The sequence below is a fragment of the Leptosomus discolor genome, chromosome 2 (assembly GCF_034619465.1).
Source record: "Leptosomus discolor isolate bLepDis1 chromosome 2, bLepDis1.hap2, whole genome shotgun sequence".
Lineage (NCBI taxonomy): Eukaryota > Metazoa > Chordata > Aves > Leptosomiformes > Leptosomidae > Leptosomus > Leptosomus discolor.
The window spans coordinates 82,154,323-82,226,411 of record NC_141392.1 but is presented as its reverse complement, the minus strand read 5'-3'; the positions used below and the strand labels follow the sequence as shown (position 1 = coordinate 82,226,411).

The following is a 72,089-nucleotide window of genomic DNA, read 5'->3' as shown; positions in this document are numbered from 1 at the left end:
GTGAACACCCCATTTCCCAGGAATAGAGAACTAAAGACAGCCCTGAGGCTGTTTGGTGCTGGCTGGGTGCTCTCTCTTTTCACCCAACACCACAACACCCTCCCCAAGCTATCTGACAGCAGCTTTTTAGGGGACCCAGACCCCAGCGGTGCTGGCTAGCAGGATCGTACAGGTTTAACTTCTTGTGTTTATTTCAGTGCTATTGGTTTTGTAACTACCACGCTGTGTAAGTTGCTGCTGAAAATGTTAAAATATTGAGAATATCAAGAACCCAAGCCATTCAGACATTCTGCTACAGCAGACTTTAGTGCGCTGAAAACAGATAAGTGACATATCACGATCTCAGAGTCTCTTGCTAACTCAACAAGCAAATCGAGAGCTGAAACAAAACAAAACAAAACAAAATAAAACCAAACCAAGAATGATTAAGTTTTAGAAAGAAATCAGTGTTCTGCACAGAGCTAATCACACTACAGCCAGCCAGTAGTGTAGTACCGAGCAGACAGGGGAGAAAATAACCTGTTTTCCAGCTGAACATCAATTGTGGAGCTGTTCAGATAACAGAAATAAGATGCTGTGCATACAGCTGGAACTGGAAAGGTAAGCGGTGGCTACACCTTCCACTACAGACCAAGCCTGTGTCAGTCCTAGCTGCAGGGACAGCTCTGTTCACAGTAGGCAGAATGCCATGACGAAGGTTTAGCCTCCAAAGGGAAAAGCTGGCTTTGTTTCAGGCACCCTTCCTAAACCGTCAGATAAGTAAGGATTGATTTATTTGCTAATAGGTCTGGGGAGCTGGATAACATTGACCTTTTGCATACTAATTTTGCTGAATACCCTCAGTGTATAAATCATATCCCAAACCAGACAGTTTTAATTTGGGATGGAATCTAAGCCTTTAACTTAAGGGACTGCTTGTTAAAATTATGCACAGTTGCATCGGGCAAGAAAGAGGACGGACAGCCCAGCCTGCCCACAGGCCTTGTGTGGCCAGCTAAGGGAGGGAGGTGACTCAGGGGACCGCGGAGGTGCAGCTGGTCCATTCGGCTTCAGTGCCGCCACCTCCCCAGCTGACCATGCAGCAATACGGGCCCACCCGCAGCAGCGGCTAGGCCACTCCAAGTTACGTATCTACAGGGGTAGGTTAGATTTCACTTCCCTTCACTTCCCACAGGCTCTGCCTACAGGGCTAAAGTCAACCTGCCTCTTCCCTGCCTGGCCCAGCACTGTGACTCTTGCACTCCTGCCACCACATCTCCAGTGAAAGGGCAGGGGGGCCTCACCTGGAGTACCGACATGTAGCCCAGCAACCAAGCCTCAGCTGCCACTTCAATTCCTCTCGGCCTGAATCCAAGGCCTCCTATATCCTAGTGGTGCCCTACTGCCGAGCTTGGACCTAATGCTTACCAGGTCAAATAAGGTTAGCTGCGGCAGGTGTTCAGCATCTACTAGTCCTAAACATGCAGCCTAAACACAGGGTTGCAGGCTGTTCGGGACAGGTTGAAGCCCTGTTGTTTAGATGTCCCAAACACTTTCTATTTTAAGATCAAATTCAGCAGTGTCAGTCTGAGGTAAGAGGGATGCCCTGTGGAGTCCGCAGGAGTCCTTAGAGGCAGTGGCTGTGACAGCGGCGAGCTCTGTAAAACACAAGTAACCGCCTCATCGAAATGCCAGAATCCCAACCCGTTACCCAATACAGAAGAGCATCCCAAGCGAATACAGCCCATTTTCTCATTTCAGTTAGTTTTGAGACAAAATACAGCATTGCTATTTCCTGACCAGACAGAACGGCCTCTCTGCCTTCCCTGGACAGATCCTGCTGCTCTGTGCAAGCAGGGCCACAACATGTACTAACTGTCCAGCAGACGGAAAGATGCAAGAAGGAATGGAGTTCCCTCACTCTTCCAAGTTTAAACTCATCATCTGTAAGAGACTTTGGGCAAAAAGTGGTTTTATAAGAAGACAGTGTTGTTCTGAGGAAAAAAGATATGCTAGGGAGCAAGGTAGGACGCCTGCTTTCTTGCAGAGAGAAGGTGGTACGTGTTCACTTAGTCTCCTACAGCATTTAAGGAAAAAAATCTCTTTATTAATAAAGCTGCATTCAACAATTTTAGACAATACATTGTGGTAATATTGAAAGCATGGTATGATACATGCACAAAGACGATCCATCTGCTGATGTGTGGCATTAAACTCCTCCAGTCTGGAGCCACAGTTGAACGTGGCAGCTCTAGCTGCCAGAGTTCAGGTTCAGTTCCTGCCAACTGAAAGATGTAAAAACTGCCTAAGGACTGTATATTTAGGAAAACGCCAAAAGGTGGGTTGTCACCCCACCCCCTCGCAACTGACTTCTTGCTATCAGGTGACAGATAGCACCTCATCATTAGCTGGAGATCATCGCTCTCGATCTGTGCCTCCTTTCCAAAGATCTGCCACTTTGAGCAGTGGAGGCACAGATGCAAAAGCCTCTGCGCCTTTTGGAGAGCAGCAGAACACCCATGGATCAATACTTCAACTTGAAAGCTTCTGTCATTCTCTGAAAAGACTGAATTATTTAAAAGTGTATGAAAAAAGTCAGAGCGGCATTGTAGGCCTTTAGGTTTGATCGGTACCCACTGTATTTCGCTCTTACAAATCCCTTCTCTTAGCCAAGTCAAAGATAATTATTTACTCTTGCATAACATTTAAGTTCTCCATGAATCTCATTAAGACAAGATAGAGTAAGTATTACCTGAGCACACACAGATAGAAAGCGAATTACAAGTTTAGTAACTCGTCCCCAGGTCAACCGGCTGGCACAGCACTGACAACACACGCCAGGGTGCCCACCTGAAGGCTCTATACCTACCCACAGCTTTTTTTGTCCCTTCCCCAGTCACTTAAACAAGTATCTTATGCTCAACACCAGGTAGTGGTTGCAGATCGTAAAGAAAAAAAGTCTGCTGAAGGAATGAAAGTTACTGCAAAGCATCCTATCAAGTCTACCAATGAATTGTACAGAAAAAAAAAAAATACAAATGCTGAAAATAGCATGTCATCACCTTCAACGAACTCTCCATATGATGGTCAGGCAGTTTTGCATGTAAACACTTGGAAATTACCAAACAGAAGTGACTGCAAAAAGGCAGTAAAAATTTCTCTAAACAGAGATACTGCATAGTAAGGTCTCTAAAGTTCATCCCAAAGCGCGCTCAATTTACATATTTTCAAAATGCCCAATTAAGCAGTTTAGCATGCTGACGTTTTGCTGTAGTCACTGCAAGGGAACAGCTGCTCCCAGCAGCAGCATCCCAGGAACAGGTGTTGGAAAGCGATAGCAGACACCAGACCCAACCATCTTCAGCCGTATCTCGAAGCAAGAATGAGAATTGCTTGCATCAATCACACTTTCTTGGATGCAATGCAACTTTTTATTTTAATTCCCATTCCAGTTTTCATTAGCTCTGAGCTGGTTTTGATAATTTTTAGCGACTGTTAAAACTACTAATTTAGACAAGGTGCTCTTGATCCTTCCGTGGGAAGCCTCCTGTGCTAAACTAACAGCTGCCCAAATTGTTACATCTACTATTGGACACAAGTAGCAGAAAAAAATAACCTCAGTGGAATCACCAATTGCATCTGTCACATTCAGTGTAATTTTTAAATATGGACTCTTTTGTTCAAGCCCTGAGCTTGTAGCCAGTTAACACAAGGTTAATTCTAAGCACAATTTGTGCTTTTTACAAAGGAACTACGCAGACTGTATCGTGGGCCTCCAACCGTACTCAGAGACCTACTGGCCTCAAGTCTGAACTTCAATTGTTTGTGTGTTTGCATCCAGAGAGATGGACATGACCTTGCTATAAAAATGCTGATGCACTTAAAATTAACTCCTAAAGATATCTGGCAGTTCAAAAGTGCCTGGTCGCTGCGTCAGAGCATTTTCATTTCTAGCTCTTCAAGACTGTTGGGGGAAAGCATTCTGTTAAAACCTGCTTGTAATAACAAAATGCCTGCATTGCATATGATGACAGTTGACTTTACCAGTGAGTAAACAATTGCAGCGTGCACGGTATCAGATCTACAGTGTTCTGTTAAATTCAATGAAGATTGCCAATTGCATCTTAAAATGAAAGAGATAAGTTCACATTTTTCAATGTTTTCACAGAATACCAAACCTTCCTCCATCCCTCTGGACATATAACATGTAAAACCATGTGAGTACGGACAACATGTAACTGCTTTCACTTCCCCAGGTAATAATGCACTCCTGCCAAATAATAATGTAATAAAGTATATTACAGGCTGTCAGGCATTAAAGTCTGGAAATCCTGAAATATTTTGAAATCCAGCTTTATCTGTGTGTTTTCTAAACCATTTACGCGACCAGAAGTGCCACACAGAGGAACAGAGACACCTGACAACTCTCAGTTATATGGGTGAATTTTCAATACCGTGAAAGCAAGCACTGAGAAACAGGCAACTGTCAAAACCCGAGGTCTGAAACTGTACTTAGTGTGTGTCAAAAGTCAGCTGTATTTTGTCCAAGACGCACAGAAGCCAGGTCCAGTCTTGTCCTTACGCTTCTCGATAATCAGAAGCAACAGCAGCTGTAAGTTGGTGCTAGAAGGTACTTTTAGCATGTTTGAAACAATACTGGCCTGAGGCAAAGTTGTGATATGAAAGCACATAAATGAGGCCGAACACTTCTGTAGGTGCCAGAGATGAAAACAGTCCTCTTAAGAAAAGTTTCCCTGAGATGCAAGAAAGCAACTCAGAGCTTAGTATTTGTTTTAGTAGGAGTGTTGTCTTGAACAATTAACAGCATCACATGAATCTAACAGGTGATAAACTCTGTCTAGAAGAAAATGGGCACTAATCAGACCAGTATTGATTTGGTAAATAGTTCTGAACTAATTGTGCCTTTGTGGCCAAGAAGGCCTACGGCATCCTGGGTTGCATTAAGAAGTGTGGGAATCAGGTCAAGGGAGGTTCTCCTCTCCCTCTGCCCTGGAGAGCTGTGTCCAGTTCTGGGCCTTCCAGTTCAAAAGAAACAGGGAACTACTGGAGAGAGTCCAGCAGAGCGCTACAAAGTTGATTAGAGGGCTGGAGCATCTCTCCTACAAGGAAAGGCTGAGAGACCTGGGGCTCTTTAGCCTGGAGAAGACTGAGAGGGGACCTTATCAACACTTACAAATATCTAAAGGGCGGGTGTCAAGAGGATGGGGCCAGGCTCTTCTCAGTGGTGCCCAGCAACAGGACAAAGGGCAATGGGCACAAACTGGAGCACAGGAAGTTCCACCTGAACATGAGGAAAAACTTCTTTACGTTATGGGACAGAGCACTGGAACAGGCTGCCCAGAGAGGTTGTGGAGTCTCCTTCCCTGGAGATATTCAAACCCCATCTGGACACATTCCTGTATGACCTGCTCTAGGCTAACCTGCTTTGGTGGGGGAGTTGGACTAGATGATCTCCAGAGGTCCTTTCCAACTCCTACCATTCTGTGATTCTGTGAGGAGGACAAAGTCTAACAAAGCAGTTACTCATTTCCAGTTCAAACACAACTATATCACTACCTATATAATTAAAGGGATGAATACATTATGGTAAGACCATTTGCATTAGAGTAGGAAATTATTCTTGAAAGAAATTCAACCATTATTTTTTTTTCTTGGTACATAGTAATCTCCATATTCTGCTTTATATCCCGTCTGTCTGTATCCATCTGTTGCCTCTTGCTCCGTACCTACATCACAAACAGTTTCAGGCAGCAAAACATTCATTTTGGGTAATACACCTAGTTTCAGCTGCTTTCATAGGGCTACAGTAAGCTAAACATTAAACAATGATACACTTAAATCAGCTCATAAATTTATATCTAAAAATATCCAGGGTAGCTCACTTCAAAAGGAACAGTGATAAAATTATGCCCAAACTGTTCCTCTGAATGCATCATACTTCATGCTTTATTTCATTGTTTTTTAAAATGAATGCACAAAACATCAATGAATGTCGACAAAGCATTTATTTTGTTTTATTTATTCATTATTTTATGTACACTTGATATTTTGCAACACAAAGGGAAACAAATTAAATGCAAAGCAAAATAAATACTATAGGTTGAATATACTTTAACACATTTCTGTCACCTCTGAATTAGCAGACACTGACAACTCAGTGAGGTCATAAACTTCCATTTCTTTACACTGGCAGTAACAGAACAGAACTGTACAACACAGTAATATGACATTTAAAATGATCCAATAAAATACATAAAACAAGAATAAAACAGACTTAATTTACTAAACAAATATATAAATGTGTAAATATGCAATATTAACTTTTTAGGACAAAAAGAAACTACCTTTGAGTTAGCAGTGTAAGGCATTAGATGATTTCTCCATAATAAAGTCAATCTTTTATAAATATGGGGACAACATCGCTGGTTTATGTGTTTTCAGGTAAACCCTGAACTTACACCACAATTACATATTAAGTGGTACAAGTCAAAGGTACCCAAACGAGGAGGAGCCAGGTATCCCTGCCTGAGCTGTGTTGGCACACGCATAGAGACCCACGGGTTTACACACAGAGAGAAGATGCAGTAATCAAATCCAAACAGAAGTAATACACTCATAACATACCTTCCGTTTACTATTGGTCAACCAGAACACTGGGAGAGGGGAAAAAACCCATGATTTTGAAATGTAATCAGGTACTTGCACAAGCATAAAAAAAATGCACAAGCATCAGAGGGGAATATTAAAACCAAATGCACAGAAGGTGTTAAGGTAAACACTGCTGTATACTGAGAGGGGCACAAAACGAAAAATGGGTTTAATGTGTGGAACTGAATGTGTGGAACTTACTGAATGACAGGTTTGGGATCTAAGACTGCACACACAGACACAGCTCTTGGAATACTGCCTCTATGGAGGACTGCAATGGCGCAAAGTAGTGGATGCTAGCTTCGTGGGCCCACGTAGCTTAACATCAGGAAACAGCCCTGAAAAACACACCCGTGAACTGCTGCCTCCCACTTTTGCTTTTGCTAACTGCTGCTTGCACCATGCTTTAAAGATGCTCTTATTAGCCTTTCTATCTAAACCTTTCAATGTCTGCTTCTCAAAGGACCTTCGTTAGGAAACTTATCGAAGCCAGTTAGGACTTGCATGTTCTCCTGTGTTCACAGTAGCACGTTATACTTTAGGGCTTGAACCGCCATTATGAGGTGAAAATAAACAACCTCCGTTCGGACATCTTTGTGCCACAGTACTGAGATGAACTATCTAAAAGTTAAGGAGGCTTGGAGCACAATCAAGAGCAGCTATCCTCGTTTATGCTAATTTGAACTAAAACATTTGCAAAACCAACATGCTCCCACCTGCTGCTTGTTATTCTTTTCACTGAAGTTAAATGCCCTCTTCCTTCTGCTGGCTTTAATATCAACTTGAGAGGGTAAAAAAACAACACACAAAACCACTTTAAACACTCAACTAGCAGAAAACAAAAGGTTTTCTAGTTGTAGCCAAGATATTTTGTATGGAGCAATCAGATACAGTTCAACCAACAGAGCAAAGGAAGTGGTGGCCTTTGGTGGACGCAAGAGAAGGTAGGAGGCTAATAGGGAGCACCAAGGGGTAAGCAATCTCTTACCTGGAATCCACACGTGCTAGGATAGCACACGTAGTTCAGGAAGCCAGTTTCCAATAGAAGTTTTGTGTGGTCTATGTGGACCTCAGCTTCTCCAGAGGTCAATTCAAGACCTCAATTTAAGATCGGTCTCCCAATCTGAATTAACCTGTGGAAGAATGTATCTCTCCAGAATGAAGGGACCCTAGGAGACCAGTTTCCTAATTTTAGTAGCTACCCTAGATATTTAAAACTAGATGATACAAATATCCTCCAGCTATAGAAAATGTGCTTAGAGGCAATTATCCCTTTTGTCCTTCTCAACTTGTTATTAAAAAAAGGCATAACTTGCTTCTGGTGCTTACTGGCATAGCATGCATAGCGGAGCTATTTACAGACAGTGGCTGGAACTGTTCCCTTCACTGCTGCTCTTCCATCTTTTATACAAATTAGTCCTTTTAAAAGGTAATGCTGTAGGAGTTCATTGTAACATTATTCAAACTCCTATTGTTGCAGCATAAAATGGAGCACACTATTAAATGACAAATATAGTGCAAGTATTTTGTTGCTGCTTATTTGGGGGGTGTGGTGGGGCAGTGAGAGACCTACCATTTTTAAATGAATCGAGGTGCTGCGTTCAGGTATTTAAATTTGAAGGCCTGGAGATGCCATTCCTTCTCGTCCACACAGGAATAAATGTGAGCAGGAAATTTCCCCAGGCAACTCACGCACCTCACTCGCAGAGATCAGGCCAGTCTCGACACACCCCAGCTCCACCATCTGCCTGGTATGGAGACGAATGCGAAGTGCCACAAGATGCTTGAGAGCTGCAGTGGCTTTAAGCTCACTGGGAAGAGCCAGAATAAGACCATCACATCAACTTCACTAAGACAGCTCAAGGGATAGCTGGTAATTAGGACTGTCTGTGAAATTTAAACCAGAAAGTAAAAGTGTGTGAACTCACCAATTCCTGGTTCTATTTCACTTTTCACCATCTCACGTTCAGTAACTATTCCAAAAAGACTCCTCCAAGCACAGACTAGCCATTTGTTTCCAAATCACAACCAAACCAGGTATTTTTAATTTGACTCCATTAGTTTCAGAACAGTGTAAATGTGCACAAATCTGTGGCACTGCCTTGAAGAATACAAATCTAAAGAGACCAAGGTCTGATGGAGACAGAACCCACCTCCTGATGGTGAGCAGAGGACTGTACTACCCAACAGCTCTCGACAACGCTACAATAGTAAATAAACCCACAAAAGATGGGAATTCACGGCAATTCCACACAGTATCTCCCTAAAATGCTCAGACAGTTCAGTGTCTCATAAGCTTTGCCCTCTTTTTCACCTGAATTCAAACTTTCACGTTTTCAGGCTACGAACAGTTAGCTGCTGTACGCAGCTTCCAATAGAGTAAGCAGAAACAACTGGCACCTAAGTCATGGTAATCCCAAATTATTATAAGATCTATGTAAACACATACTAAAAATATGCAAACTAAACTGTTCCTATGTATTATAGACAACTCAGTTTCTAACAGAAACTACTGTCAGTACCCAAGAACAAGGGGTATTTATCTTAGTTCTTGGTCTAACTTTCAGACTTCAGCATGACAATAATACTCCTGTAAACTAATCCCGTGTGTTTTGTACATTATAGAACTGTACGCCAAAAACACTACCAAATTTTATTTTAATAACTTACATTCAGATTTTCCTACTAACCCAAACCAAGAAAAATATTACTTCTCTTAAAATGAAAAAAAAAAAAAAAAAAAAAAAAAGGCAAACAAACAAGATTCACGTGACTGTTCTCAACACTGCAAGTTTCTTAAGATAGGTATTATTTCTTTTTCCCCTTCCCTGCCATTTTCAGCAAGCAGTATACTGAAGCAAACAGAACAACCAAAGGGCAAGTCTCAGATCACAGAACCACAGCACGGCTGAGGTTGGAAGGGACCTCTGGAGATCATCTAGTCCAGCCCCGCATTGCTCAGGCAGGGACACCTGGAGCTGGTTGCCCAGGACCATGTCCAGACGGCTTTTAAACGTCCCCAAGGATGGAGACTCCACAGCCTCTGTGGGCAAACTGTGCCATGGCTTGGTCACCCTTACCATAAAATGTGTCATCCTTCTGTTCAGATGGAGTCTCCCATGTTTCGGTTTGGGCTCGTTGCCTCTTGTTCTGCCCGTGGGCATCACTGAGAAGAATGTGGCTCCCTTGTCTTCATTCCCCCCTCCTCCACCAGGTATTCCTATACATTGGTAAGATTTCCCCTGAGCCTTCCACTCTCCAGAGCCTTCTCTTTACCATTTTCACCCCAAAACTGCAGTTTATTTGTCCTCAAAAAAAGACCAACTGCAAAAATCCTAAGCAACTAAGTCTTATGTGCATCCGTGTGTAACAAAATAATTTCAGAGTTTAAACAAAAAATGCAGCTGGGCAGTGGTAGGTGAAGAAAAAACATCTTTATGTAGTTCATAAAAATGAAACAAAGAAACATCAAGAATTACTGCACAAGCACATATATGAATGATCAATACTAAGAGCATCTAAATGCTACATCTTAGAAGTATGAGCATATGAAATTATATGGGAATCTAACTTTCTGGGCAAGATAACAGCTGATCTAGAACCATGCACTTTCCTCATGTCTATAAATAGCTCTGGCCACCCTTTCATGAGTTTCCAGAAAAACCCGGGTAAATTCCCTTTGTTTCTTTTCTCAACACTCTTGACATTTGCATTTCAGTATCCAAGGAAAAGAGAGCACTTTCAAACAGCTGAGGGTTTTTTCTTGATTTATTTTTTAGAAAAGGGGAACAAAACATGCAAGAGAAAAAACTTCACTCCTCACAAAGTTTCCCCTCTGATTTAGGATGTCTGCCCTAACTGTGCTATTTATCATTCTTAAATGAAAACACAACAGCGACAAAATAGAGCTACTCAAACTAAAATAACAGCACTTAGTCCATTAGCTAAAACGGAAAATCCCACCACTGTCTGCTATTACTGAGGCTGAATATTCTTAAAAAGAGCCACCTCTCGCCCAGGCCCTTCTCTGAAGATCATGAGCATCTGTAATGCACAAGACTCATGCCTCAGCCCTTCCTCACGTCAGCTCTCACAACCTGTCCCATGCCTGGTAATATTTCATAAAGAGCCCCTTCTTGAATTTCTTTGTCAGTCAGAATCCTAAAATCACAGAAATTACCGTCTTGGTGAAGGGCAAATGCTTTCATTTGGGAAAAATGTTGATTGTGTCTAACACAGCCTGTACAGATGCATTAAACCAGGAATTTCTAGCCTAGTAATTTCAAAAGCTACAACTTATGGAATCATTGCAAAAGAGTAATAATGAACATGTAAATCAATATATAAAGTCACCCCCATACTCCATATAATAAAATGCTACATTTTACCTAGTTTTTGTAAATTTAGTAGTCCTGCAGATGTGATCTAGGAAACATATCCCGTAAGATGCAATAAGTACACACAGTAAGAACCAGGACTAAATACACAATTTTTGCAAATGCACTGGGTAACATTTCTGATGACAGGAGAGCAGTTAAACTAGTCACAGTCTTAATTACAGCAACAGGAAAGATTATCGAAATAGCTGCAATACATTAATTACATTTGCCTGTTAATTTCATGCATTTACAGAGCTATACATATAGCCAGCTAGGTACATCAGATTTCAGAACAGGGGAAAAAAAAACCCAAACACCAAAAAAATTTAAAAAAAAAAAAAAAAAAAAAAGAAAAAGACACACCACAGGCATCGGCAAGGGACTCAGGGGCAGAAGCAGATCCTGGCATTTCAAAAATGACTTTTCAAGCTGTCAGCATCTCTTTAACTTGCTTCTTTCTGGATGGATTTTGAAGGGTTTTGAGGTTTGGGGATGGATGTTGTTCTGGTCTTGTTTTCTGCTATTCCAAACAGGTAGTACAGCGCTGGATGGAATTAATCTCAGTTTAGTATTCTAAAGCCAAGTATCTAATCTGAGCTAAATCACAGCTTCCACAGTCTCCAGAGAGGCTCTCCAGAACATGATTCATGCTACTTTTCTTAAATATCTAACTAAGGAGGAGATTAATAGCTCTCTAGAGGTGCCCAGATGCCTCCCTTAAAACTAGGTGTCTTTCAAGGAGCTAACATTCAGCGAGATGAATTCTACTCACTGTGTACCACAATTACTGGACATCTTGCATCTGGAAAAGCTGGCATGAGAGCTTCAAGGAAAGAATCAGACAGTACATACAAGGGTCTTCATTTTTTATCTTTTTTTTTCCATATGGGTCTGAAGTTTGGACCTCCAAGTACACGGGGATTATAAGGTCCAACCTCCTGTGCAAAACTGTTCTTCCATGTAAGTCCTGCTCACTAATGTACTTCATCATGTGCATAATTTAAACAAGAGAAACCCCATCCATTTCCATAGAGCTATCTAGTTGGAGAGCTCGTAATTATGAATTCAAGTACGTACACTATTGAACTGAAGCCTTCAAGAGCTGGGATGATGCTTTAAACAGTAAAATTATCATATTAATTTTTAAAATGACCAAAAGAATGACGTATCTACCTATACACCATCCCACACCAATTTCATACAGGCAGTACTGAAGTCCCCTTTTAGTTTAAGAACAGGAGCACTTCAGAGCAAGCCTCTTTCTTTTTTTGGACATCTGTTGCCAAAGCACATTTTCTACAACGCTTCAGAAAGACAGACAAGATCAAAGGACAAGATAAAAAAATGAAATACCCTTAAAAGCTGAATTTAGATAACATGACTGAGGGATGGTCTAGTGTTGCAGATAACCCAGTTCCAGAATAATTAAATTCCTCCAACTAAGGAATTGCCATCATTCGTTTTGGATTACATGAAACTAGAATAAGTTTCTCTCTATACGACTGCTTCACAAGGAGACAGTCCACAGTAGTTTTCGGACTTTGCATTCACACTCTACCATACCCTGTAACACCTTTCACCTGTAGACAAACCAAAAGGCACTTTGGCAAAGCAACACAGGAAATCCAGCACTCCTCCTGCTCAGGCTTTTCCTGCTGCACAGGTGGAGAGGAACTCAGTCTCCAGGTACAGTAAAACAACAGTTGAAAACAGAACTGCTATGAAACATCTTTTGTTATTACATTCACCTGACAAAAGAAATTCCTACATGAGAAACTTTGAGGTTTATACATATAAGTATGTACACAGATATAAAAAAATTTCATATATACACACAAACATGTGTGTGTATATGTAATTTATACATACCTTTGTATAAATAGATATACACACATAAGTATAAAATAGCAGAACTAAAGACAGTGATCTGTTCTTGCTTCTTTGTGATGTATAAGGAAGGTCTAAAAACATGTTGTTTTCTTTATCCTGGAAATACTAGAAACGTCAAGTTTGGTCTATCCTCTCTTTGCTGGAAGACTTCTTGGTCATATAAAGCCATAGCTAAATGAGCGTCTTATCCACTGACTGAGGGTTAAAGTCTACAACTATAGATGGAAGTCTTTCCCAATTATTTCTCAGCTATTTGAATTAATTACATGTTAGCAATAGCTGAGTTTTAAATAGTCCAAATAAAAAGCAGACTTGAATTTATCTTTCAAATGACAACAGAGAATTCCTGACAAAAACCATTTCAAACAGAAGGCACAATAAGAAAAAAAATCCTTTCATATGAACAGAATTTAAACCTCCTTTATACCACCTAAAAAGCAACAGAGAATTAAATCCTTGACATGTACACGATTACAAAAACACTTCTTTGATTCACAGATGCTGTAGAAGTGAAACTGTATTATTTACCAAGTTTACCAGTTTGAAGGCACAATGGCTATATCACTTCATCCACATCTCATTCTATTTACAGTGAAAAACAAACAAGAATGATCTCTAAGAAAAAAAGGAGATAAACACACATGCACCCTGAGAAGTGAAATTTCTCAACAAAAACATTTGTTTTGAAATACTGTTCTTTGTAAACTCCCATTATCTGAACCTGTGTTCTCCTGTAACTAGAACAGTAACGTTTAATACTCAATTACAATGAAAAATATTACCTTTAGATTAAAAAAAGTTAAAAGTTAAGTTCCCAGAAAAATAAATCAACCCAAACCTGATTGAAAGAAATGAGGTCTCACACAGAATCACACCAAAGCTGACATCTGTCGGTGTGGAAAAAAAAAAGTAAATAAATCTAAAGATCTCTGACAATGTCCAGTTTTATAGAACAAAAAAACAGAAATGGAATGGCATAATCTAGTTGGAAATCCCATAGTGCCATCTGTGGGGAAAAAAAAAAAAAAATAAAAAAAAAAATCAAAAAGCCAACTGTGCATGCCCTTCTTTGGATCCGGAATTCCCACAAGATTCTGTAAAATTTAAAAATCTGAAGAAAAAGGTCTTTCTATAAAATGAGAAGTGTTCTGTAGCTGTTTCATGACATGGTTTATAAAGTATTGGCACCAGCACAGAGTTCAAAGCGTTCATTCAGGAATCACAGAGATCGTCAAATCTTTAATGATTCGTAGCAGTCCTCTAGTAGCGGTCCGTTATTTACTGCACACAAGGAAGGAGTCTTTGCAGCGATCTTCGGTGCAATAATGTACTTCTGCCAGACAAAATTTTTTTCTTATTATTCCAGTCAGTAATAAGAGCCATCAACACAAGAATAGTGGAACCAATATCAAATTTCATGGTCCATATTCATCACCAATGGCTAAAAAGGTAAAATTCTAAACTCAAGCTGTACATAGCAACATAATCTAGGTATTCAAGAAAAAAAAAAAAGATAAAAATTTAATCCAAGGAAGCACAAAAGGAAGAAACCTCTAGAATTTGTCCATCGACAGAGTCTTCCTTCTCCAGAGGCTAAACCGCGTTAAAGACGGAGAGTACAACAGTACTTTGAGCAATCACCTTTTGGAAAAACAAACAAAAAACCCCCAAACAAATCCAATACTAAGGTTTGGTGGTTAGTAAATCACCAATTCATATTGCCCTTGTTTTAAACTCACTGTATTTTCATTGCTGTTTTACTGAACAAAGATGTTTGTTTCTACACTTGACAGTAGATTTGACTCCAGTGCAAGGGACGGTTACTAACGCATTACCCTAAGTTCTACTTTTTTACAGTACTCTGCATAACAACCAGATGTATCACAAATCAAGTCTTGACCACAACAGAAATTTGAAAAGAAAATTGCTCTGGAGTTTTCTACACATTACCAGTTACAACACTAAGTACCTGGCTCAAACTTTATATCCAATACCAAGAAGCAGCTGGCAATTTTCTCTTTCGTTTCTGCTCTAAGTTCAGGTGGAAGGTTCTTGCATTTATCTGTTGTGTCGCTTAGGCTGGACTGTAAAACATCACTACATCTATTTCAGGTGAAGGAAGGGAGAAAAATGTATCAGATACAATTCATTGCCAAAAAAAATGAAGACAACAAAGTGTCTTCAATCCATTCTCATACAAGCTTAAACAGGTTTTCAAACAACCAATTACAGGCCAGATCATAACATCTTATGCTGCAGGCCACACCAGAATGCTACAGTATCTGTGTATGTATATGCAAACACATCTGTATAAATTTATATATACACACACAAACACATATACATTAAAAGGAAACACCATCTTTTCCTTACTGCTGAATATTAAACTTCTGCTTTCACCTGGGTATTAACATAGTTTACTGTGTGTAACACCCTATTAAGGGGACATTTAAGAAGACACTATTAATTTTATTCCCATTAAAGCCACACATATGGCTGGTATTTAAAAACATGCAGTGCCACCAATTAACACAGAGTAAAACAATTCTTAGGTACAATATCAACTCTTTAAGAAATGCATATTATATTTAAATGTATTTTACGCATTTGTGTAGATAATTAATACTTTCCACTATTTCATAGGGGATCTATATTCTTAAAAAAAGTCAGCACAAATTCACAGGAAACAACTCTGTCAAACGAATTCCACAGCAGCATATGTAGTGAGTTACTGGGTGAAACTCTTTTTTATGAACACATTAGGAAAGTTGGCATTCAGTTCTAGGACAACTCTATTATCAATCTGTGAACAGAAGGACACATCAAGTAAAGATAGATCTTTACAAGACTCCAGCAATTTTCTTAGAGATGCAGGGCTTACCATCCTCGTCCCTGTTCAAAAACAGAAAAGAGAAACAAAACAGATTGTAAAGTTACTGAGAATAGTCTTTTTTTTTTTTTTTTTAAAAAGCTGCTCATACTGTGTCATGGAAACAATGCTACTATCACGCATTTTTTATTTAGATTATTTCAATTAGATTTCAAATTAAAATCTTCTCAGAGACAGTGCAGAATTTTTACCTTTAAGAAGCCTATTGTATTTTCTTAACTGCTTAAGTAACTCCATCACTTTCTATTGGAAGGTAACAACTGCAAGGGGAATCTCTAACTACAGAAGCCAAGTACCCAAAGCCACAACACTTTCCAGCGATGAGACGCTGCGTTTTGGCAGCAACACAGGACGCTACACTCGTGCTCTCACGGCTGTCCTGCTGAGCGCGCTGACCAGCACAGCACAGCCCACGAGCTATTGTGGGCTGCTCCAATTCCAAACACACCAGCAAGGCTTCCAGGACTCTAAAGTGAGTCTGGGTATTACATACAAGCAGGGGCAGCTGTTCAAGAGACAACCAATCATATACGCTACCTACAACAGAAAACACACTATTTACCCCTGCTAAAAACGTGACCATAGCGACTGAACTCCTAAGTGTCACACAGGGTCAGATGAAGCATGGGATTCAGTCAGAAACCAAATAAATAGGTGTTTATAAGCATGCATCCACACACTCGTTATAGCTGATGGAAATCTAGTCAGTACAGTCCATGGTGCTTAGCACATGATTCAGCTCACTGGGCACTGCGGTATGATTCAGTTGCCTGGAGTGCCTAGTGCCTCTCGGGGTTCCTTACACGGTGTAGAACACCCACACAGAGCTGGCAGACAGGACACTGGGCCCAGAGGAGGAGATCCACACCTTACTGGAATAGCTGGAAGCCAGGCAGGTTACTCTGGGCAAGCGAACCAAGCCTGGATGCCTACAGTGGGATAAATTGCTCAGCAAGCTCTCCTGGCTCTAAAAAGAGTTCATACACCCAACAGGACTGCAGATACCTGCTGGCAGACACTTCAACTTACACAGCTCTATCTTGAGCTAAACTGCACACCAAAAAGCCATCTAGTCCAGGATCTCGTCTATGGCCAGGGCCAATAATGATTACCAAAAAGAAATAAAAAGGAAAAAAAAAAAAAACCTGAAGAAAAAGAAAAAAAAGAAAAACAAGAGCAGATTTTTAATGCAGCTTTTCACTGGTAGATCTTTTCAACTGCCAAAAATTATCAGTTTAAGGATTTCTGAAGCTACTTTTCATAAATGCTACTACTTTTCTGAACTTCTTTATACTTATAGCCCCTTCATGTGAGTTCTACAGTTTAACTATATAACATTAAAAAAAAAAAAGAAAAAAAAAATCAGCCTTAAACCCACTGCCTATTAATTGCAATAACGAAGGGGCAAAGAATCATAAAGAAGCAGTGAGAGATCATTCCCACTTCGCTATTTCCACACCATTCACAATCCTACGGACATCTCTTCTGTTCTCTCAAGGCTGTCTGTTTTCTAAATTCTTTTGCATCTCAGATGACCCCTGTTGTCTTCCTTCAGAACTATACACTGCATTGAGCACAAAGTCAGTAACTGTATAATGTATAACCATCTCTTTGGCTGTTAGAATGATGCTGAGCAACGAGCTGATGATTTCCCAAAATTGTCCAAAAGATCTCTTCCCTACAAAAAAGTACTATAAAGCCACCTGCTCCCCGCCCCCCCATATGCTCAGTTAATGTTATTTTGCTTCATGCAACTACTTTGCACTTGACGGAACAGTTTTCCTCCTGCTTTGTGATCCGTTTACTAAGTATCCTAAGATCATTCTGCAATTTTCCAGTGTTAAGTTCTTCAGCTTAAGTTTTTTCTACCCTGAATACCTGTGCACTACCCTCTGGCGCAGCATTATTCACCCAGTTGCCTGGATTACTTATAAGCAGATCAGTACAGACCCTTGGTGACCACAGTAGTGACATAGCTTCACTGTGAAAAGAGATGATACGTTCTTGTCCTCTGTTATCTTTGAAACACTCGTAATACAGGAGAAGACAGCTGAGTTACAAAAGCAGAACAACCTTGGCTAAAGCTTTTGAAAATCCAGTATCTATGGATGGGATCAGTGCTCACCTTCCCCAAGAACTCCAAGGAATTCTTTCTGAAAGACTAGAGAGGCGTAACTATACTACCCTCACAGGGATGCAGCTCTCCTTCAAAATATCATAATAGTCTTCACTGCCACTGACTGACTTTCTTATGGTTGTAACTGGTTTACGCTAACCGAAAGATAATCTTACTGCTTTGTAGCTTCTAACCTGCACCCTTTACAGAAGATTGTGCCATGTTTGTAACCCTTCATTCCTCTAGCGCTGAGGTCGACTCAAGTGACAGATCACATAGCAGAAATAAGATTTCCACAGCCCTCTATTTGAGCTCATTTAGAACCACTGCATAAATACCATTTAGTCCTAACAATTTATTATTGTTCAATGTATTGATTTGTTCAAAAGCTTTCTGTATTGGCATTCCAATTTAAGGCAGCTTTCCAGGCTAATCTCCTGGAAAGAACAGCTCTGATGTAGCAGCCTACTTGATCCCCCTTGCCATGAACACTAACGGACAGACAAGAGCTCTCCTGCAATGGCCTTCTTGATCTGAGTGATCCTTCACATCTGGAGTATCTACCAACCTCAGTAACTCTCCCGTAAACTTCTTCTAACATATCCGAAAGAAAGTTTTAGCATCTACCTTTACCCAATGGTTCCTTAGTATCTCATATTGCCTTACTGTGATTTTGTTTCACTTTCTAGAGTTCATCTTCCTATTTTCCTTCTCTGAAGAGGATTAATTTCCAGAAAGATACCTCTGTTTTCAGTAGTCTCCTGTACTCTTCTGCATAAGCAAGGGGGTATCTAAGTGTGGTCTTCACTTCTTCTATGGTAGCCTCTCAGGTTCGTTGATTTGAGACATCATTTAGCATCACCTGAAAATGGTCTTTGCTATCATGCCCCCAAATTTTACCTCATGTACACAGATGTAATCAAAGCTTGTCATTATTATTGTGATTTTTAACTCCCTTATCATTGTATGATCACTGCTACCTCAAGCGTCTGGTGGTTGATGTAATGGTCCTTATGGCCATACAGAGAAATTCTGTAACACACTCCAGTTTTTCATGTCACTTGACCATATATTTTACCATAGTACCTACTGCTCTACCATTCCAACTGAAACTCTAGGAACAACACATTATGCTACTCATCTTTTTTCCACTGAGCCTTAAAATTGCTACTGCATCAGCACCTTCATTTAAAACCAGTCTCATTTACGCATCACAGCTTTTACGCTTCAAGATCCAAATGTGTGTTTCTACAAAAATGCTAGATCTAGATGCCTAGGCACAGATTTTTTGTGTAGGATGTTCTTCATTCCTTCCTACCTGAACCTTGACAGTTCTCCTACCGCTTCATCTAAGACTAAGATTTTTAATGGATTTGTAACTAAGTAGGCCATCCTAAATGGCATGTTTTACTGCACCTTCTTCCTCCTCAGACTTAAAATTTTATGTTAAGAAATACCTTTTTCTAAAAGCTAAAAAGGCCAGCAATCTGGTTGGGGTTTGTTATTCACACCACGGGATAAGAAAATATCACCCACAGTCTTAACTTTTATTTATACAGTGTACAATTAGTGATGTATCTTTCTTAAAAGCACATTTGAAAGCATTTCAGAAGTGTAATGCAGCACATTCTTCTTCTCTTTTGGAAGACTGACAACGTATCCTGCTAGTTACCTATATAGCGCATTTTTATAGAGTTTGGAGGCTTTTGGACATTTGCTATTTACTACAACTTTTTATACACGGACTAATCAGCCATTTCTCAGTAAAAATTACATAACCAGAAAAAAAATACGTAATGTATTTATGTAATACATAAATACATTAAAATCTGCTATTAGTTTTCTTATTCAGTTTATCCTCTAGAAAAATTTTCTGGTATCACCTTTGTAAAAGGCACTTCTGAGCAATGATTTCTTTGGTAGAACAATTATGTTTATTAGCTGAAAATGATTTAACTTGTACCCTATACCCAAGTCTTCAAATTCTAGTGCTGTTCAGGAGACATGTGTATGATGGCTGTTAAAAAAAAGTGCCAGAGCCACAATTTCTAGGTCAAGGGATACTACTACACACCAAATAATATTTAAGAGTAGAGACTCTGAAAATAACTAGCACTATTCCCTCAAATGTTCTTACTCTTCCTTTCCTCCCCTAGACCAGCCGGATTAGCCTTTTATTCTTTACATTTTATTCAATCTATTGCACACAGCTCAAATTCAAAATTTTAACACGCTACACATTTTCATGTTTGAATTGACTAACTATGTGTTGATGCTCTCAAGATAAAGCTGAAAATTCTGACAGCTGGCAAGGGGGCAGTTGGGTTTTCTGTTGCTCAGGAAGGTGTGGGAGGTGTTGGTATGTAGATAGGAATACATGAATTTTGCAGTAACAAGGGTGTCTACTTTTCATTACTCCTTTTGTGCAGGACAGAGGCAATCAGGACTTCTGGGAAGCGAGGTTAAGATGACTTATTCTTCATCCTTGACAGCATCTGGTAGCCCCACAGCAACAGAACTAAGCAGCTGATATGATGTACAAGAAAAGCTTTTGGCACTGCCAATTTCAGGTTGTCATCTGACTCGTCACATTGCTCAATGCTGATCGCAGTTTGAAGACTAGTTTTTAACTGCAGGTCTAGAGGTGTCCACCTAACTTTTGACAGCACTGGATGATGTACTCCATCACTACAAAACTGTCAGATGATCACAGCTGGATCATTCAACCGCAGGGTAGAAACCTGCCATGTCAGTCAATGGAAAAGATGCGGGCAGAAAAGGAAATGATACTTCTAAGCAGGCAGCTCGGTATGTAACGGGTGAAAGAAAGCTCAGAACGAAAACCTGAAGAAGCACATCCTCATGCATTCAGTGACACACTTACATCATGCTTCCTCTTACAAATTCTATTATAACACAGCAGATATGGATCCAACCCATTTTTAAACAGAAAATTAGTTTCTGAAGTATGTTTTACACACCACAAACAGCCACCGATCAAACAATGCTTTACATGGGCCAGTAAGTTTATGGAGCTCTCGAAAACTGGCAATTTTAACCTTCTACAGAGTCATCTGATTCTGTAACATGGGAATTCCCAAATGATAATGGAAAGGCTAAGTAAAGGACAGATGGGTAGCAAGTCACAGGACCTAACACCTGAAAAAGCATCCAGAGTATATATAACATTCAATTTGTAGTACTCAAATGAATGACAGCTCAACAAGATTTCTTTCAGAGGCTCAGACTTCAGTCCTGAAGCAATTGTGATGATAAATAATCTGTAACTGAAACAAGAAGTTTACACTGACAAGTTTGTAAGTTCTAACAACTGCAGAGAGAAACCAGCATAGTATTGTCAATGCTGGTAACCACAGCACAAGGTAAGACACTCTGATCCTCACTTAGGTAAGTGCCTGTATACAGCAAAAAAAAACCCACTCAAGCTTTTATACAGCCTTGCTGAAAAAAAAGAAGTTCCCTTACAGCATGCACTGCTAGCCTAGCAGCAATACTTCTACACCCTTCACAATGCATGTACAAGCCAGACATTTCTGTACTTGGGAGATGACAAAGGATATAATGAGAGCACCTCTCGTTCATTCACATCACAGAGAAGACCCACTGTTCGAGGTTACTCTTGCAAAGCTGAGCGCTGACCTCAGGCCTCTAACAGCTTCAGACCTGTTGTCAGACTTCTTCAAAAGGACAAAAACATATTAAGCATCTATGTAGCTTATAGTAACAGGATGGACCTATATCATCCGCCAAAAGTTAGAGCACACAGAGACTTATAACTTTTGTGGTACTCCTGCACTGTGAGAGACTAGCTCTTTAGTTCAGACAATAGAGACTTCTACACTTACATGGGAACACCTGGCAACTCTACCTCCAGATGACCCGACGTAGTTCTACTTGACAACTCTCTTTTAACCACAGACTGTAATGGTTCCCATATACAGACAAAGAAAGGAACAGTTTCCTTGATGTTGCCAAAAAAGCCGGGTAACTCCTTCACATATATCGCATCACCTTATACTGACTCCTTTACAGCAGAAGACCACCTTTTTTCCACCCTACTAAGCATTCCTCTGAAGGAAGAAAGCGAGGTGTGTAAGGTGGATATTAAAGTTTTTGGCAACATCTTGCAGACAATTCAACTCTTTTTCCCCCCTGGAGAGCATTTATCTGAACCCAACATGCAGTCTCACTAGGAAAGGCTGACTACAAATCCACTTGACTCAGGAATACTGGGAAGCACACAGGCAACAGAACAAATTCCTTTTCCACGTTCACGCGTTATTTTTCCACAAAAACGTCAATAAGATGTCAAACTGATTTCAAACGCTAGAGAAGCGTGGCAACAAACCTTCACTGCTGGCAGAGAGGCAACAGAAGTAGGAGACCATCCGTAGGCTTAACACAGCCTAACTATTCATTGGGCAGCCTCTGGTGCAGTGAAAAGGTCAGACCACTTTGTGGGCAGACACAATGCCATTGTAAAAGAAATGTATGGAAGTGGGTGGTCAGGAGAACATATGTGTTTATGAAAGGCTTCATTCACTACGCCTTTTGGAAATGTTTCATGTCTGAGGAGGAAAACGTGCCCTTGATAATCTAGCTAGAAAACAGATTCCCTTAAGCATATGCAAAACACATTACCTTCTGTGGACATACACCTCAAGTCTCTGCAACTTGTACTAGGTGGAGTTAAGTTTTTATCTGTTCATCATCCTCTCCCGTGTTGGTCAGAAGACAACCTTCTCAGTCAGAGATGAGTAAAACTATATTTCAAGATAGAAGAGCGTTCTAGCTATACAGGAGTGACAATCTGAAGCCATATGGTAAATTTTTTGCAATGAGAAATGCTGATAGCCTTAAACATGCTTGGAACATTATGCAAGTCGAGGGCTCTCAGTTCTTTCCAGCATCTCTCTCAACCTAAATGTAACATTTTCATTAAAATTATTAAATATTAAAAATACACAGTGCAGCTACTTAATTTCCTTTCATTTAAATCTTCCTTTTTCAACTAACCCCGTGAAAACAAGTCAGTAAAAGCAGGAAGAAATTTCTTCCACATTGATGTCACGAATATCCCTGTCCTACATTATTTTAAAAAGAAACCCTCATATTCCACCATAAAAAAGAATAAATTCAGTATCATGCAAAACTAAATTTCTCAAAGTCATTACTCAAGAGTCCAAAGTATGTTTACTTTAGATTTCTAAAAATATTTTTAACTATAGAAGCTGCAGAGGATTAGAAATTTAAGATTTCCTATGCTTTTTGCGCCTCGTCACTTCCTTCCCACCTTACTAGAAAGTCCATTGTAAGTTTTGCTGTTAATTACCTTTTCCCCTTTAATGAGTGAAATTCACTTCCTGGTAAATGTGACTAAGAAATGCAATATTGCTTGGTGTATCTGTACTGCGCAAAAGCAGAAATCTGTTTATCGATCACAAAGCTGCACTATAAATATACTTTGTCACACTTCACAGAAACAAAACAACAAAAAAAAGCAGAAAGAAGGATAATAAATAGGATCTTCTGTTAGTCAAAAGGAAAAGATTTTAGTTAAAAAACCTAATGGTCACGAAACTAAAAGTTATCGGGAAAATCTTGCACTTAAATCTCAGTTTAAGCAATTCATATTAAGCAGTCAAATTACATGGTTGGTACAAATCCACTGGTTTCTAAGTCAGAAACTCACTACAGTAAGTAAAAGTTCCCTCTTTTTTTCCTCCTGTGTTAAACCATAATTTTAAGAAATATTTATTTTAAAATATGACTAGGAGATGGTTTTGTCTTAAGGACTCCTTTTTAACTGCAAGGCTTTTGAGACACAGTAAGACAAATAGCAATATTCCTACATTTGCTTACCCAATATATCCAGCTGCCGTAAATGCGTGCAGTTAGCAGCAAGCTCCTCGATGTCTGTGTCACACACAGACCTGTTGGCCGTAAGAAAGAGCTTTTGCAAGTTTGGGAGTTTACGCGCAAGGTTTGTGAAACAGCCTGTACTGCTCTGTAACGTAGGGCACCAGCCAAGATCGAGTTCTTCCAAAAGCTGGCAGCCTGAAGCCAATTCTGCTATTCCACTTTCAGTTATGTTTTTACATCTCCACAAATCCAGACTGCGAAGCTTTTTGCATTTTGCTCCCATCATGCTTGCTATAAGATCATAGTCTTCAATCTGCAAGGAAAGCAAACACTTTGTCATGTATACCATCTTTCCAGACGTACATAGGTATTTCAAGATTTGCTTGCTAACACACCTACAGATCTGTCTTAAGCATTTGTCATTTCTAAAGAGCTCTGAATATTATTCACTGTAGAGCACAGTGAGGTCTACTTTTACAAAAGACAAAAATAAAATAAATTTCTTATCCACCCTCAGACACAGGTGCTTTTAAATTCACTGAATATGAAGGATCAGTGAAAACACAGTGAAAAGTTTATTTTCTTTGAAAAGCCCTTTTTTTTTTTTGCAGTTGTTTTTCCTTAAAAGATGATTAGAACTGTTTTTATGACCATAGGCACTGCAACCATAAGTACATGCAGATTGAAGAATGCGCTTATTTCCATTCTAGATTGATCAGTTGCTGCATCTCCTTATGGAAGTCTTAGTAGTCACCTTGGGCAATCCAAAGGGACTAAAACAGGGTCCCACTATATAGGCAGAAGGGAAGAAATCTACTACCAAAAACCATAGGAAGACAAGGACTGTTAGAAAAACGTAGTTACACTGCCTTCCTCTTCTGCCCATGAGTCAAAGCAGGGAAGGCTGAGCCAATTCTGCTGTCACTTGCTGCTTGAACTACGAGGAAGGTCACCCAAGTCTCCCTGATGAGTGATCTGGCATGTCAGAGGGGGCTTTAAGCAACCATGGCAGGGCGTTTGAAACTAGATGATCTTTAAGGTCCCTCTCAACATAAACCATTCTATGATTGCATGCTTACCACCAGGGACAGCAGCAAGCCAGAATCCCCCTAACACACAGCTCTGGCACACACATGCAATACAGCTCAGATGAGTGCCATGCAGCAATTGCTGTTGTTTCTGTATTCTCTTTCTTTAAATCACTGAGTGCACCCAGCAAGTCTATGACTCAAATGGCTTTCGCTGAAAATGTTTCTCTCATGGTTATCACTGTAGGGTAAGACACAAGCATTACTCTGGAATGATTATTTGGTCTGAATAAAAATAAGTAAGTCTTGATTATTAGTTTTGGAAAGAAAAAGTTATTATGCATAAAAAGAACACAAAAAAATTTAGGAAGAGGCTGAAGAACCATGAGAAAGCCTACAAGCTGTGTTTCAGGCCTACTAAACTAGCATGTAACCCTTAAGTATATGACTAAGCTGCATTCATCTTGGGCCTTTTAAGAGAGTACAGTATTTCATCAACCTAGCGTTTAACACATCTTTGTGAATCATAAGCCCAGATTGAGCTCCAAAGCAAGCGTGTGTGCACACACATACAACACTCCCTCCCCACCCTGAGCAGTGGAAGTACTCACCATGACGCAGCTGCCCAAGCTGAGGTGCTGCAGCTCCGAGCAGAAGTTCAGAATACTGAGCAGGGCTGTTTGCTGCCACGGGGGAGCACATCAGAAGGAAATATGGAAAGTGAAACAAAGAGAAGAGGTCAATTAGACATTAAAGGCTGTCACCACATTTCCTGAAACACAGCTCAAAACTCTGTTACAGACACCACAAATGCCACTTAATGAGTCCCTGGGTACTCTACCCATTGATTGGTTTAAAGCAACCGTAATCGTTACAAACCTTTATGCAAGTCACTTTGGATGTGGTTTTGCATTGCCCTGAAGATACCTACATGCCCATGACCTATCTGCTCATTTCCCACAGGAAAGCTGCTGAAGAAGTGTGGCAAGTTCAAATAACAGGCAAGGCCAGCCTGAAAACACAGAGGGCTGGCGACATACCAGAAGAACAGCGGAGGCTCTGACATTCACTCATCAGCTGCAGCCTGATGGAACTGCCAATAGAGCTGCGCAGCATCAGGACCGAGCTGGTGACTTTAATGTCAAAGGAGTCTCCGTGCTGACAAGGATGCTGACAACCATTGAGCACCTGTCACTACTAGCATGCAGACTGAAACAGATATAATGTGTATTTTACAGTCATGTTCCTGCCATTTAACATGGCCGTTCCTTTCAGAAAGTACTGCACATTGCTCAGCCTGAAACTGGACTGGAACGCCAGATGCATCTTACAAAATGTAAAGTGTGCAGCTGTCCTGTTCCAAAATAAGGGAAACTTCGGGCTTTTATTTGTGTTTCTAAGATACAAAAAAAGACTCTTCTGCACTGTCTGTGGCCATATTTTGTTTTGTAGTTGGAAATACACACAGTGCAAAAAAAGAACATAGTCTGAGATTCACATCATAAATAGCCGTGCATCCATCATACTTTAAACATTCATTGCTTTGTTAGGACTTTGTAACCTGTTTGAGCTTGAAAGTAGAAGTTTCACAAAGTATTAACAATAAAAGTCTGCGGATTTCTACAAGATATTCAACAGTTTCTAGCAGAAAAAACCCCAAGTAATATCAAGTAATATATAAGGGACAAAATAATCTACTGCTAATAAATGGAATTCCTATAAGAACACTAGTCAATATTTGCACACATGGGTAGTGTAACTTATACAGGGTTTTTTTTTAAATATAAACTTGCTTGTTTTCAGAAAGTTTACAGTTAAATGCTTTACTTAGTTTCCTCAGTTTGTTATATTCTAATGAAACCTGGCAGGAACATGATCCTTTGTCATACCACCAAGAAGAAGTATCCGATCCCTTGCACCGAAAGGCTGGCAGACACAGGACAGGGACGTAGCATGGGGTATTCATGGAGATCATTTCAGACATCTAATTTAGGTGTCTCCAGGGAGCAATTAGAAACACCCAACGCTTCACATGTATGGAACCTCAGCTTCCAACTTAGCCTTCTAACATTTGATTTCCCAAAGGCAGCCTAAAAGCAGACGCTATGAGTAAGCCTTTGCAGAGGTCTTACAAAGCCATCGTCCGCTTGTTTGCTTTACTTTCATTCATGTTTTTAAAGCAAAAGGTAGCTAGGCAATTAAACACAAGAGCATTAAAAAGTCATTATTAAAGAGGTAAACAAGAACACTTTAAAGCTAGTAAATGCGTAAATATCCAGTACGTTTTAAATAACGTACTTATTAAGCAAATGCTTCATTGGGATCATTAAACCTGAATAAACAAGTAACTCCAAGAGAATGAGACACAGTCTTTACTATTTAACTCAGTGAAAGCTATGAGCTTTAGAACCTACTCAGGTACATAAATTAAACCTCTCTACAAACCTTAAATATCAGAGCTAAATAAATCAGTGTCTGCACACACAGTTCTGAACAGGGTTTCTGCAGCTATTCAGGTGACTGCACAGGGAAGCTGAATACCTTGCTGCACTCCATCATGTGTTTTAGTAATAGTTTTCAGACTGGAACTTACACGCTGGCCTAAAAGGATGGCAAACAGCAATATATTTCCTTAATTGACACAAACAGTGCAAAAGTGAACAGTCACTCTGAATGGCTTGTAGGATGCGAGATCAATTCCACACTTCCTTTTCTTCAGAGAGGGGCAAAATAGGTAGGAAGACTAATATTCAGTTATCTTGATTAGATAACTGAGCTACTTTCGTTAACTTGAACAGGAATTGGATACATATCTCAGAAAACCTTTTTTAGTCCCTAATTTGAGACAATCTTTCCTGTATCGATGTACACTCAGTCCACATTTTCAAAGGTCTTTTCACAACCTATAAAACCTAAAGTATTATTTTAAACAATTATTTTAAAAAAACCCAAATGATTTTAAAAAAGCACTAGGAATGTGGGTAACAGAAGGGAGCTTGATAGAACACCATGTCATCGCATCACAAATCATGCCAAGTCAAGCCCAAGAGTAAACAACTACTTACTCAACATTAATTATATTTGCTATATTAATTCCTCTTCTGGGGCACATACATGCCCACACACAACAAATCAGATTTCTTTCAGAAGCAGTGTCTGTACTTCTGTAACTGAGGTGGGGTTTGCATATGTCAAGAAAGAAGAAAAAACCCTTTGTGCATGCTTAGTTGTGCCTCAGTCAATTGAGAATCCAGGTGGCAAAGGACACGAAAATAGCAGGAGAGTACGGCAGCTCACAAAATCCATATGCACCACATATAGAAGGTCTATCATTGTAATAACCTGTTTCAAGCCATCTGTCTGTACAATTCATCTCTCTGACTTGCAATACAAGATGAGTGATAACACTGCTATTTAAGCAAAAGAGAAGAGCAAGGCAATCACCCGACCTTGAAGCTGTAACACAGGCCAAACTTCAGATGTTACAGTGCTTTACAAGAGGAGCTAAGAGGCCACCTAAATTCTGGATCAGCAAGCTTCAACCCGGAGAGAGTCTAATTTCACTTTCTCGGCCAAGTGGAGACAGTCAAATCAAAGACTACCCACGAGCCTAGTAGCCAAGACATGTAGTTTGGAGATTTTTTCAGTTTTCCCTGAACCAAAGGTAAGGTTTGGCTTCGTACCTGCTCCTCTTTATAAAGACTGGGAAAATAAAAGAGTGGACGATTTAAAAGAAAAAAAACCAACCAATCACCCAACGAAACAAAACACAAACCACCAAAACCATTCTGGAAATAAACTTAAGGTAAGAATTACTTTTTCTTTGTGGAGTAACATATAGCATGGCTTCAGTGGTCTAAATCTCTTCTGTCATCCAAGCCAAAACAAAACCTAGTAAAACAATCAATTTTTATAAGATGGCACAGACAACAGGAAGAGTCCAAAGGGGCCAAATAAAGTGGTCTACCCTATCCTCCATTCCCAGGAAAGGTGTTTTCAGATAAGGAAAACACACAGTGTAGGAGTTGCTTCAAGAGAGGACTCTGATGTCCTACTGAGCAGAAGGATACGATACTGTTGCTAAACACAACCTTACAGAGCAGATTACAGAAATATTTAACGCCAGTTAGTCCTAAACTTCAGAAAAGGGAAGAAGACTGCCTGAAATGTCTCTAAAGTCTTTATGAACATGTCTGACAAACATCTGTCAGAAAGGACATCAACAGAGTTGATCCTGCCTTGGGCAAGAGAAGAGATGAGATTACCACTTGAAATCCTAACTTAGTCCACATGAGACAGGTGAGAGGTCTGCCCAGACACGAAAGTCCTCCACTCTAATACAGGCCACCCTGGAAGACATTCATGTGTCGTGTATACTTCAACTGAATAGCTGATACTGGACTAACTTTTACCCTAGCCATCTTTGTAAAGACCTTGCACATCACACTTCAGTTTTGACTCAGCTGTTGCAAGAGTGTTGCTGGTTTGAACAGACAACCCATCAGTGGAGAAACCAAATACTGGTGCCACAGTAATACATTTGGGAGGACTGAATCTTGTGTGACATTTTTCAGGATTTTTTTGCTTTTGTGATCCAACAGGAAGTGCAAATAATTTCTGATGTTAGTATGATAGGAAAGCATCCAGCAAATAGCCTGAGCTCAATACCTGTTCAAACAGAAAACCCTTTTGTCTGTGGCACATGTGGCTCACCTGCGAAAGATGCACTTGGAATATTTGACTATTTACTCATTGCAGTTTCATTGTCAAATAGTCTGGGATTAATAAAAGTAAAAATACAAAGGGTTTAAAAAAAAAATCCAAATGATGCACTATAATATTGCTATCACACAACGGCTGCACTATGATAAAAGGCATGAAAATAAGGTCATCACACTGTGCCTCTGGAAGATTAAAGGAAGAGCTTAGGAAAAACCACTAAGTTTTACTTTTAGGCTTGGGATAGGGAAGAAACAGCCCGCACCTTTTTATAAACTTAATTTTTGTAGAGAAATCTTAAAAACTACTTTTAAAAGTGTTACTTTTTATGCTGGGAACAAACAACAGGCTGTTTTTTCCCCTTCTCAGGAGAACTATGTCTGACATAAGTTGGGAATTTTTCCAGCCCATCAATGAAACAACTTGAGAGCCTAAATCTTTTACAAAACTTTTATTCTCCTGCAATTTTTTCTTCATATTTTTCAGCGAAGTGAATGTTGAGAGAAAGTAATCTTAAAGTCTCATTAAAGACTGCTTCCTCCCTTCTTTAAATGTAGTTTCCCCTGCCTGCTATGTTTTTAATCATGGAGTTACTAATTCTCCAGTTGACCTCTTTGTTAAAGAAAAAAAAATTAATTACACAGGACTTAAATTTGGGGGTTTTAACATTAAACATTTAAGTTAGAGATAGGAAAAAGTAATTCCTTTAATATCCCCCCCCCATTGCATTATATGAGACCACAACCAAAGTTGTATTATTTTTTCTTATCATTTCCAAATGACACCCTCATCTCTAGCCCTCCCTGACCTATCCCCCCCAAACCCTGTTGTCTCCACTTACGTTCAAATACTTATATAATGTTAGTTGCAGGCAGATATCAGATAACATGCCTACATTTGCAAGCTCACCACAACAAGAATATTGCATTTTTCCACAATATCAAAGAATTAATATAACAACATTTCTAAAGACCACATTTTCATATTTCAGTTACTTATCTCTCTATCAAAAAAATGCATCTTGAAGAGTCTTTGCAGTGAGTTGCCTTTGCATATAAATTTATGAGGTTGTTATATTTAATAACAGGTTCTATCACAGTATTTACCCACGTTTCTAGTTAGCATTTTCATCTTATTCTACAGATCCATGTTAAAATATTGTAAAGAATATTTGCTTTCAGGTTACAATCAGGGTCTTTAGGACTACATTAACCAATTGTACTGGACAACCTATTTAGACAAGCTTATTCCACAAACAATCACCTTTTCATACAACAAACAGGAAAAGCATCAAAAGATTCGATTATCTGGCTAGTGAAGAATTGTGAAACCCCGAATACCCAGTACCCAATCACCAGCTGTCACATGCTGTTTGTGTACAAATCAAATGTACATTTCTCAACACATTTAGCTGGAAGTTGACACAACAATTAGGCAATTACTATAGGACATCAAACAGTCAGTATACATTCCACACTATGCAGTTATATTTTGGGAACCTGTTTATCTGGCAGAACACCTGACAATATTATTCCATTTAGTAACAACTAATAATCTGAGTGAAAATCCAAGACAGAAAATTCAACCTTGCCTGAATGACAGGTAAATGCAGTAATGAGGAGGTAAGTCTGCAGGGTACTCTAAGTATTCTGTCTTCCTAATAAAAGTCATAGTCAACGACTTTTGAATTAATTCCTTAAAATTCTTGGAACCTGAGAGAAGCAGACAGAAAGGAGAACTGGAGAACTACAGACTAAGGCCAAGCCAATGAAATCTTCCATAGCTCTTTTGGCCCATCAATTACATCCATATTCTCAGAAGCTGATCCTTCAGCAGAGAAATCAAAATATTCTCAGAACTGCACAGAAAGGTTCCTCTGTTCATGATCTGGGCAGCAGCTTTCCTTTTGTTCCCAGAAGGTTTAATTTTATAGCAAAGGAGCTTGGGACTAGCTGACTCAGTCAAACAAGCGCACAACTGTGGGAAGAGATTAGATCAAAACATCTCAAACTGCAGCATACACACCACGAGCACTGCTTCTACCACTGCAGAGACAAACCCCCTTCCTGCACAACTGCCTTGTCCTGCACACAAGTATTACTGCACACACATTACTGTGTACAAAATGACTTTGGGAATTCTCTTTATAGGTAACGCAAGGCCTCTAGCATGCCACAGACTAGAATTACCTTGCTGGAGAACCAAGTGAGACATATCACATAAACAAAAGGCATGAGAAGCCTGAATCATATTTTTCTGCATGCAGTCACAAAGTAAAGATGGTACAGAAATTACAAAGTTAACATGCCAAACAGGTTAAGAACTCCTTCCTTAAAATAACAAAGATCTGCCAAGTTATCACAAGTAAAACCGAACCTCTTAATGCTGAACGTAACACGCATGAAGAACCCCGCGGTGAAACAAAAAGCTGACTTGCAAGACGATGGGAAAGCAGAGAGGAAGGAAACCACCACTTGCTTTAAGAAAACTAGAAACAAGCTCTTGGGAAATCAAGAAGAGAAATCACACATGTGGTACTTACCCCTTGACTTTGAGATAATCGTCTCACACAGGTTATTTCTTGGGATCAAGCAATCTGAATGAAAAGGGTATCTGGAAGTTTTTACAGAACAGCCTGATGACTGGAATAGAGGCCAAACTTTCTACAAGTTTATCCCCTTCCCAGTTTCAACCATCAATTCAAACCTCGCTTGGCAAGACCAGTCCTACTTAACAACAGCTGTATCCTGCTTTTCACCAAGGATGTGTTTCTGAAGAGTGCAATGGTTATTGATTCCATGGGCAAAGTAGTTTTCTCCCGTAAGAATTAACTTAATAGAGGGGACACATGCAGGGACTGCAGAAATACACGCTGGTTTAATAAAGACAGGTCACACATATGGGATGTGATCATCACTTGAGAGATGTGATGGCTTTTAAGCTGGCTTTAAAACATCATCCATGTCGTATGTGGTCTCTAGGTATTTCAATAACGTGTATTAAGTCCCTACGTACATGCACCCGCTCTGAATTCTTGCAAGAAACTTTGCTTTAGCACCAATCAAATTCAGTTGCTTCATCTGCAAGTCTGAACACCTGAGAGAAACCTCCTAAGGGGAACAACCTCACTGCCTCTTTTGGGCAGTTAAATCTCCATCATTATCATTATCCTCCTCAGATTACTCAAAGTCAAATAAACCAATCAAAGGTAAAGGATGGAAAAACAGGGTAATAATGATGGCTAGCAACGCAAAATACCAAGTAAATGGCAGCAGAGCTCGAGCAATGACAGAGAAGTGACAGACAGTAGAGCATTGCTGTAGCTGGGCACAGCCCCACCACCCGGAAAGCAAGCTTTCCTGAAGCCCGTTCACCTCCCTGAGGGGAGGCACTCTCACAGAACGGCTGGACTTTTCCTGCCGAGCCCCACATCTCTCAACACGAACAGTTCAGACAGAAAAAGGCTGCTGTGGTCTACTGCCGAGCCTTTGGAGAGAGAGTCCCTCCTCAGAAAGCCAATCAAAGGAAACATCCTGTACTGCCCTCTCTTGTATTCCCCTCTACTACAAACTTTTTTATATACAACTTTTGCCAAAATATTCCAGAAAATGAATCAAATTACTTCTAATTTCAGGGAAAATAATTGAGACACTTAACTACATGTTAATTCTGCTTTAGGACTTCCAGAAATACTTCAGTGAATAGCAACTGCTATGTGTTCCTACGTGAAGCGAAGACAAGGAATCTTTTTTTTTTTAAGCCTACAGCTATTACTATGTGTGACTAAGGTATCTTTGGAATGGCAATTTATTTCCATGTAAAACTGGATAAAAGGAGGTTCTAGTAAGACTCCTTGGAAAAATAAAAACAAAAACCACCAATGCCCCCCCATCCGTCCCCTCCCCTCCAAAAACACAGCTCAGCAACAGAGAAAATTCTTCCCTCCAATTTTGGCTTCTAATAGCAGAAATACTGCAGTAACATAGTTATTGGTGTTTCCCATCAACTATTTGAAAAGATACAATTACGATTTCTCACAGTCTTTATCTTAAGCTAGTGAAGTTCTATTTCATAGGTACCGCACCAAAATAAGTTTTACCATATTAGATCTACCTGTGGTAAAAAAAGTCTACAATCCAAACAAGAAAAACCTCACATGAAATCAAGCAATTTTATTTCAATACGAGTGCCATTCTGGCTATAAATATTTGTAATTAGAAACACCTCATGCAAATGTAAAAGGAAATCTTGTTAAGATTGTCAAAAGTAATTAAAAATCTATATAAATTCAGAATACTTTTTTTTTTCTCTTCTCTTTGGCATTATACAGCACAAGAAGAAAGCCAAAAAATCGACTGTTTGGGTGTGGGTTTTGGGTTTTTTTGCACAGTCTGTGAAAGAACTATGTCAGAAATTACTTGGCAGCTACTATTCTAATATAGTAATTAAAGAACACATCAGATACAAAGCCAGAATTCTGTAAACATCTATTAAACCATTCATTTTGAAAGGTACAACAGGGCAAATCAGTATTTCCTATGAAAAGGTAAAAAAACCCTGCTTTGTGAATTTGAAGGTAGTGTACCTTGGCATCTCAAAACCAACCTACAATCAACCTACAGTAGTGCCAAAGACCAATTCTTCTCAGAGAAAGAAGAAAGTAATACATTAATAGTGCAGAAACAAAAGGCATAGTAATGGCGAAATAGAATTCTTATCTAAACCTGCTCCAGCAAAGAAACTGGAAAATATGCTTCTGGTCTTTTATTTTTCCTAACACACACACACACACACACATACACACACGCTCACCCTGCCCCCCAGTACTTCAAGGCATCAAGATAATTTCAGTTATGTACTTGTGGCTGCTATGACACTTTGAAACAACTATGTTAAAGATACGAAGGAATCAGAGGATGAGAGAGATGAGATGTGTAGATGCTTATAAACACATAAGAGTCATTGGTTTAACCAGTTAAAGAACACAAAATTAATTTTAGATACTTATACAGTGCTAGCTTTAGTTTTCAGGAAAAGTTTTCATACCTGTTGGCTTCCCAGAAAGCACTCATTTTCAGACTACTTCTAAGACTGAGTTCTAAGGATAAATACTTATCCTCAGTATCTTATTTTTGACAGAAAGAACATGTCTTGGGATAGCACACAAACATTCAATAACACATGAAATACATAATATACCATTTCTGGAAACTAAAATTGGATCTAGGGGTCTACAAAGCTATTCAAGTTGTTCACCTTCTTTTGGTTTCACCTAGTTTTACTTCTCTGTGTATTACTTTTTCAGTCACATAAAATGTTATAGAAAATGTCAGTTACAGAAAATGGCAGGGAATCCTATGCCAAATTAGAACTAAACGGTGGCCAAATTTGTTTTATGCTTCAGTCCTTCAGTTCCCTGAGTTCACTGGTGCCATTCCATGAGGAAGCAAATAGAAGAGGTCACCTCATCCTTTACAGGGTAGTTTTTGGGGCCTTTAGGGAGCACAAGATACCCACATGGTCCCAGACAGGGACCTGACTCCAGGACCTGAAAGTCTCCAATCGTTTAGTTCACAGAAATGCTTATGCTTCTTCAGCAAGCTTTCTTTAGCAATCCTTTTCTCAATTTTTCCAAAGGAAAAAGGCTGACCTTTTTAACTAACTGAACTTCCTGCAACTTAGAAAACCACATTATCAAGGCACACTGTTTCAAGTCCTTATACACACCCCTATGTAGTACCATGCACATCAGAGAACCTCAGTTTTCTGTATATCTATCCTCACACCACACCACAAAATGAGGAAGTTGCTATTAGGCAAATTTTACTGATGGGAAAAGCGTGGCATACCGAAACTGCATCTCACAATGGCCACTGTCCTGCTGACAGACCAGGAGAACAAAGCTCATGGGTTAAGTCCTCAATTAGTGCCATCAGCACCAAGTTACAGAATCACAGAAGAGATGAGTGTTGGAAGTGACTTCTGGAGACTGCTTATCCCAGCCCACCTGGCTCCACCTCAGTGGGCCTCTCCAACCAGACTGAAAAAAGCTGTCCACAGATGTAGGAGGCAGTCCCTTTCACATCTTCTCAACTGATGTCTGCAAAAGGGGATAACCCCCACACCCTGTCCTTTGTTACCACAATCACAAGTGTATTTAAGTGATGCTTTCTGGATAGAGACATTAACACAGATTATTTTTATTTCTAGATTAAAAATAAATATGGCAGCAAAAAGATTTTCCTTTACAGTACAATCTGGCATTAGAACAGGAAGTCTATTCTCCCTCCAGCACCCATCAGCTATCACCCTGGAAGATGCATCATGGAAAGAAGCATGCTGAAAAGGGTGAGATTTAGAATATATTTGTTAAAAATTACTCCCCCCCTCCTTCCCTCCCTTCTCCTCTTCCAATGTACTTGGATCGTTGGTCCACTTTTGAGATGACGAACTGGACGGTGATAAAACTTTTGCCTCCAAAACTTCAACGCAGGTTTAAAAATAGTTGCAATATGAACACTGTATGAGCACTAGGTAAGAGAAGAATGAGTGTACATGGAAGTGAAGGTGGAATGAGCCTTATTATTGAGTGCAGCAACAGCCTTTGCAAAGTCAAAACACTTGCCTCCTCACAAATGGGCGCAGTGTAACTTGCAAGCTGGGATTCAGGATGTACAGGGGCACCTTTTTGTTCTCTACAGCTACTTGGCAGTGCTAGAGACACAGCAGGGACTGGGACACAGAAACATGGCAATTACCGAATTAATTCAATGAAAGTAATAGTCTCTGCAGTTAATTCAATTACTGTATTTTGGTTTTGCTTCATTTGGTCAAATTATGCCCTCCCTTATGTCTGCAAATCTGTTTTACACCTTCATTCTTCCCCCTCACTCTTCACATTACAGGCTCAAATGACCAAACTCAGCCCTATGAGCCTGACATGGGATCAGAAGGCACCATCAAGGCCCTGTATTGCATGATTATTTGTCACTGGCTCAAGCTCCTTCCAAGAGTCCACTTTCCAGCTAGAGGTTTTCACTTTTTTCCACTATTTGCTTGCAATTCATAATCCTAAAGATTTGTACCCAAGCCAGTGAAATTTCGTCCAAGCTGAAAAACCTCAGACAGTAACTCTCAGAAGTGTAACATGACCCATAACAGGTTATTTCTGAAAATTCTGTAGAATAATTTCATGGCAGCATTAATTCTTTCATTGTTCATGGCATAAGAAAATAAGAGCTGTTACATTTACTGCTAAAATCCTTATGCCTTTTTTGGTATCTAAAATTTCTTGCGTCCTCTCCTACAGCTGCCCACATTCCAAATTTGCTCTTGGTCAAATGTACCAGAGATAAAACTTATAAACACAACACTTGCTTTATAACATGTGCAAAACAAAGTCTTTTGACTATTGTAATTTGATTTAAGTTTAGTTCATTTTGTATTTCAGTTATAATTGTAAAACCTTAAATCTTCACACATAATAAAGAATCCAGAATATCGTGCAACATGAAATATATAATCTTACATTAAATTTACACTCAGCAATAAGGAGACTGTCAAGTTCTCCTACTGTAATTGTGGCTTTGGTTTCTTAAAATTCAGTTTTGGCTGCATTATTTATACAGATAGAATACTTCTTGATAAGCATTAAATCAAGATAATACTCATACTCAAACCATAAAGATACACACTGACAATTACTGTATACAATAATACCTCCATTGTTCATTGTATTTTTCAAACATATCAATGCCAACAAGTGCTAAAATTATGCTGTGAATACACTCTCGATGAATAAATATTAAGGAGTCATGTATCAGTAAATACCAAAACCACCAGCACAAAAAATCCCACAACCATAATAGTGGTCTTGAGCTAGCAAAAATTAGATTTACAAAACATTGAGACTAGTTTCTCAAAGCAAGTTACAAATTATTTCAACCAACACATAATTGAACAACCTTTAAGAATGAACTTAAAGCACTGGAAAAGAGAGCTGCATTTAGTGGGGAGGAGTACAGCGATGCAGGACTTGAGACTGAAGTCACTGGACTTTCCTTCTTATAACAGAGAGGTCAGAATAACTCAAGGGTGTTGGGAACTTCAATTCAGAGGTTTGAAACTGATTTTGAACACAGAAACTTGCATTCAGTAAGTCAAGGAAATAACATTATATATGGCCATAAGAATCAGCAGGGTTAGGACCAAAGACCATAAAGTCCTCCAGATGGTACAGCTGTCTTTCAAAATAGCAATGCAGTGCAGTAAGCAGAACAACACCAGAACTGTCCACTTCACTAAAAATGTACACTTAAAAATTGGAGCTTTGATTACAGAGACAACAGGAATATTTTTAAATACAAAACCTATTCAAAGAAAACAGCTAAAATAACAAGAAACTCTCATAACAAGTGCTCAGATGATTACATAATCTGTTGTTAATTTTATTAAATTTCCATCTTCCTTAAAATCTGTTTTTCTGTACCTATCACATAAAAATCATTAACAGTAGTCAATTTTCTGCAGAGTAGTTTCTCAGAATTCATCCATTAGTGCCATAGTAATCATATAAACAGAAAAAGTACAATAAATACTTCAAATTTAAATGTTAAAAGCAATTTTTCTCTTTTAGTGTTAAAAAATATAAAGAGTACTGCAAGACATAGTCTGACTAAGGAAATCCTACACCTGGGCAGATACAGTGAGTTTGTTTTCATTTAAATCAAAATACCATTTATTTTATTAAATGTTGATACTGTAGTTTATAAAACATCACACCTAAACAGAAACAGCTTTATCACATAGTGACAAAAAGGATGGAGAATCTTCATCCCATATCCTATGTTATTTACTCACACGCTCAAATTCATGACCAAAAGAACAACTTGTACTATTTCCCCAGATGTGCTCTAACACAGAGATTGACAACTGTGGAGTAAGAAAGTGACTCCTTTTCACTGGCATCACAAATACCATGCAGAGAGGGGCTCTCCTTTAAAAGTCAATTAGAGCATTAAGTCCTGTTTTGCTTTTCTTCCTCTCTTTCGTGTTGCCCCTTTTTAAAAAAATGATCATTTAAACAATTCAGCCTGTTTACCTTGATCAGCCATAACAATAAATACCAGACCGTTTACAAGCATAAAAGGCAGTCCCCCCTCTCATTTGACCTAATTTTACTATGCTTTAATTCCAGTCACTGCCTCTGCGCAGTAAGATACACACAAAGCAAATCATGATTCCCCATTGAAGAACTCATTTTGGTCAACTTTTTATCTACTTGTTCTCCACATTTTCATTCCCTCTTCACATTTTTGCAACTACCTCAAAATCTCCAGTAATATCAGAAGCATATCATCCCATTTTGACACCAAGGTGGTGGACCTGTACCTTTGCCATTCTAGAATACGACGCAAGGAGAAAATTTAGATCAAGAAACTTGGTGCTTTATATTGTTTGTTCTTTCATTTAAGAAAAGAAGCAAACTACTGATTTATACAGGAAAACAGTGGGCTCAACAGAACGAATGGATTTTTCTTTTGGTTTCTTTTTTTTTTTTTTGATTGAGACAGAACTTTTACAGAGAACTGTAACACACACATCAGCTCTGTTCTCACCTTCTTACTTTCTCTTAATAATCACATACATGTTATCAGCAGTTTTCTTTAGTGGACTCATGGTCTCAGATGCTTTTTTGAGCAGTTCCAGCTGGCAACAAGACAAGGCCAAGCTCTTGATTAAACATTAGCGTTGTTCCATTGTTTCCTCCTTAGAAGCTCCAACAACGAAGATGCAGTAGTAACAGAAATTTCACAAAAATCAAGAACACTACTATATCACAGTTCTTTGATGAGTTTTAGAGAAGTCTGATCAAGCATGCTCTGAGGCGATTTAATCTACCCTGTCTTTTTTGCATCTAGACACCAGTTACTACCTAGCATCTCCGTACCAGCTGAAAAGCACAGAAGGAATGGCAGCCTATTTTGTATAGAAAACCAAAGATGTGCATTAAGAGAAGCTAATGCTGAGAAAGGTAATGCTATTTCTACAAATCTGTGACTTTTGTAACGCGAATCCTCTAATTCAAATTCTACCCTACATCTTCATTCTCTCTCTTTTGCTTTGCAAAATGTACATCGTTAAGTGGCTTCATATTAACAAGTAACACAAAAGCATCCCCTCCAATTTACCTATTTTAAATTTCTAGAAATTTCTCTTCCACGTTTTTTTAGGAACAGTGCCTTTTGTTTATACCTACGTATAAAATGGAAGCACAATCTTAAGTAAGCTTGATTATGAATGAAAGTTCTTGTCAGCTACAAGCAGATGCATGCCCATACACATGAAAGGCAGAAATGAATCTTCACAATTTAAGGGCTACAAAGTCAGGAAATCTTTACAACCTACATTCAATTTAGTTTCAAGCTCTGTTCAGCAAAGTGATAGCTGAGAAATGACAGCTACCAACCATTTTCAGAGTACATCTCAGCTGCTGCTCTATTACAAGCATGAAGTCTCAAAGTTTAGAAGTTACCTAAGTAGAATCAAGAAGAATACGATCAATCAACAGTTGAAAAAAAAAATTATAAAATCTTTATCTCTGATACAATGATCTTTCTTGGATCTGAAAAAGCCTTGTGAATTAGAGCCCACAGTGAAAATGAGGGAAAGAGATTTATCCAAGATTTATAAAAAGACTAGTGATCTAAAACCAAACAGATACACCCCAGGCACTAATTCAGCTTTATACAAAAGGCACTTAAAAGCGGGGCTCACCAGTTTATTTTTCAGTTTGAAGAAAATAATAATTGCTTCAATACACAGAGCAACTACCACAAAGTAACAAGTTACTGAGGGGCACTGACTTCATGGTGACTGCCTGCACACCCCACGGCATATGCCAAACATTCCGGGTAGCCCGCTCTTTAATCTTAACTACCTTGCATTGCCAAATCACCATTACAGATAGCGAACTCGACCTTGGACACAAACGTGCCTATGATTTACCAAAAAAAGGACAAGGAGATGCAACTAATTTTGTTGAATGTGTGTTACATGTGAACTGCTTATAAATGAAATAGGCTACTGTAACTTCAGATGCACCTTGGACATCTAGTAGATAGAACCTACTGTTCCAGCTTCAGCTCCTCTATTACACTACAGCTTAACACCCAACACAATCCAGTGTCATAACCCCACTTCTGTGTACCAGAGGCATAAGCAGAAGTAACAGACACAAGCAAACTCCTCTTAAAATGTTTAACCTAGAACTAAAAGCTAGAAAAAACCTGCAGAGACATGTTCCCCCACCCCCCATTTTGGAGCTCTACTAAGCAGTACCTTTTGCAGCAAGAGAAGTACACCAAGTAGGAGAGCTTCCATGTAAACCACAGTAGTAAGATTGTAATACACAAGTAATGTAGCTAGTGAGAAGGAATGGAATTGCTTCTGATTCAAACTGCTGAATTTACTAGGATACAACACTTGTAAAATGCAGTAAACTACAACAGTGTTCTCAACTGTAGCATGTTAAACCATTCCACCTTAGATAGGAAATGTGTTGCAGCAACAATAACAACCCTGATTTGGGCAGTTAAGTAATTGCATAAAGCAGCAATTTTTACACTGTAAATGAAAAGCATTTTAAAAAATTTGCGTTCATGTCTCAAATACTGATAATATACAAAGACAGTAGGAATCTAGTAATTAGCATGTTATTCTAAAGGACAGAATGTTGAGAATTATAGTAAGTTACTAAACATGCTAATTTTCCAGTTATATTGCCAAATACAGTCTGTCTGGAGTACACTCCAAAACAAGAGAAAAGCTTTCACATTTGTGATTTCACTACATTGCTTAAAGCAACTGGTGAAAAGTCACCAATCTTCCATGCAAGTTAAAACATGCAGGCTTTTTATTTACGTTTGTTAAATCCAGAAGCTATTTTGACAATAAAAAAAATTCTATGATTTTTGAAACCAACTTTGAATTTTCTGAATTTAACTTTGAATTTACATGCAAAAGTCTTAATTCACTCCTTCATTAATGGAAAAAAAAAAAAAACAACTTCATCCGGACTGAAAGTATTTATTGCAAAGGTTAAAAATACTTGTTCTTACCTCCACTTTTGTTCGGTAGAGAATGAGACGCTTTAGGCTGCCCACTTTGGCTATGTGGTTGAAAGCTTGAGGTGGTATTTTATCACACGATGAGAGATTTAATTCCTGAAGATTTGGACACATTTCAGTAATGACCTCCAAGCACGTTTCATTGAGGAAATGGCCACAAGACAACTCAAGACGTACTAGTTCAGAGCCACAAACTTTCAAGAACCTGTGAAAAACACATTTTAAGTGAAAAATAAACAAACTTTCAGGAGACAGTCTGGATACAGTCAAAACCTTAAGCATGTAAACAAGGAAATACTTCCTTTCAACAATGAAAAGCCTACACCACAGCTCTTATGTCACTTCAGTTAACTAACAGAAAACATTATTAGGTTAAAGTAAATTAATCATAATCACTCTGAAGAAGTTACTTCTGAATCTAATCTGTACAAATCCAGAAAAGACCAAACCAATTAGGTGTTGAGTTAGAGAGCAATATTAAAAAAAACAAAGGTAGTGTGAGAGTTAAGGCTGTTTCATCAACATTAACTTAATACCATATACTAGATACTATACAATGTTTTGTACAAAGGAATATTTGACCACATTTTAAGAAACACAGAAGGCTATATAATGCTGTACATGGCAAAAGAAATCTAATGTCACTAAAGCAATCCTAAAAATAATTCTACCTTGAAAACACATTGTGAAAGAATCATTGGGGGTGAGAATGGTATAGAGAGGGCTTTCTATTAAATTAACATTACTCTTGAAAACTCTGTTTTGGTTTAGAGAGTTGGAACATGCTTCGTTCTTGCCATTCACTCCAAGATAATGTAGCAAAGTACAACACAGATAATCTTTGAAATGCTTTTAAACAGTCCCCAAAGCCAATTTTGACAATGGTCCGCAAGTTTCCACAAATAATTTCATATTTCTCTATCTCATAAAAATCTGCAAATACAAAAATTAGGTTAAACAAATGCTTTCAAATGGCCGAAATATTCAGAAGAAGTATATTGAGACTTTCAGAAAAACACCTCTTTCCTTTCATTAACAAGTCAAAATCAGCACTTTGTAGCTGTTCTAGAACAAAGACTCCTAAGGACTATTTCACACACGACTCTCATTGGAATTATAAAAATTTAAGATAATAGAAGACAAAATTTAGAAACGTCGATGGTCACTGCATGAATTACAGCTTCTGCCAGAGATCTTATGTCAGAAATTCAAACTCTATTACATCTAATTCAAACTTTAATTAAAAACACATAAGTTTACATCCATTTTTATTGCAAAGATAACCTTCAAACTGTAAGTTAATCACTAGGCTTGTAACTTTGATATTTAATAGGAAAAAAACTCCACATGTTTCCTGTGATTTGTTACACTCTATTTTAATAGTTTCTCCAGTAGAAAAAACCTAAGTGCCTAATCTATGCACTGCAAAGAGTTCCCCTTGTTATGTCCTAGAATAATGGAGCTACTTGTGAGAGAGCATGAATTAGTTTCTCATAATAAATATTCTGATCCGCTCTATTATCAGTTCTATCCTACAAAAACCTTCACGCAGACAAAGCAGCTTTAGGTTCTGACACTTTCACCACATGTTAGCGTTACTTCTTGGGTTTAACTGATACAGTAGAAATGCCAGAGACACACGAAGCTTCTACTTGCACAAAAACACCTATTGTTACAACTAAACAGGTATTAGCCTTCACAAGATTTTGCACCTGCTGAAACTAAGGACGAAATAGCTGCTGGTCTTAAAAGCAGACACATTCAGGGAGGCATTCCTCAATGACACTAGCAGTAGCACAGGACTTGAAGTCCATCTTTCAAGGTCCAAATTTTCCAAACTTCTCCTTTCCTTATTTTTTCATTACCCACTCAAGTCATACTTACCATTCACCATCATCTTTCTTCAATTCTTTCATCTCACACATTACGTGGCCTTAGTTGGATTATGCAGATCCTATGCAATATGGAGGGCAAAACGAGATTCCAGGGTGGCATCTCCATCCCTGGAGGTTTCCAAGAGTCACCTGAAACCTTAACTGACCTGATCTAGCATTGGGGACACTTGCACTTCAAGTGGGAGCTTGGAGTAGATGACCTTCAGCGGTCCCTAACATCCAACATTTCTATGAGCCTACACAAACAGAAGCAAAGAGTGGGTCTGAGACAAGAAAGGAGAGACATAAGCCCCAGTGCCATGGGGGGGGTCTGCCAAGTATGGCCTTCAAATCTACTCTTTCACTATTTCTGTCTAACTTTGCAGACTCTCTTTAGAATCCATTTTAGTTTGTAAAAATGAGAGTTTAAGAAAACACCAAGCACTTATTTGCTGTTTTCATACTGGATACAGTGAATTCACCTAGACTGGTAAGCCTTCTTACGGGAATGTCAGAGCTGAAATGACATGACAATTCACAACAACTAACATCAGGTATTTAAACATTAAACTGCTATTTTAGACTAGCAATAGAGTTCAACACTGCCATGAAGAAACACAGGATGGAAATCCCCCGGAAATCACAGTAGAGACCTATGGATTCATTGCTGATTACCAATTAGCCAGTTCCTCTATTTAATGAGTGTTTTAACAATACATTCACACAGCTTCTTTCATCAACAAATTATCAGGTTTGTTTGAATAGTGATATTTTCCATAAAACCTTGTCAATCGCCACTTGCACCTCTAGCTTTTAATCTGCTAATGGATAAATATTTTATGAATTACTCCATTACAATAATGGATGTTGGGTTAACTGCCATATAATTTAACAGGGCTCGGCTGTTATAAATGTTGGTACAGATCAATGCTTTTCTCCTTCTAGGACCACTAAAAGTTAACATTACCAGGTTAGGAAAACACTCAGTTAACCCCCTACACCTGGAGAAAACCTCCAGGCTCACTAGCTTGAGGAGTTATCCTCATAAAATTTTATTTAAGTTCATTACACTTGAAACACACAGGCACAGCAAACACAGCGACAGCAATGAGCATTGCACTTCATGGCTTTGCCGCCTTTTTAGAAAACATTATTTAGGACACATTAAACAGAAAAGTAAAGGGGATAAGGAACATGCAGTAAGGTACAAGAACAAGCTGACAGGCGTGAAGATGAACAGAAACAGGAGGAGGAATCTGAGGAAGCCACCAACCAGCACAGGGCAGAGAACATCAGGCAGAACTGCAGAGTTCTCCGAATGATCAAGACACCACAGTCTCTGTTTGCACTTAACAGGCTGCTCTGTATAGAGTTTTTTTTGCTAACGTCTTACTACACGGATCTCCAAAGCCATATGGCAAGGTAGAACATGGGTTCTCACGCTTTCAGAACAAATGTGGCATAGCCTTCATGCTTCCGAGACTTAATAGACACTGGATGCCCAGCTCTGACTTAGCTCATTTGAAAACAAACCACCCCCAAAAAAGCACCTCTACCCAAATCAACATTTCTTCACATAGCTCCTTTAATCACTGAAGATTGACTGGTTCCTATTCTTAGTCTCTCCTCCTTTCTGCACAGTCATCCAGCCCTTTAGTTTTGCTTTTACTGACTATATTTTATACACACAATTTCTGAAGTGATTTTCCTTCATGTTTGTTACAAAATATGACTGGCTAAACAACCTAAAATAATGTGAACATACACATTTATTTTGCTAGACACTGGACTGGGCCTTTCCCTCTAAGTTTATCCTCACTCAGGGTTTTTTTGGGTGTGGTTTTTTTTTTTTTGGGTGGGGGCTGGGCATTTTTTTGTTGTTTACTAAAAAGAGCAATGTCACTTTCCATCACCTTCTGCCTGCTCTCGAGAACTGCTTGTGACCCCACCTGGAGCACTGTGTCCAGCTCTGGAGTCCTCAACACAAGAAAGACACGGACCTGCTCGAGCGGGTCCAGAGGAGGGCCACGAAGATGATAAGCGGACTGGAGAACCTCCCCTGTGAGGACAGGCTGACAGTTGGGGTTGTTCAGCCTGCGGAAGAGAAGGCTCTGGGGAGACCTTATAGTGGCCTTCCAGTACTTAAAGGGGGCTACAGGAAAGATGAGGGCAATCTTTTTAGCAGGGCCTGTTGCAACGGGACTAGGACTAATGTCTTTAAACTAAATGAGGGAAGATTTATGCTAGATATAAGGAGGAAAGTTTTCACGATGAGGGTCGTGAAACACTGGAACAGGCTGCCCAGAGAGACGGTAGAAGCCCCATTTCTGGAAACATTCAAGGTCAAGTTGGACGGGGCTCTGAGCAGCCTGATCCAGCTAAAGACATCCCTGTTCACTGCAGGGGCGTTGGACTAGATGACCTCTAAGGTCCCTTCCAGCACAAACTATTCTATGATTTAATCCAATGGCTTGCAGAATTACATTTTAATGTTCTTCTTAAAGTTACGTTCAGGTATTTTTATATTCACAGTGATGCTTTTCCTTTCAAGTCTGCTGTGTTACACAACGGCAGCAGCATCTAGTACAGATAATTGTAACAGAAGTGTCAAGATTGGTATGACTGAAGAACAAATGGGTACATAGAGGTGTAGAGCACGAGAAAGAACAAAAGGCAATGCCACAGCTGGAAGAGCAGTGTGTGTTGGTGGAAGTTAGATCAGCAGGTCATCAAGATCCTCGAACATATGTGTGTGCAGTTTCTCAGGACACGCAGATTAGGAGATGAAGGACAGAAGTGGCACAGGATGGTGAGACTACACGCCAGATAAATTGCTTCGGACATGTCTCAGTTGTCTTGGTGCACATGAATATGCACACTTGACAGTCAGACTGAGTAAAATAATTTTGCTTTAAAATGAACTCAGCTTCCCTTCCTCTAAGCTATTCTAATTGTTACAATGCTATTTTCTACTCTAGCATGTATTACACTTTTTTTTTGGTCACCAAATCTTAAAACATTGCATGCAAGTAGGGAGAATATTAAGTACCTGATCTTGTGGTTTTCTCAACACAGATTAAACTATCTCAATAAAAACATGCAAACCAAACATTATTACTTAAGCTCAGTTACAGCAACCCTAGGTATTTTACTAAAAACCTGTGGAAAATAAAGCAAGAGACAGACATGATTTTTAAACTGAGAATCCCTGTAAAGTCACACATTAGTCCTATTTTCTGACTATTTGATGCATGTTTCATTAATTTCCCTGACCTTCCTGCTAGTTTGATTCATAGCAACACCTCACCAAGTTAAACATCATCAAAATACACCTCTACCACACAGCAACTAAAGCCTTCAAACATTAACAACAATGGAATTGTTAGAGAAATATACCTGGATATGTTTGACATGCAAACACTGCATCACTAACCTGAAAGTAAAACACTATTAACCAATTTTCAGAGTAGACAACGTTAGAAGTAAATAAAAATCCTAATACCTCAGATATTTAAACCCAAATGGTTTAAACAAGCTAATGACATTATCAGTGACACAAAAAAATCTGCATGCAGAACCCTGTTTTTAAACTGTCACTGTCCTTGAGCTGTTTAACCCTCAGAACATTTATTCAGCATCTCAGTATTTAGTACATACCTCCAGTCAACTTGCCTCACTTTTCCTATATAGGTCTTACCCTCCCACACTGATATCCCCCTGGCATGAAGAAATTCACCATACCTCTAATGCCCAGAGAAATGCAGTGCTGCTTATGTAACCCTCGCTGTGAAATCTTTGCTTATTCCCTGTCACTTTGCATTCCAGACATTTGAGACTGCTCAGATACTCATTTCATTTGTCTTTCACTTTTCTGTATACTTTTAGTTCAATCTAAATGATAAAGTTTAGTTAATTTATATTACATGCTGAAATGAAATACTTATGATAGTCATTTTTAGCCCTAAGGAGTAGATGTTATCAATAAGTTAAAACACCTTCAGCTTTGCCTCGGGATGTTCATACGCCTGAAGCATTCTATCTTCTCATGATAATACAGTATTTGCTTCAGTCACATTTCTTAAAATTACTCTTTTAAAAAATTTTCTACTTTAATTCATTTTTGCAGGAATATATATTTTTCCAATTATTTCTTACAATCATGCCTGTATGAACCTTTTAAAGCAACACACAAATTTACACAAGCTGCTACTTCTAAGACTGTCGTAAGAAACCGCAGATAAAAACATTTTTGAAATACATTTGCCAAAATAAAATTCAAGAAAGAGTAGCATTTAAACATTCCCTGGCTCCCAGAAATTGTAACCTAAACTGTATAGTTGTGAGAATGAAACTAACTCTACCAGTTTTGAATTCAACAGTGCCAACTGTAACACCAAATACTGAGAAGTGCAATAATAAAGAAAATTAAATAAAAAACAGGTCCTGTAAAACTGAAATGCTGTTATCTATGAGGATAAGATATTTTAGTTTTAGCATTTTGCTGTTTCTATACTGCAGCAATTTGTAGTGTTTGTGAAGTTATTTACAAACTTCAATTAGCAAATAGTGCTTTTTCTCCTTGAATTGACAAATATAGGTTGGCCTTTTAAAAAACAGCGTAAGGGAGCCCTTCAAATTGTTACAACTTCTAGGCAGAATTCTTTACATCTCCAAGTAGTTGGCTTGACAGCCATTTCTGCTCGCTTATGCAGCAACTTATCACAAAATTTATAAACCTGAAGTATTGGAACAAGCAATTTAGGCTCGTTTCAACTCAACCTGAAGTTACAAGAAGACTTTTTCACCAACTAAATCCAAAATAAAGATGCAGCTTGGTACTCTATAGGCACTCCTCATTGCCTTATTTAAAAAATTCCTTTGCAGAAAGAAATAGGGGATACCAGGACCAAAGAGGGAGCCAAAGACAGCAGGATAAAGAGAAACCAACAAACTGATTCAGAAATATTCACGCAGTAGGCAGCAAGAAGTAGTACTTCATACTAGTAAGTGTAGCAGTACATCTTCTACTGCTATGTATAGAGACAGACAGACATACATAAGCATTTAATTTCTGCAAAGGACAATTACAGTCTGAAAACCTGATTAAGTTTTTAGTAACAGTTAACATCAGGAGGTAACCAATACGAGCAGCAATGCACTCTGCCCAGCCAACTGAGAACCTCCTCTGCAATACTCATATTCTGAAGAACAAACCGGAAATGAAATTTAACTGTGAAACATAATTCCTATGAAAGTCAAAGTATCTCCATTCTTTGGCAATTCTATTCTGTGTAACTTCTCCCAAAAGTCAGGCTGGGTGAGGAATGTCTAGAAGTTCAAAAGGAAAAATTGTAGGAGTTCACAGCTACATGGCCTGGATGCTGCAATATCCGCGTGGTGGCATCTCAATGACAGGCAGGGCAATAGAACTAAAACATTAACTGACAGATTTCTCCTTCTCCAGGAAGCCACTGTTCGAAGAAAATTATGTTAATGCTTTTGAAAAGCAAGTGTTGTTCTAATAAGTTTCCTGTATTAATAGATACTTCTATAAAAACGGGCAGCAAATTTTCCTTTCCTGGAGGCCGGCAAATTTGACAAACATGCAGATGAAGAACGTCAAAAGGAAAATCTGTGTTTGGAAATTTTACTAGAAAAGACACTTCTACAGAACAAGGAGTTGCAAAATTATTTCTGTATTAGGAAAAAGAAAACTTTCAAAACCAGACCTAGTTACAGTGGAGAATTTTTGACTCAGAAGCGAAAATTCTGAGCAGAAGTCACACCTGAAAATTATTTAGCTTACAACTTTGTTTCAGAAGTTTACAATTGAACTGCATTTCCCACTCTAAGGCTGCATGTGTCTCTTGGAAGAAACACTTTTTCCTAGAAATACGGATAACTTCACAATTGTATCGATGTCCAAGAACACTTTTCCCCCTTGTTATAAAGAAGTATCATCCATTACAATGAAGTGATAAATTGACCATATTTATTCACAGACTAATATTCAATAAATGAGTATTTATTATTTTAGAAATGTTGACTACACATAAATGCTGATATTAGTTCAGCACTGGATTAAAAAAGTCATTAGCAATAAAGCCACTTACAACTAACTGGAAGTCAGAAATGCGAGAATTGCAAAGTTCTCTGAATTTGGACATTCACTTCTTTCCAGACCACAAAAAATTTTAGCAGTACTGCATGTTCAGAAAAAGTCACGAAAATTTAAAAAAAAAAAAAATTGCCATGAAGATGCACATACTTTAAGTTTTCAAAAGACAGATTTAATAGCTAAGCATCAGAAAACAAGCACTTCATGATTTCAGAACTGAATTCTCAATTAAAGCTTGCATAATTTTTCTCTGTATAATGTATCTAATACGAAATCCAAATTCAGAAGAAATGTTTGTATACCATTCAACAACCAGCTGACGTCTATCTCCTTTATCCACCAACAAGCACAAAAGAGCATAGGGCTCTTGGATTATACTGGAAGTCAAGAAAAAAAGAAGTGACATTCTTATCTTGACAAAGTATTTCTTCAATTTATTTTATTTCCTCAGGGAAGGCACCCAGGCACCAAAGGAAAGAAAATGTTTGGATATTTGATTTAACCTTTTTATTCAGAAAACAAATGAGAGTTAAGAATTTTTTTAAGATATATTAAACATTTCTATATCTTATCAGTCAAGTTCTGCTTTCACCTGCCATTGCTGATGACCTCTTAGTTGAAGCAGCAATTTTTGCTTGAGTGAAATGCATTGATTGATGCTGTTTAACTAATGCAAACAAGCAAAGAAGCAAAAAATTATATGTTAAAGAAGCAGGGAACACGGCTGTTATACAGAGAAGAATCCCGGCAAATCTGCTGTTTTAATGACCTACAGCACAGTCGTATTTTCAGCTCAGAGGAAGATGCACATGCAAACCCACTGTTTCCCCAACAAGGCTAATGTTTTAAATCATTTTTATGAAAATATTTGCATTTACATTGCACTCCAGTGATTACTTAGGGCCCCTACCTTCTAAGCATGCACTGTAATCAGTTTATTACTGCAGCCATTCTAATACAGTCCTACTGACGACTATTCTGTACAAAGAACAACTGCAAACATTTTCTTCGCGAGATGGACTTTTGACAGCTTGGTTCTAGCGGAGTCATTTAGAAGCCCAGGAGAAAGCAAAACATTGCTCCCCCTGGGAGAAGCCTTTCAGTCACAGGCAGTTTGCCACATGCACACTACATATTGAAACGGACTTCTGCTGCTATACCTAGTATCTCTTACTGGCTTAGCTGTTGTTTTTTTCTACATCATAAAAATCACACCCTTTAAAGTAAATCAAAGACATTTCTTGTCTTTTAATAAGGTTTCAAATACTTAGTGAAACTACTGTGCAGCAGCTCTGCAAACAGAGCTTGTCAAAATACTTCTGTACATTCAGCACTGACCTGCTAAATCCAGAAACAGAGATGGCTCCCCTGTTTCCAGTCCAAGATAAATTCAGCCACTGGATGAGAGTGCAGCGAGACTGTAGGTATTCCAGAGATGTGTCATTAATCCTTGCCCAGTAAGGTTGTAAACTGAGATGAATGTACTGTAGAGGATCACAGCAATGTTGATACAGTAGCTTACAAGTTTGCGCTAGTCTACACAGGTCTGGTACTGTAAGGTGACTCAAAATCAACTGGATGAGCTATATTAAAAACAGAAAAAAAGTCACAGATGGTCATATAGCACTTGAAATGTTAAGGGAAAACTGCAAAGGAATAAGAAAAGATGTTCTAACTTCAAAGAAAAGTAAATCCTCTTACTTAAAAGTAACTTCTCGAATAAATCATTGATTAACTATTAAATAGGACTGCACTGCCTCCTCAATTTGACAACACATTAAACAAGAAAGAAACAAGCAGATCAGCATATGAAAGTGACAGGAAGCTTTCAAATTAGAAGTTTCTTTATCCATGCTAATTTAAACAGGGATATATACGTAAACACTATGTTTACATATTGCCCTTCACAATGTCTGCACTGCTGTTGATCAGAACACTGAATTGGCATCCTCTTTCTTCTCTGGATTTGGTTTTTAAGATGGTAGCATATCTGCAGACTACTTGGAAAAAACATACCATGTCCCAGTTTCCCCACACCTTGAACTGATTGCAGATGTATTCCTCTGCTCCCTGCTTTAAAAATCAGTGGTTTGCCTTCTACCTTATATCCTCTCCCATCCATGCCGGACTATGCAACTAGGTAAAAAATTAAACATATGCAGATCTTCTTTTACAAGTTATCTCTTCCTTGCTGTAATACTTGGAGAGCATTTTTGTTCTATGCCAGAGTCAAATCTGAAAGGCAAACCCCCTTTTTACCTTCATCAGATTGAATCATCTCAGCTTCAGAATAATCACCAGCCCTTCTGACTAGCACCACTACACTTTTTCGTAATGACTTCTCTCACACTCAGAAATTAAGAAATATCTCCCGCCTCCTGTCATGCTCTGTTGTCCTTTCTAAAGGAAGATCAACACATAGACATATAAATACTCGTTTTAGGAAATAATAAAACCGGTCAACAACAACAACAAAACTGCTTTAGCTTAGAAACGGAGAGAAAATGCACTTGAAAAATGAAATCTAAAAATTAATGTTTACTTTACCAGGGCTGTCTTTATCAGCTTTAAGTACCTGCACTCAAGTTATGTAACTAAAATTGACTAACTGTTTTCAAGCATAGTGGGAAACAGTAACCCACTGAAACGAATCACTGTAAATTAAAAAAAAAACAAACCAACAAAACAACCAACAAACAACCCACAAGTCAGCTTAAACTGAAGAGAGTCCTGTGGCCCTTTCAAAATACGATAATGTTTCATTTTAATGTCTTATAAGGATTCATAAGCCAAACCCGCCAAAAATCAGAATAAAATGCCTGACAGAAAATGAAAATGAAGCTTTCGGTGAGATCCAAACAGATTGTACTTCCAATGTACCAGTTTATTATGCAGCTAGCTTCCGCCTCCCCTGCTCCCCCTTCATTTTTGGAAGAGAAGAAATAAGAAAACAATCCAACTTCCTGCAAAATGAAAAATGTTACTTCCTACTCAGCTCCAGATTTAGTATTTGGATTTCAAACACAATCTACGCTCTTCAAAAAACTTAACTTCAAATTCAATGCCAAAATACAGTGTTTGCATATACTCCACTTTCTCTCAAGTCTGATTTCAAGCATTCCCTCTTCTCTTCTCCTCGCTCCCCCTTTCCCCTAAAAACAGCCCAGGCTTTTTGTCTCTGCAGGTGCCTGGAACTTTCACCTCAGCTTGATGCATCAGATCTGCACAGATATTTCAATGTGACACCAATATACATATAAAATACACATGCATATATAATAACTGCAGTTAATATAGTATAATCAAGAAAGTTTGCTCCCACCTGTCATTTAGGTTGCTGGTATTTTGGTATCTGAAAAAGAGCAAAATAACTAGGTGCTAGCATAGATATAATCCCAAATTAATATCTTGATTTTTCCTTGGCTCAGACACATACTTAAGCTTAAAAGTTGCTTAACACAGTTTTGTTTGTCATTCTAATAGTTGATACCTAAATATATACCTATTTTTCTAATACCATCAATTCACTTTAAACAATTTTCAGTATTCTGAAAGACAGCCTCAAACTATTTTGCAATCTTTCAGCTATTCCACACTCTGTAAGTCACCTAAATACCTATTTTATGAATGTCTTTTCCCTCAGATTTTTCCCATGCTGACTTACTAAGTTTTCTAGAGCAGAGAGCTCAGCAACAAAGGCTGCAGTTAGCTAAATTTATGTCTACAATTAATATGGCATAATAATGTCTAATAAAAACAAAGTAATACAAATTTTGTTTAATGAAAAAAAAAAAGTTATTTTGTAACTTCTGAGCAGTAAAGACAATGGTGAATGAATCTATAAATGCCTCACCAATGTCCCTTTACGCTAACTGGACTTCAGTGAATATTGCATAACATACAGGATGGTGCAATCATTCCACACCTGAGATTGGATCTCTTGCCACATGAATGTCTCAATCAGAAAAAATAATCCTTTATTTTTTACTGAAATTATGCTGCTTCATAATATCTAGAAAAAATATGATATGTCACTACTATGACATTGAGATATGAAGCAGCTTTTTCTGGCTTTTGATTAATCCAAGATAACAGGTTCCAAACCTACAGGCTAATAACCATTAATCACCGTTAGTCTGGAGTCTGGTGTCTGTTAAAATTTGCTTTTTATGTATGTGTATCCTAGCATAAAGTACAATTTGATACCATATTGAGTACGTGACATGATGTGCTGTATTGTGCTATACCATGTTCATGGTGATTCCAAGAACGCTGCAGAACTGAGTATCTGCTTTGAAAACTAATTTTGTAACACAGTTTCTCAACTGTTTTTACTCTGCATTTATGAACAATGGCGGCAAACATTCTTTGACACTTTTCTAATAAATTGGTCAGTAAAAACAAAGATTATTGGAAAAAAAAATACAAAGGAGTATAAAGAGGAAACCAAAATATAATTTATACAACACTGATCGCCTTTTTAGGCTATGATGGACCAAAAGTACTTCCTCCCTCACTTCCAGGGCAAACATGGCACATGCCAGCTTTAGAGATGTGGCAAGATCAACACCACTACAATGAAAACCTCCAAAACCTGGAGGTGTCTAAAACATAATTCTCTACAATTCAACGAACAGCAGCATACAAATTCATTGTGTGCTGTTTCAGCACAAAAAATATCCTGATTCACACTTGATTCGTGTGTGTTTCATCATCATCACAGTCCCCAATTGCAGCACCTTACAGATATGCCTTTATTTTGAATTACCATTTAAAAAATATAACATCTTAAAAAAGCAGGTATCTCACCCACTGCAAAGTTTGCTTAAAAGCTCAGACAGGATCTCCATCACACTCTTCAATACATGGGGTAAAACTTTACCAGTGGCATAGCTCCTAATAGTACTTACCTACCCAAAAGTTTCTCCAGCTTTCTTAAGTATTTTTGCTGAATAACAGCAAGCAATAACCATTTGTACCCAATGAAATACTTTCTGTGGCTAGAGCACAATAATGAAGAACTTGATTTGGTCAGAAAATAATGCTTGGATGCTGATCAGACCTAGAATATCTGCACTTTCTACAAATCTCTTTTTCAGTTCTTCAACACGACTCCCTCCAATATAAAAACACATTGGCCTATGCAAACCACTCATTCAGAAACACACAAATGAATGACTTGCAAATTCTTCATCCTGCAGCTAGAGCTGTCACAGCTTAGACTCTTAATTAAGTAGAATTGATACTAAGACATGCTCAGATAAAGGACAAAGGATACACGCACAAAAAGGCAAAGAGAGAATGCAGGTAGGAGAAGATGGTATTCCAGGGCTTTTGACACTCCTCAACATAGTTTAAGAAAACACAGTCCCTAGTTTCACAATCCTATAGCTTGCACCAGCAAATGCATACACATTTAATAGCACACATGAACACGTGCAAAGTGGATCTTCCAACTGTGGATCTTGCAACTGTTTCACAAAACACAAACATTTAAGTCTCTCTCTTCTTTATTCTACTCACATAACATGCTTTGACGGAGTGGGTCCTACATCACCAGGCTATAGGCTCTGATCCTCTCAGCAATGAAAGGCTGTAAAAGTTTTAAACCCCTTCTTGATTCAACGAACAGAAAAGGATCTTACTGACAGACTGCACAACCAAATAATCGAGACTTCAAGAGAACTAAAGCTGGACAGATCTTCTCCATGTGCTATTGCTGCGAGCCCAGTCTGCTATCAACTGGCAGTATATTGGCCACTGACTGAAAGGGAATCTTGTGCCATATGGTTATTAGCTGTTAAGACAGCTTTTAAGACCCTCATGAGTTTCTCTTTCCAAAGAGAGGCATAAAGCCTTCCTGATTATCCAAAAGCCTACAAGTACTTGTTCTGGAAAGAGGCAAGAAGTTTACTGTTGAGGGGAAAAAAGTGTACAACACTTAAAAATGCTCCTGCTGATTGCTCCAACTCTTCTAAGTATCATTTAAGGGATGCAGATCTTATATTCAAGACCCATTTTCCTGGAACATAGGTGCCAAATCCACATTTAGCGGTGAAATTCACTTCCCCAGTAGACATGAACAGCTCATAAATCTTGTAGGCAGCTTTAGGAAAAATTGGCTTCAAGGAATGACAAAGATGTCATTTATATCTTTTTATACCAAAATTTATATATATAAAAAAAATCTTTTGGACTGCAGCATGCAGGATTTCTCCTGACTCTCCTTTCTGGAAAACAAAAGTTAGGTTCTTGGTACCTGGCACATCTTGGTGAGTCTCAAACTGCACAACGGGTACGCTCTGGCAGGTATTCCTCACTTTTCTCAAAGGCTTTTAACTTGTTCAGGCCTTCAGGTCTGAAGTATTCCTGCAAAGCCAACTAAGGCTAAGGCCTTACTCCTTCCACTTTACAAGCAGCACAAGTTAGTCAAGGATAACTGGGAAGACACACAAGGACATGAAGTATCTCCTAGAAAATCCTTCCTCAATTTTAAGGTAATTTTGGAGAACATATGATAGTACTTCACAGCTACTGAGGGCTGGTTAACACTGTCCATGAGCAGGGAAGGAAAATTCTCTTACCTAGTTCATCCAAGATTTCACACTTTCTTCTAAGGAAATCTGTGCCCCAGGAGTCAAGTATTTTTCTCTTTTGTTGGCAGGAGCAATCTAGACTCTTACAACATTTTTAAAGCTCACACTGCAGCAAGCCATTCCTAATGCCATTTTGAGGAACACCACAGTCTATGAAAGGATAGTCTATAGAACTTGCAGAAAGACAGCGAAGGCAAAACAAAGGCTGGAAGAACTGCTGCCTACTTTAAGACTAGCACAGAAGACTGTGGTGGGCTGACCCTGGCCAAAATGCCAGGTGCCCACCAAAGCCGCTCTATCACTCCCCCTCCTTAACTGGACAGGAGAGAGGAGAGAAAAAAAAAAAAAAAACCAACAGGCTTGCGGGGTTGAGATAACGACAGGGAGATCACTCGGCATTTACCGTCACGGGCAAAACAGACTCCACTAAAGGAAAAATGTAATTTATTGCCAATTAATTCAGAGAGGAGTAATAAGAAATAAAACCAAATCTTAAAACACCTTCCCCCCACCCCTCCCTCCTTTCCCGGGCTTAATTTTGATCCCGATTTTCCTCCCTCCTCCCCACCCAGCGGCACAAGGGGGAAAACAGGGAATGGGGGTTGGGGTCAGTTCATCGCACTGTTGTTTTCTGCCGCTCCTTCCTCCTCAGGGGGAGGATTCCTCACACGTTTCCCCTGCTCCAATGTGGGGTCCCCCTCACGGGAGAAAGTTCTCCATGACTTCTCCAGCGTGAGTCTTCCCACGGGTTCAGTTCTTCCTGAACTGCTCCAGCGTGGATCTCCTCCATGGGGTGCAGTCCTTCAGGAACCGACTGCTCCAGCGTGAGCCCCCCTCACGGGGTCACTAGCAGCAAACCTGCTCCAGTGTGGGCTTCTCTCTCTCCATGGGCCACAGGTCCTGCCAGGAGCCTGCTCCGGTGCAGGCTTCCCACAGGGTCACAGCTTCCTTCAGGCATCCACCTACTCCAGGGTGGGGGCCCTCCACAGGGTGCAGGCAGTCATCTGCTCCACCGCCCATGGGCTGCAGGGACACAGCCTGCCTCACCATGGTCTTCACCACAGGCCGCAGGGGAATCGCTGCTCCGGCGCCTGGAGCATCTCCTCCCCCTCCTTCTGCACTGACCTGGGTGTCTGCAGGGTGTTTCTCTCACATATTCTCATTCCTCTCACTCGCTGCAATTACTGCTGCCCAACAACTTTTTCACTCTCTTAAATACGTTATCACAGAGGCGAAAAACGCTGTCGCTGATGGGCTCGGCCTTGGCCAGCAGTGGGTCCATCTTAAAGCCGGCTGGCATTGGCTGTATCCGACACAGGGGAAACTTCTAGTAACTTTGTACAGAAGCCACCCCTGTAACCCCCCACACTACCAAAACCTTGCCACGCAGACCCATTACAAGACCATTCAGTCTATGTATTTTGTGCATTATGGAGAGCAGTACGAAAAACCCTGAAGCAGCTCAAATAAGGAATAGGCTTATGTACAAAGACTTACAACAGTTACATGTTCACAATCAACATGAACATATAAAAATGATAAAATTTTTCATGTAATGTATCAATCAAAAGTGGAAGGAGTCTGTGGTTGCCTTCCTTCATTATTACAAAGGTTCGAACACTTCCCAGAAAAATCTGACACTTGTCAGTCTTGAAGACAGCATGCAGAGTACTGTTCCCATATCTGATGCAATAGAAAAACCTGTCATACTACAAAGTACATTTTTGTTGTTCTTATACCCAAACCTTCCAGCTGAACCAAGAAAGTAGGAGACTGGGATTTCTGCTGTGACAAAACCAGTCCAGAAACAGTCTTTTGCAGTTTTCTGATAAATATTCCACCCATATTTTCAGTTTCTCTAAATCAAAGCAGAAGAAAAGAAAAAATGTGCTTGGTATTGATAGACCATATAAATGCACTCATGAAACCGAACATGTTAAAAAATGGATAAAAAAGGAAGCTGGTACACAAACAGGAAAGCAGAAAAGCACAATAAAGTACACAGAGGCAGAAGTTCATAGGAGTAATAGGACTACATGAATACTTCCTAAATTATTATCTTAATACATATAATCATCTGGAACAGAAAAGAGATTCATCAATCTTTCTGGTACTCTGCTATACTACAAAACAATTTATCCAGCCTTTTCAAACAAGACTTCCTAGATTTAAAGCAAGTCTTCTCTACAATCGATTTCTTTGAATGACTAAACACATTTTCAAAATGTTACACATTTTAAGACATTCTGGAATCAAGTGCACCTTCGCATATGCAAAGTATGTTCTTTCCTTCAGCACTGATACACAAGCACCAACAATAAAATATATTAAACACTAGATGGACTCGAGGGGAAGGGGGGAGCGACACACAAACCACTACTAGAGCTAACTCAGGACGAAGTCAGAATCCTCATTTATATTATTCCGCTGCAGCAACAAAGAAAACCAAACTCAAGAACTGAAGAACACTTAAAAGAGAAGATAAATACACAGGAGAGAGACGGAGAGTTGTTACATTCTCTTCCTCTCTCTTTCCTCTTTACAAGCACAGCAAACTTCTGCAGGTTACTAGGGCACACGGTCACCCAACCATGGCCTTCATGTGCTGGGTACTTAGAGACAAAAGATGTGACAAAACCAAACCACCATTTGATTAGATCACATATTTCTGAAAGTGCCCTGCAATCAGTGACAGCATCTCTCACTGACCTCCCTTCGCTTTCAAAAGCGAGTCTGATTCAAGCCACAAGCACTCTGAGCATCTGACGAGCTACAGCAGTAAACAAACACTTGCTTCTTTCGCCAGACTGCAGTACGCTGAGGAGCAGGAACAATCATGTCTCTGCCCAAGTCCAGAGGTCTGAACAGCAAGTAAAGGCTCATTTCAACTATATGCAAACCCAGTTTATTTCAGGAGAGGTGAAGACAATTATTTCGTCTCTCAGTTCTTACTCTAACTAGGGTACTAGCCTCCATAAACAGCCACACCCCACTGAGAATTTCCTGGCCTGCACACAACATTCAGCAATCACACTTCACAATCTCATTATACTGGAAATTACAGGAAAGAAAAACACTTTATCAACACTGACTCTGAGCACACTTGCAACTGCCCCACTGCCAGGGGATCAAAAGGAGTAGTTTCTTCACAACTGTTTTCCATGCTAGTGACAGAATAAGAAGTAGCAAACATCAAAACAAGACAGTGTATAGAAGTCCAGCTACAACACTTTTCACCTGCACCATGATTCAAAACTTAGCTGGGTGGAAGAAGCTTATTTCTTAATAATATGAAAATATCACAGCAGTTTCAAGAACAAAGTTCTGTTTTTTTGTAAGAGAGATAACAGGAAAAGAAACGTTGAGCCTATTACAAACTATTTCCACTTCCAGATCTTGATTTCATCTTTTCAGATCTTCTTCATCAAGCATGAGGACTAAAACTGCTGGAAAACTGCCAGAAGCTTGTAAATCCAAGAGCTAGAAATTCAAGGGTAGAATAATTGATGTAAAAGTTGTAAGTGGCCAGATTCTTCAGAAACAAAATTGCAATAACTATGCAAATACCAGTAAAGTGGCTTGCTAATATCCATCCATGGAAGCAGCCAGACTTACAGAACTCAGGCATAACTATACAGTAACTGCAGGAGATTCACAAAAGGACGCAAGGAACTCTAACTGGAAAAAACAACAATCTTGACCAGTACCCTATAAAGCATCTTTGCATCCTTAATGATCAAGAAAAACACATTTAGTTTAAGCTTTTCTTACCTCATAAGGCAGTTTATCAAAATATCCATTAGTCGGCCATTCCCTGAGGGTAACAATGCTGAACTGTTTATTAAGGGTGTCCATTCCACAGTCATACTTTTCTTCATCCTCATCTTCATCAATATCATTCATATCAATCATCGAAGTCTTAAGTGAAAGCACAGGTCTCTCTTTCACACCGTGTAGTACTACTGCATCCAACTCAGTGTAATAGTCCAGAAGAGAGCTGTTCACTTCCAGTCGGATTAAGTTTGTAGGAAAGTTTATCTGTTTGATACAGGGTGTGAATTGTCGAGCCTGAGGACCATTCACCTTTGTAGGTGCCTCGGACCAAAGGATTTCCCATCTGTGAAAGAAAAATTGCACACACAGAAGTACACAGATTAAAATCAAAGTTACTAAAGCAATTCCTGAACACAGTAAGAGTGCTTTTCTGTCAGAAGTATTTAACAAGCAAGAAAACATGGTTGGAAAGACAATGAAAATTACATTTTCCCTAGACTGGGTAAATATCCTAAGGATAAATTTAACAGGGCACACATTCACAACCTTAGCATATTTTCTCTGCATTGCTAACTAACAAAACAAGCTGTATGCTCACAGTCACATACTTGTGTTAAAGTACTGTTACTCACACACAAGTTGTTCTAACATCTCACAGGTAAGGTAATCGTAACAAATGGATTACAGATGTCTTCACAGTGATGGCATGTTAGTATAAGTATGCAGGGAACAGTCTTGCCATATAACCCAAATATACAGTCAGCTGACCTCTCATTTCCCACAAAAGGTTTTCACCAAGAAAAAACAAACCCAAAACTCCACATCTCAGACTCTTTGACATCAAATCTGTTCAAATTGCAGCATCACAAATTACTAAAAAAATAATCTAGACTCTACTTTGTTTACCTGTCTAGGCAAGCAAACTATTCCTTTTAAAAGTAATTCACTGTCAAATTACGAAAGAAAATAGAATCTTTAAGTCATTTTTGAAAGGTTCCTCTGCAAAAAACATTAGACTTTCCAAACTGCTAAACTTAAAAGTTTTTCTCCTCTTTGGTCCAGTGACAGAAGGAGGTTCAGAGCATGCACAGAACTTCCACACATACATCCTTACTTTCACACACAGACCTCAAATCTCCTCCAGTAAATGACAGCAAAACCTGCTGCCAATTAATAATCTGGAGAATCAAGTCTCATATTCATTAGGTCTTCAGTGCTCCCAAACTTGCCAAAAGCTCTAAAAACATGGTCTTTACATCTGCATGGGTCCTCACCCAGTGAATGGATTTTAGAGGTCCTTCAGTCACTGATGACCATCTTTTCCTCCCTCAAGTCTAGCTAATTCCTAAAGAAGGAAGCCTCCAGCAGCCACTGCTGATACTCCCTTGGACAGTATGCTCACAGCAATGTCTGCATCCCCTGTGTATAACCCAGACACTTCCACATCTACTCCACCTCTTTCTGTTCACTCTAGTCCCAGCTTCAAGGATTCATCTCAGGCTACTTGTCCTGTCACACAGGTCTCAGAAATGCTGTATCTGCTCCCTAGCATCTAAGCATCTCCTCTTTCCTTACCAGATACCACTACTCTGAACTTAGAAGTATTGCTCAACACTGACATGTACTGCAGAACACACAGGCGGAAAAAAAATTAAAAAAAAATATCAAATCAAACATGCTTTATTTTGCACAACCAAACGCTTAAATTTCGTTCATCGTCACAGAAAGTAAAACACAATTAAAGACTTTCATTAGAACATAGTGCATGGTTTAAATAAGGCTTAGAAGCTCAACATTTGCCACTGTTTTCAGGATAGGAAAATTAATTTGTATCAGCTGAAACTTCCATTTCACGATGGACATTTTCAGGAATGCACAAATAAATTTTCCTATCCTACATCATGCCGCTCTCCACAAATATCTTACAGTAGAATGGGAGGCCTGCAGAAGTCTTCTGTCAAAGGGAAAAAAAACTCATGAACTAAAAACAAACATGCAGGACTGGTGAATACATGGCACATCGGAAAGTACCAACATGGAAGAGTGGACAACCCTAAGGTTAACAGTTTTTAAAAGAGAGACTTATTACTAAGAAAAGATTTCATTCATTTAGGAATGTCAACTCATGGCAAAAAGTAACAGACATAATGGCACTGTCACACCCACTCACACAGGTCAATTCCCTAAGCAAATACTTAATGTTGGCAATGCACATGACCTTTCTTGAACACATCCAGATCACCATCTGACATTTTACTTAGACACTTTCAAATACCCACTCAAACTATCCTTAGGGAAACTCAAGGCTAATTTTTTCACTAACTTGCACACACTGGACCATCAGCTTTTAACAGAATGTGTCTCAGTTATTGACTCCTCCTTTGGTGCCTTGGAGAGAGGATTATCTAGCAGTAGCAGAGCTCTGGAAAAAAAATAATGCATCTGGAGGTTTAGGTTCAACAAATTACAGAGCAATAACCTCCTTCAGCAAGCAGTGTCTCTAGTTTCCAGTCTGTAATAAACTAGAGAAAAGGAAAGACACATAGCATGGTTTTACAATCTTGTGAAACTCTGCATTACATATTAAGTGCTCATGATCAAGACCAGTGACTATTTTCCACTGTCCATGTCATTACTGTTTTCTTTTCATCAACAGCCCACCAATCTAGCTTTAAAGGAGTCAGCTGTTGGTTTAACTGAAAAACCTCAAGCCTATCAGGTTGATTTTATGTTCTTCTCTGCCTTGGTGGCCACCACACACAAGAACAGACCATAGCAATTGCCCTGAGTCAGGGTTGGTAAATTCTTCCTGAGTATAGGTATACTCTTAACACACCCATTACTGCAATTGGAAGTGGTCTCTTCATCTAGCATCAGCACTTTGACACTTAAATGGGCTACATATAATCTGAATGGGAGTGAAGACTTCATAGTTGGAAATGGATCAAAAAAGTCTAAATTTCCCAGAGGCTTCAGTAAGAACTTCATTTCTTCTGTTCTGGAGCACTTTTTTGTTACTGTCACGCATTTCAAAATCCTTCAGAAGAAAGGCATTTTGAAAGTTGGTCCTGGTTTGAGAGTGCATACCAAAATCGGCTTCCCTAACAAGGTTGCCTGCATTTGTTCCAAGCTGAAGATGCTCGATAAACTAACCCAAAACAAAGAGAAACTGAATCCCAACAAATACCTGTAAAGAAGACAAAGGAATTTTCTGTCTCCTGCCCCCTTTGAGTTAATCAAGTAGCTCTCAAAAGAATCAAGCAGAATGAAATGACTGAAGATAGGACATTGTCTGTCCTCAAGTCTTGCAGATATATAGTAACAGCTGATCAAATATGTTGTAATAAGAGTGCTTTGATAAGAAGGTTTCACCAGCAATGGGCTAGAAAGCCTCAGTCTTTACAGTGCCATGTAAAGCCCAGATGAGAGGCAGTAACATCTGTATTATTTTCCCTAGTGACTGAAGAAAATTAGGACTTTAAGTGAGTTTTTCCATTCAGTTTTAATGGACCCAGTTTTCCCATTAGATTTCTCTCTACCTCATGAAGACAGCCAGGAACTCATTCTGCTCAAATTTCTGATACTAAAGACTCCATGCACTATGTGCTAAAAACCCCAGAAATTCCCATTCTTCATCCCTCAACATGAAGGAAAACAGTCTAGTGATTTTTAGGCTGAGAAACATACTTGCAAGGTTTGCGTCAAATGACAGCACATATTTAATGCTTGTTTAATTTTTTATTGACCTAATGCTGTTCGAAAGCTTTTTAATGGCTAAGATGACGCCTGAGTAGACCTGGTTATTTCTGAAGAAAATATATCATAAGAAAGATTCTTTGGAAAAGTAGCTCCTAGGAAAAGTAATCAGATTTCTCTCCAGCGAAACAAGATTAAACTTTGCGTGCAATCTGCTGAGATTTCTTGCACTGTAAAACTGAGACTGGTGTAGAAAGTGAATAAAGTGCCACATGCGATTCAAACACCAAAAATAAACACCCTGTCCCAAGAAACTTATAGCTGTGTTAAAAGTCAAAAGAAGGTAAAGTTTCAGGTGGACCAACAAAAAGAATATAAGGAAACTCGGAGAACATGACCACACCTTTGCTGAAATCACAACTTCTGTAACAACTATAATCGTGAAACACGACTATAATACATCCCATCTGCTCCTACCCAAGCAAGTGCTCTGTAAATAATCCATAGGCTACCCACAAGAAAACGCCTCCTGCCTGCTAACATGCCAGGGATGCTTCAGCATGCTAGGTTCAAGATAACCTGGAATGTGCACCCCTGGCCACAGCTCTAAGCTCGTAAATACAAAAGGCAGGGAAGACTCATTATGAGGACAATTTTAGAACCATTCAGAATATGGTGATAAGCAGAGTTCACAGCAGTCTAATTAGTATGGGGGAATATGCAGCAGATTGTCATTTCTACTTTGAGAGTTCAATTCTGAAATACCAGAGAGAGCAAACAGGACTCCAAGAATGCTCAGGGCATTTAAAATAGCAAAAGGTAATTCAAATAACTGCCCTGTCCACATAAGCTTTTTATGTGTTTCTCAAAATGACTGTGTCCCATGAACCCAGAATTCATTCTTCTGTGACAGTTATCTGGACAAGAAAAAGCTGTTCTCCTGAAGATGTCAAAACAAGTTATTAAGCAAGGATGGAAACGGCTAGAAGTTAGGTTGTGTGTTACACATCGGTGAGATACAGCCCTGAAGGTCCCTTATCACGCTCTAATGTGTTGATGGTCTCAGCAGTGTTTTGGGTGCCTTCATCTGAGATTCACAGGAAACAAAAGGTACAGCGAAAGAACCATCTGAATGCCGCTCTCTACAAGCAAGAGATGATATTTTACATTCACTACACTTTCTGGTTTCACTCCCTTTATCAGAACGGGGGATTTTTTTCCATCAAACATTTTGATCCCTATCCTGGCTGCCAGCAAACAAATCTGCAACATTCCCACCTGGATTAGCATTGTATTGCTTGGACACAGTGAACTTCCTAATGGAAGGAGAGGGAGCATTTACTCTGTCCATCGTCCTTAGCCTGCTCCCCTGGTTGCAGCAGCTTCTGCCTCTACAGGCTTCAAAGCCTTTGGAAAGAGAAAGGAACCTCACATGCAGCAAACACAGCTAAGCTAGGAAATACTGAGCCAAGCTGTTCATCTACAAATCAAACTTGGAATTTTGCTCAAAAGAGCACCTAGTAAAACTCTAAAAGACATGAAAGAAATTACATTAAATAGAAATAAATGGTGGGAACACATAAGGCAGAATGGAACTGCTCCTAGCCAGTCAAATCATCACGGTATCTCACAACCTAATCAGTGTTACACATTATCTGTGGAAAACAAGGAAAAAAAAAAAAAAAAAAAAAATCACTAAATCTCCAACCTACTAAAGAAGCAATCAAATCATGGCAGAGCAGTAAGGACATATGCTATGAAACATCACCCCAAGCACTGCCACACATCCCAGACTAGTTAGGAATCTCTGGTTTTGAGCTTTTATAAAAGCACACGAATATAGTGGTGTCACTATAATGTACACGAGATAAGAGAAGCTGTCAAATTAAGTTAAAAAAAGACCACGACAGAAGAAGAACAGGGACCAATGTTTTTCTTTTATATTCCAAATTTAAAAAGCAAAGTTATTTTTGTAAAAGGAAAAAGTTGAAAAACTTCTGAAAAAATTGTTTCTGACTTGAAAGCTCCCATTTAAACACACAGAAACTTTTCCTGTCTGACAGCAGCTAACTATTAGGAGTTTCAAAATGTTTCAAAAGGGCTGACACCAAAGAAGCCATTAGGGAATCGCCAAGAGTAAGCCTTCTGGGCAAATGAGGAGGAAAAAGAAACAGGAAAGAAAAGTATTTTCCTCATCACAGAAGCTAGCTATATCTTACCGTATGAGAAACAAAGAAAATTCTCTTGCTTGGGTTCAGCTCACACCACTACCAGGTGCAGTGTCCCCATCATGCCTGTGTGGAGCTCTGCCTCTTCCACTGCCTGAAGAGGGACTCATCGTTGTCACTAGACCCTAAGTGAGCAGAATGCACACCACAGCATGCACACCACAGTACGAAATCTCAAGGCTACACTAGTATAATAATCATAGCACAACACAATACAAAAAAGGAGGGATTTCTTCACCACATAAAATCTGAGACTATATGCGACAACACTGCCTTAATCTCAGAATATTAATTTTTGCTTGGATTTTCTGCACTCAGATAATTCATGTAACAAATCTGTACGCAGATACTAACATATGTTAGCATAGTTTAAGAAATTACCAAACACTTCTCACCAGTCAAGGTGTGAGTGGCACTAATGAAAAGCAAAAAAGGTCTCCATGTGTAAAGACAGCAGTTTCCCTGACATTTATGATTTTCAAAAATTGTTTCATGCAGAGGAGAGTGATGTAATGTCTTAAAGGAGCAAAAGATACAACAGGACAGAGAATCCTTAAATTGCTGGAAGCTGGTTAAACCATAATGAAAAAACTTCAGATTAACTGTCATGTTTTAAGCACTGGAATTATTTAGGAACAAGCACATTCCATTCTGTAAAATAAATACTTATTCTCATTCCATGAAGAGCTGATCCCACCTCCAAAAAGACTTGGACTAAAGGTGATCCGAAAGTGTCATACAAAGCTGTAACTGATTTAACAGTATACAATGCACTAGCAGCAGAGGAACACGACTAAAGTCCTTTTTCTGAACACCTGCATAAGTCATTCTTTCATGCAACTGAAGCGTAAAGTGAGCAACAGAGCAACACACTGGCCAACTATGTGGGCTATAGCCATTATTCTGCAAGAATATATAAGGTCCTCTTGAGCAAGGACTGTGGCACATCAAGTCCTTACAGAGCCTCCTGTAGGTTAGAAAGTTTTGCACACAGCAAAGCCTTGGATGAGTTGATGCTTTAAATACTAAACAAAGAGAAAAAAAAAGATTACTCAGCTGGACTAGTATAATCCACTAAGTATAACATTTAAACCAGTCTCAGCAGACTATTTCCTCTCAACAGTTGACACTCAACCATTAGTTTGGCTTTCTTTTTATATCAAAGTAAGAACTGGTGAAAGGGAACTTATCTAATGATTTGCCCTTCCTACATCAGCGTTCAGAAAGAAAGAGATCCAGAGTCGGCTGATAAAACAAAGCAGCGCTTTGAAGTTTTTAGGCAACAAGGTGATTTCAGATTGAGCATCAAAATAGTCAGAAGAGGAAAAGAAGGTTCTAAGTGCTCTTTGAGTAATTGGAACATGGCTTTTTTAACAGAAGAAAATAGTATGGTAGTTGTTCAAATCCCAAACATCAGTTAATCACAGGATCACCTGAGATTATCAGCAGCATTTCACCTTCAAAAAAATAATTCTTAGTTGACATCTCAGAGAATTTTTGGAATTGAAAACAAGGGATCAAGAACTGAAGCAAGAAAGAGACCACATCCTTGCAACTCTTCATGCTCCCTTCATGAAGGTGAGCAAAGGAACAGAGAAAAAATACTGGATACCTCCTGTGGAGAAAGGGTTCCTTCATCTTCCCTTCAAGACATGATGCATAAGACATGTTTGTCTCTTTCAGATGAAAGGAGGAGTCAAAACCAAATATGCAGCTCTGAATGCACAAGTGCTGCTGAGAACAGGTAAGCCAAAAGAAAAAAAAAAGTCTTTCTAACACTTCTCCAGCATCAAGACTGTCAAGTACTGAAGATGCAGCGCAGACAACTGGTTCTGAGGCTCCCTGAGACAACCTTCTTCTAACCAAAAACATTGTTCACCTAGGTAAGGAGAACAGAAGATACTCCTGCCTACAAATTAAAAAGCAGGGTCCTACAGAAACTTCATCCATTTTTACGGAGAAGGGAAAGGCTGAGCTCTCACCTTAACCACACCCCAAGAAGTCATAAAGCACATCCCAAAAAGTTTTATACTAGTATTTTCACTTCTGTCTTCTTTTAGCTCTCTGAACAATTTTCTCTTCGTTTCAGTGCACCTTACTAAACAGCTCCTTCAATTAACATTTCTTGAGCTTTCCTTCAATGTAACTTGGTCTTTACACAAAACTAAAAAAATTGTATTGTTTTAAGAATCAAAACCTAAACAAACATTTTTCTAAAACAGCATTAGCTTATTACTTGGTATTACAACCTTGTATGCCCTGCAGCACACTACTTTACTATCACTCTAATGCAATATTATCAACGGCTACAGAAATAACCTCTACATAAATCTGTGCTAATCATAAAATAAAGTAGTAAAACCTACATCATAAAATAAAAAAGTAAAATGAAAGTTCACAAAGCAATTGGCCAAAAGTCCTTGCACATTAGGTTCTAAGTTCAAAAGTCTTAAAAGCTGCCTTCACCACATACCATCCTATAAATAAGTTCTGTATTACAGTGCCAAACATACTCCTACTTCTGAAGTTAGGCAGCCTATTATTACTAGTTTGACCTATCACTGTTCCTTGAATTCGGATGTTTACTTTAGAGTTACACACTAAAGACACCAGACAGCTGTAAAACAAACTGCACTAAACAACAGTAGATGACAGAATCACACAAAATGTATTAATTGGGAATTTTGAATCTATAACATGACATCTGACTTTCTAGGGGTTTTGAGTAAGCATCAATGGCCTAGTATCAGGAAGCATGGGATACTACATCAGACCTAAAAGTATGGTTTTTAGCTGCATCTGTAAAAGGCAGGCGAGGGAAAAAACACCAAGCATCCAAGCCAACGCTGCACGTTAAAGGAATACCATATTTTTTGGCATATTATTTTCTACAGGACACATTTTGTTAAGTCTTTCTTCCGCCGGTTTTCCTTTCCTTTATCGGTTTGGTATCATTTCATCTCTTTTTGATGTATACGGACTACTTTGAATACACTGATAGCTTTTCCCAATGTTTTTTCCCACTACGTACTTTCACCTGTTCCCTTTCTCCTTCCTTTTCTACTTCCTCACCTCCTCGCTAAGGGCTTTGCACCTCAAACACAGTGTGGTTTTTATTATCTCACCATTCCGCAGGTACCCCTCCTCCTGCCCCTCAACTGGAATTTCATCAGGAGTTCCTGCTATGAGGAAAACCAACAGGATTGAATCAGATTCTTTTAGTCTATGAAGCAAGTGTAAAAATGAAGTGCGGCTCATACCCTTTGATCAGACCAAAAATAAAGATCAGGCAAATGGTATCACCTTTTGTTCGACTGCTCTGTGCTTCTGTTTTTGGCCTCATTTCCATATGAATAGTTATAGAGACCAATTATACTATACATACAACCTAAAGCATGCAGAGAGAAGAGTTTATGGCTGCTTGATGCAGGAAGATACAGCAACCCTGAATCCTTGGCCTCTTCTACACAATTTGCTTTTCTTACTGGAGAAAGATAAGAACTCAGAACTGCCATTTCAAAAGTGATTTTTGTACATATATAGTAATTATTGCTCATAAAAATTCCAACACAAAAACTATCATTACACAAATTAAATCTGATATTAGGATCTGCATGAATTCCTACCCAAAAATCCACATCTCTGAAGTTGCTATAAAAACGTCTCACCGCAGTTTTAAAAACATGCAGAAATAACGTTAGTGGGTCAGATACAAAACAGAGAAATATTAGGAAGTAAAGTTCACTAAATAGCATTATTTGTAGCATTTAACATGTTACAAGAAAGCATAAAGGAGAAAAGAAAAATTACCTTACTTCAGCTGGTGGGTTTTGTGAGTAAGGATTTGCAGAGCATGCCAAAATCCTGACTACAGCTCCAGGATGGTATGTTTCCAGAATGTGCACCGCAGTGGGATAAACTGGTTCCTCAAAAGCAAGTTCCACATAGTCCTGGCTACAGAAGGTGGGTGGTGTCCTCTTGAACGGCAGCCGAGCACTAGGGCAACGATCCCACCAGGTCCCATAAGTTCGAAAGACAGCAGTCTGAGTAAAGTCACCAGAACTAGGGTACACGTTCGGAATACCTGCTAAATTCCACATGGTATAGGACATGCTGTTTTCACTGCCATAGTGAGAGCTGAAATCCAGCACTTCTTTGGCATACTGAACTATTTCAACGTTGATAGGTAAGGCTCGGGTGTTTGATTCAATAGCCCTCCGGCTGTTCATTTCTCCTCGCGTTGCTGTCCTAGCTCGGCGCCGAAGGCACATATAGTAAAACATGCTCAGAACTGTTAACATGGGAAACACTGGTGACATCTAGATATGACTTAGGAAGACGCGAAAGGTCAGGAGTCCTTCATAAGGTGCGTTACCTGCTTGTGGTGTTTTGGAAAAGAGCTGATAAAACAGAATGAATAAACACAGTGAGCAGATAAAACATTCTTAGAAAGCAAACTGTACTCTTTTGAACACCCCCTTAAACAAAGTACTGCTACCAAAACATTAATAAACTATTACGTTTTATTTTAAGACAATTATTTAGTTGGAGGCTACCAAGTGTGGCTTCCCATTTACTGTGTTTTTAAAAAAAAAAAAGAGAGAGAGAGAAGACACTGAAGAAACATTAACCAAAAGACTAGTGGTTAAATTAAGCATTATTTTCAGGAATTTCTTAAGAGAAAAAAATCTTGTACTGACTTATGGAAATGAAATCAAGTATGAAATGAAATCTGGCGCTTGCAGTAAACAACTGCAGAAGAGTATCTGAAAGTACAGCTAAAATTATCTGCAGTATATTTGAAATACTTACAACTAACTGACTTTTCATCAAAGTAGTCAGGTACCTACTCAGGCTGCAGCAGTATACAGCTCGACAAAACCCAAGTAACTTCACTGCTTATATTTTGCAGTAAGACTGCTCCCAGACCCAAATTAGTTCATTTAAAGCTAGCTCAAGTATATCTATATATTATATTATAATCTGGAGAGTAAATACACCCTTCAAAGACAGCTCCTACAGACAGCTGGACTGCTACTCCAGCAAATTCTTTCCTCTAATTTGTTCCCATAATTTGTGAATGGTTTCAAGACTGAAAAGAAAAAGATTTGGGCAGTTAATCTAAACCAAAAACTTAACCCACTGCTTCCTACATCAGAGCACTAGCCCGAAACAGACTCACAAAAATACTGTCTTTACCCTTTGAAGTTGTCCATGACAGCATGCACCAATGATAGAAGGGTCACCAGCCTCCTGAAGGATGTTCAGAATTCATTAATGACATCATCTTCCTTTAAGCCAAGCAACAAAGTAAGTCTTCAAAAGAGTCCTGGCATCAGAAGTCCCCATAGAAAGCATTTTAATTCTGGTAAGAAAAAATATTTCCATTTATGTAACAATTCAGTTAAAACACAAAACGTACTAGATCCGCATACTGCCAGGTGACCTAAAAAAATCAACACAAAACGTACTAATAATTAAGGATACCAACATCTTCTACACAGCCGACACCAAATCACAAGTAAAACAAACAAACAAGGAGGTTTAACAATTAGAAAAAGCCAAATTAAAAGTAAGTCTCTTTACTAAAGTTTTCTATTTACAACGGTGAAGAAATATTTATAGCTGAATGTTGTCTTCAGGACACAGAAGTGCTGTATCATATTCCCTGCTAACAAAGATCCTCTTACATATGCTTGTCCCATATTTAGCAGACGCTCTATACCTGCGTGATGTAAACTGTTAGATTTACCAACACACAACAGAACGTGGAACGTATTCCCTGATTTCAGCTAGCAGTACACAACGCGCTTGGGCAATAAACGCAGCACTCCAGAATTCACATCCTCCAGTATCACAAACTTTTTCTCACAAACTGGCCTTCTGATTAACTTCTTCACCAGCTTTACTAGGAAAGAGTAAGGAGTAACGCCCATAACCTGTTAGAGGCCAGAACACGGATGACTAAGCGTGTCTCAAAATAGAGTAACTGTTTCTTCGACAGCCTGTACTGGAGTTGCCAGTTAGTTTATCACAGGACACAGACTGTGGTAATCACTGAACCACCAGAAGCGACTCTTCTATTGCAGAAGACGCATCCAACAACAACTAACATGATGCCT

The 72,089-nt window shown here is 39.0% G+C and overlaps 1 protein-coding gene across 1 annotated transcript; it reads right to left on the bottom strand.

The window, feature by feature from the left end:
• Positions 1 to 15,528: 15,528 nt before the first annotated feature.
• Positions 15,529 to 71,276, bottom strand: FBXL4 (F-box and leucine rich repeat protein 4). Its single transcript, XM_086461351.1, has 8 exons — positions 71,167 to 71,276; positions 69,778 to 70,367; positions 60,041 to 60,386; positions 51,012 to 51,256; positions 41,673 to 41,886; positions 25,446 to 25,517; positions 23,807 to 24,119; positions 15,529 to 15,809 (listed from the first exon to the last, which is right to left on the bottom strand). Exons 2-8 carry the CDS (start codon positions 70,284 to 70,286, stop codon positions 15,646 to 15,648), a joined length of 1,863 nt encoding a protein of 620 aa, XP_086317477.1. The 5' UTR covers positions 70,287 to 70,367; positions 71,167 to 71,276; the 3' UTR covers positions 15,529 to 15,645.
• Between the last annotated feature and the right edge of the window lie 813 nt (positions 71,277 to 72,089).

Bases quoted from the DNA above. Each gene is read 5' to 3' on its own strand.
- FBXL4 (XM_086461351.1), bottom strand. From the start codon at position 70,286: ATGTCACCAGTGTTTCCCATGTTAACAGTTCTGAGCATGTTTTACTAT. The intron at 51,257-60,040 runs GTAAGAAAAGCT...TTTTTAATATAG, and splicing joins TTGATAAACTGCCTTATGAG to CTCATCCAGTTGATTTTGAG. The intron at 25,518-41,672 runs GTAAGAACAAGT...CCCCCGTGGCAG, and splicing joins TCTACCGAACAAAAGTGGAG to CAAACAGCCCTGCTCAGTAT.